At 43.6% G+C, this 72,089-nt stretch overlaps 1 protein-coding gene and 1 long non-coding RNA gene across 2 annotated transcripts; one reads left to right on the top strand and one right to left on the bottom strand.

Annotated features, from left to right (window-relative positions):
- Nucleotides 1–34,818: 34,818 nt before the first annotated feature.
- Nucleotides 34,819–57,329, bottom strand: ZNF217 (zinc finger protein 217). Its single transcript, XM_087445105.1, is given in 7 exon segments — nucleotides 34,819–35,140; nucleotides 37,595–37,727; nucleotides 39,199–39,228; nucleotides 39,231–40,592; nucleotides 41,361–41,477; nucleotides 44,995–46,763; nucleotides 57,244–57,329. Coding segments are annotated over 5 exon segments (3,012 nt in total). The 5' UTR covers nucleotides 46,388–46,763; nucleotides 57,244–57,329; the 3' UTR covers nucleotides 34,819–35,140; nucleotides 37,595–37,617.
- A 526-nt stretch (nucleotides 57,330–57,855) lies between these two features.
- LOC147914185 (uncharacterized) lies at nucleotides 57,856–62,553 on the top strand. Its single transcript, XR_015555551.1, has 2 exons — nucleotides 57,856–58,061; nucleotides 60,495–62,553. It is a non-coding gene; the product is annotated as an uncharacterized LOC147914185 (long non-coding RNA).
- Nucleotides 62,554–72,089: the final 9,536 nt, after the last annotated feature.

Raw genomic sequence — 72,089 nt, 5'->3', positions numbered from 1 at the left:
GTATTATGGCTACGGCCACTGGTCGACTTCACCGAGGCTGTTTTTAAACAGAGGATAAGTCTAGGAATACTGACATGAACCAATCTCCTATACATAATGTTAAAAGTGAAAAATAACCAAATTACAGAAAAAAAATATGAAGAGGCTATCTGCATTTTTTAAAACCCTACACATCTATGTAATGCATGAGAAAATATCATGAAAGATCCACATCAAACTGATAGCAGGGATTATCTCTGGGGAGGGGAACGGATGGGGGAGGGCAGGGGATTAAAGGCTGACTTGTTTTTCTGCATTATTGGAATAGCTTACAAGACTCCGTTCATGTTTTCTTGGGAAAATTTACAGAGTACTGGGATGAGATAAGGCTGGGTAAAAAGGAAGACCACCATGCAGTGATTCATAATCTTCCCAACAGCTCATCTCACCGAAAAATGCACATTTTGCACATTTGTACAAAACTGCATTTGGGGGATTCAAGATTCACTGAAAACTGTCCAAGAGACCTGGTGACCCTAGTTTAAAACACCTACAGTGGAGAGGAGCATGGTAGATTAACAGTAGCACAAGTTCTTTGCTGCTCCTCCATGGAGAGGTGGGATCTGATTCCACTCCCCTTGAATCTGAGCCGACCTTAGCGATTTGCTTGGCTAACAGAATGCAACAGAAGTGATGTTCTGGGACTTTCAAGGCTAGTTGTATGAAGCCTTGCTTGCAGCTTTGCCCTGTCCCGTTGGGATACTTGATCTGGGGGAATCCAGCCTCCATGCAAGGACCCTGACTCCCCGACATCACTATGCTGCAGAGGCCACAGGTGGGAGACAGTCCCAGCTGAGCTCAGCTGTGCAGCCATCCTTGCCAAGGCACCAGACATTGGGTGAAGCCACCTTGTGTCTTCCCGACCAGCCCATCCACCAGCCTTCAAGTGATCTCAGTTGACACCACAAGGAGCAGAACAACCGCCCAGGTGAGCCCTGCCCTACCCCTGACCCACAAAATCAAGAGAGAGATACGCTGGTTGTGGTTTTCAGCCACTAAGTTGGGGGTAGTTTGTTACTCGGCAATAACTGTAATAGGAAGGGGATGCTCTCCTGTGATCTGGGGTGAAGGTAGGGACCCCACTCATCCAGGGACCCTGGAGAGGTCCTCTCTTGAGAACCAATATCTTAGGTGTGTCCTAACCTTTCGGTGGGAAAACTAACTTCCTTCCTTCCTCCTTTCCTTTCCTCCTTTCCTCCTTCTTTCCTTCCTTCCTCCTTTCCTTTCCTCCTTCCTTCCTTCCTTCTTTCCTTCTTTCCTTTCCCAAACGTTAACTTAGCATCTAATAAATAAGCACAAGTATGGGCCAGACTCTGAGGAGACACAGATGGGTTAGATATGGTCCCTCTTCTCCAGGGACACACAGGGATTCACAGTCCGAGATGGATAGATGTGCAAATAAATAATTACAATATATTTTGAAATCATAGATACAGTAACAACAATTGTTTTACAATGATAATAAAAAAATCCTTTGCATTAATTGGCTTTATATGGATGAACTCATTTAATCCTCATGACAATCCTCTGAGATGAGTTCCATTATTATTTCCATTTATCAGAGGAGGAAACTGAGGCACACAGATTTTAAGAGATGGATCCAAAATCACATAAACAAGAAGTAACAGAGTCAGAATTTGAACCCAAACTGTCTGGTTCCAAAGCCACTGGAGCTGTTAAGGGGAAGAATAGACTGTGGGTGTCCAAGGGGAAGGAGGGAGACCCGTGAAGAGGTGATAGGACAGCTTAGGGCCAGGTCAAGTTGTCCTGCACTGACTGGGACTGAAGGGCTGGAGGTGGTAACAAGTGATTGGGTTCAAGATGGATGTGGAAGGTCAACTTGACAGGGTTGGTGATAGTTGCACTTGGGGTCAGGCCATGCTGTGGCAGCGTCCCATATAAAGTGAAGGAAGACAGGCACTGATGTTAGCCCAGGGCCAATCTTCCTCAGCAAAAAAAAAGGGGATGATTGGCATGGATGTTAGCTCAGGGCTGATCGTCCTCACAAAAAAAAATAAAATAAAGAAAGAAAGAAAAAACAACCTGCTCAAATTCATATGGACAGAAAGTGGATGGTGGTTGCCAGGGGCTAGGGGGAGGGGGAAATGGGGAGTTGGTGTTTAATGGGTATGGGGTTTCAGTTTGGGAAGATGAAAAGTTCTGGAGATGGAGGGTGGTGATGGCTGCAGAACAACGTGAATGGACTAAATGTCACAGAATTGTACACTAAAAATTGGATAAAATGGCAGATTTTATGTTACGTATATTTCATCACAATGAAAAAAAATAACCTGGATTTTGGAACCCTCTTGAAAAGTTGGAAGATCTGGCAAGACTATGAAGCTCCTCTAGGTCCCCACGACCCACCCGAGTTTTCGACTCCTCAGAAGGCCCAGCCCAGCTTGCCAGAGAACATCCCTCCTTCTGGAAGATTCTCTTTGCTTCCTCCAGGACCCGAGGCCCAGGAAGGGTGAGCGTGAGGAGAGGCAGGCCTCTGAGGCAGAGAAGGACGGCCGGGCTGAGACCTCGAGCGTCTGGTCCATCTCTAATTACGATGATTGTTGCTGCCCGGTGATGAGCCGGCTCTGCCGCCAGCATTAAACAGGCACTTAACTCACCCGGAACCTCCTTCTTCAACGGAAGAGCGTGGCCCTGGCCCTGCACTTGGGCAAACAGAGGCCACTCAAGTCACCCTTGTCAGCGCGGAGGCCAGGGATCCGGCCTGCTCGGGCCCCCTGGCACGGGAAACGAAGAGCAAAGCCAGGCCATGGATCACCGCCAGGGGACTCGCCTGCCTGTCGCCTAATGTGTGTGTGTGTCTGTGTTAAAGATGCTTAGAATTCAGACGGAGCCGCTTCACACGCGGGTGAGGCCCTGCATGGTCATCCCACACACAGTCCCTGCAGCCCTGAGTCTCAGACTGAGGCATAGGGAATAGCAGCTTTGCTTTTCTTTCGTTGTAATTTTTTTTAGGAGCCCCTCTGCTTAGTTTCCTAGGGCTGCTGCAACAAATTACCACCACCTGAGTGGCTTAAAACAACAGAAATGTATTCTCTCCGGTTCTGGAGGCTTGAAGTCCAGCAGTAAGGTGTCAGCAGGGCTGCGCTCCCTTCCGGGGGCTCCGGGATCCTTCCTTGCCTCCTCCAGCTGCTGGTGGCTCCAGGCGGTCCTGGGCTCGTGGCAGCATCGCTCCAGTCTCTGCCTCCGTCTTCGCATGGCCTCTCCCTGTGTCTGTCTGTCTCTTTTCCATCTCATTGGCCTTAGTGCCCACCCTAATCCAGGATGACCTCATCTTGAGAGCCTTACCTTAATTACATCTGCAAAGACTCTTATTCCAAATCAGGTCACATTCTGAGGTTCCAGGTGGACTTCTCTTTTTGGAGGGACACACTCAACCCACGGCATCCTCTAATTTCAGACTTTGATCCTCCAGGCCACTGAGCCCACGGAATACATCACCTCAGCCCTTCTGGGTGTCCTGCTCCTCCCAGAGTTTGTAGCACAGCCCTGAGGCCTTAGGGACGGAGGTGGGGAGAGGGTGGGAGAATCTAGTGCTCAGCCCCTAGTCAACCCAGGAAAACACCGGGGCTGCCCTTGTCTTCGTCTGCATAAGACCTACAGAGTCACCATGCAACAAAGGGCCATGGTCACTGGACTACCACATCTCACCCCTTCAGGGGCACCGTTCCCCGAAGACTGTGAAATGCACAGCTGCAGAGCCAGCTGCAGCAGCCCTCCTGGGCAGGTATCTTTTAGGGCTGCATCTGAGGGCAGGTAACTTGGGTTCAAATCCCCACTCAGGTACTTCCTAGCTCTGCAACTTTGGCTAGCTTACTTAACCTCTCTGTGCACAGATTCCTCATCTAAAAAATAAGGATAATAGTAGTAACTGCATCAAAGGATTGCTGTAAGGATTGAATGAATGGATATATGCCCGGCACGCACCGAGTTCTCTATGTGTGTCTATTATCACCATCATCACCATCATCATCATCGTCGTCGTCGTCGTCGTTATTATCTGAGCTGCATAGACCAGAACCTATAAATTGGAAGCTTGCAAAGGTGTTTTATCTGTCCTACATGCGCCTTTTAAATTTTGAACCAATATTTTTTATAAAGGGAATTTCACGTAAAAATCCAGATTTCTCGCTTCTTTAAAAAAAAATCTGAGGATTTGGCAACATTGGACTTGCATTTCCACCTGGCACCCATGGGCTATAGCTAAGCAGCCACTGCTCCCTTTAAACGGGTAGAGGTCCCCAGGCCCCCTCCCCGATTCACAGGTGCACAGACCCACCACACACCTGAGCCTCCTTGTGGGTCGCCGGCCCTGACAGCATTGGAGATCGCCGTCTCTGCTCTAGTCCAATCCCTCATTTCCCCGTGGAGGAAACTGACGCCCAGATAGGTTGTGTGGCCCACCCAAAGTCACACAGCAAGTTGTGATGGAACTGGGCCTGGGATCCAGGCCTCTTGGCTTCCAGCTTCCTTGTCACTAAGATTTTTTTTTTTTTTTGAGGAAGATTGACCCTGAGCTAACATCTATTGCCAATCTTCCTCCTTTTTTTTCCCTTTTTTTCCCCAAAGCCCCAGTAGACAGTTGTATGTCATAGTTGCACATCCTTCTAGTTGCTGTATGTGGGACGCCACCTCAGCATGGTTTGATGAGCGGTGAGTAGGTCCGCGCCCAGGATCTGGCGAACCCCAGGCCACAGAAGTGGAGCACGCGAACTTAACCACTACGCCACCAGGCCAGCCCCCTATCACTAAGATATTTTTAAATGTGCGGTGACCCTGCTTGATGCTTCAAGATGATAGAAAGAAAAAGAAAGTTGTCGTTTTCTCTCCCTGTTTCTCTCCCACTTTCAAGCTGGCCGCTGCCAAACAATGCAAGTTGGTCCACAGCAGAGGCTCTTGAACTTCTTCGTGCCAGAGCCCCTGGGGCAGGCTGGGGAAGCCCACGGACCCCTGCTTACAAGAGTGTCTGTAACCACACAAAGCAAAACCCAGAGGACTACAAGCAAAATCAATTATTTTTAAATAAGGTTATTAAAATATCTACAAAAATAAATTTGAGATATTGTAACATGTGCTTCCTTACTAATGCATCAAGTAACCAGATCCAGAGCAGAGTTTAAGAACTGCCACAATTCCAAAGGAATGATGAGTGAATGGTATTTCCAGATATCCACGACGGCTAGAATGTGACAGGAAAATATCTGTGGCTTCGATTGGTGGCAAAGTCACAGGTGCTTCTGCCACTACGTGGTCAAGAAAACGCTAAATCAGAGTTAGAACTTGGTGAAAGTAAATGTTCGTCCTTTTTTTCCTCTGCAAGTTTGTAGACCTGCTGAATTCTCTCCTGAAATGCCCAGACTAAGAGGTCAGTTAGAGAAAAGCAGACAAGGAGATGACAATGCGTGTGATTAAGGGCTAAGATCAGGAGAGTAATACCCAGAGGGGCACGGCAGTCAGTTTAAAACGGGCCTGCAAACCTGTGACGCTCCTCTCGTCGAGCGATAGAAGCTGACGACAAATTGCAAGAAAGGAAAAGAGGAAATATGAGCTGGGAAAAGCAAGGCATTTGTTTTGGAAAATGCCAGAAAGAAGATAATTAATCTGGAGAGGAGGAATATCTGATCAAAAACTCGAAGAACCATCCGGAAAAAGCAAGAGTCAACCTCTGAAGCTTTTCCACCTTGACAAATAACAAAAAAATTTAAATAATAATAGTTCTCCTTATATTGAGTGTTTACCAGGTACCAGGCCTCTCTCACCTGGAATAAATTACTCATGAAATCCTCCCAACAGTGTGAGGTTGGTACTATCAATATCCACATCTCACAGATGAGGAGACGGAGGCTCAGAGAGGTTAAGTAACACAACCAGGCAACACAGCCAGGAAGGGGCAGTGTTGGAATTCGACTCTAGCTTCCAGAGTCACTACACTACAGCGAAACTTCAACTACAGTTGGGGTCAAGGCAGAGTCACGGACTTGCTTATCACCCACTTCCAAAGCCTCTCCCTTACATTTTTTCTTTTCTCTTTCAACAACCTAATATTGACGACCTACCAGCCTTGATTTAGGCCCTAGGACCACAAAGATGAGTGAAACCCAATACTAGGAGATGCCTAAAATGCCATCCAAATCATTCTTTTATTTAGCTTACAGTTTTGATTTCTACCAGCAAATCTTTGGGATGCCTTAAGTCGTTATCAAGTGTTAAAACCTCTGGGTGAATGAGTGTCTTGGTAGAGGCGTTAGCTGTCCTCCAAAGATTCCTGCTTTCTCTTTACAACGTAGAGATGTTTCAAAGGTGAATTGTCTTCTCTTTAAAAAAGAAGGCTGAACCCTCTTTAGCAGGAGGAGCTTACAAGCTCCAGCTGGACTCAGGGCTCAGCTGTTTGCTGAGCTGACCAGTGGTCCAGCGACCTCGGAGAAGTCTCTTTGCACATGTTGATGGGCCCGAAAGCCTTCGATCTGGGGGAAGGAGGAGGCTGTGGCGTTTTGTTAGTGGGGTTCTGTGTGTGTGCACGTGTGCGTCTAGTGTATCTGGTTTGTGTGCAAGAGCGCCCCGAGGAGGTGAGCTGGAAGGGAGGAGGGTATCATAGCTCTCATGCTTGGGACCAGTTTCCAAAGAGGGGATAGAAACCCAAGGAGCTGCCTCAGGAGAAGCCTCCAGGAGACTCTAAGCATAAGCCGGTTGCTTGGGTAGAGCTGAGACTAGAAAAAACCAAAGAGGCACTCGCCTTGGGCACAAAATTTGAGGGACTGCCAAAAAACTCAGTAATCAAGGTAAATGATATTTTAGGGCAATATCTTTTAAAGATTTTATTTATTTATTTTTCCCCCAAAGCCCCAGTACATAGTTGTATGTCATAGCTGCACATCCTTTTAGTTGCTGCATGTGGGACGCGGCCTCAGCATGGCCAGAGAAGCAGTGTGTTGGTGCGCGCCCGGGATCCGAACCCGGGCCACCAGCAGCGGAGCGCACGCACTTAACCGCTAAGCCACGGGGCCGGCCCATGGGCAATATCTTTTAAAAAATCAAAATTAACACCAAAAAAGTCATGATGAACAAAATACCAAAATTTTAAATAAGGATAGGATTAGGGGCTAAGAGACACCACGGGGCAATGAGCTGGGGAGAGAAGCCATCTTGAAGCTTCTATGGGAAGCTACATCACTCTGGCCCCTCAGGATGGGCAGCCATTGGACCTTTCAGAGGCAGAACCCGCCGCAGACACCGCATCTTCACGGGCATCCGACACAGCAAGGCAGGGGGTCACGTGCCATGATGAGAAGACATGTCGGCTTTGCTCCTGAGCTGGAGTGAGAACCACCCAGGGACCACACACCCCCAGGAGGCCTGTGGGAGGCAGGGAGGTACACTTTCCAATTGCAGGCTAGGAGCCACTGTTAATGTGAGCATCAGTGAGAAACTGAAGCCCAGAGGTGTTTACTTGTTCTGTCAACAAAGATGGACGCCCAGCACATGCCAAGACACCTAGAACCCCGGACACTCACTGCTCCCCCTCGTTCAGTTTCCAGTCCAGAGGTGGAGACAGGAAGAGGGGTCATTGCAAACTGTGAGGTGGGCCTGGATGCAGGAGCAGAGAAAGCGTCCAGGTCAAGACCAGAGGCTTGAAGACGACTAAGTTCTAGAGACCTAATGTACAGCATGGTGATTATCATTAATGATACTGTAATAATAATAATAAGTAACGATAAATATACTTGCAAGTTGCTAAGAGAGTAGATCTTAAATGTTCTCACCACAAGAAAAGAAACGGTAATTATGTGACACGATGGAGGTGTTAGCTAACCTATGGAGGTAATCATTTTGCAATATATAAGTGTATCAAATTAACATGTTGTACACCTTAAACTTACACAACATTGTATGTCAATTCTATCTCAAGAAAGCTAGAAAAAAAATAATAAAGGAGGTTAAAGAGAAAAAAAACACCCTCAGCTGACTCCAAGGATTCCCTGTGCTGTGTGGACATCAGCACCCTCACACATCCTCCCCTCCTGCTCTCCCCATTGCCTTCTTCCTCTCTCTTTTCTCCTCTTCCCCATTCTCTTCTCGTTCCTTTTCCTCTACCATTGGAAACTTGCAGACTTGCTCAGCCCACTAAGCAATCAAAATTGTATATTCAGAATGATCTAGATTATGTAAAAAGTATGCTCATTAAAAAAAAAAAATCTAGAAGACCATGACATTGATCCCTGTTGTCAACTGCATGTTTGTGTTCCGCCAAATTCCTATGTCGAAACCCTAATCCCAGTAGGATGGGGGGGGCGGTAATTAGGTCATGAGGGTGGAGACTTCATGGTGCTATTAGTGCCCTTTTAAGAAGAGACTTGAGAGCTTGCCTCCTCTCTCTGGTCTCTGCCACGTGAGGACACAGCTGGAAGACGGCCGTCTGCAAACCAGGAAGCAGGTTCTCACCAGACACCAGATCTGCCGGCACCGTGATCTTGGACTTCCAGCCCCAGAACTATGGGAAATAAACGTTTGTTGTTTCAGTCCCCGAGTCTGTAGTATATTCACTAGAGCATCCCAAGCCGATGAAGACAATCCCTATGTTGGAATGCTGGGCCTTGAGAAATAAAGCCCCTCTCTCTACATTCAGATGATTTTCCCCAAAAATAAAATATAATTTTTAAAAGATGTTTTGATTAGACTTAGGCTCCAAAAATGACTAAATAGAAAGAGATAACTTTCTCTTCTCTCACAAGAAAATTTATAGATGATATTTCTATGTATATTAGATTAAATCATATGGCCTTTTATTATGACATCTTAAAATTTATGTTCTGCCTCATTTCACAAAGGACTTAATACAGAAATTTGGACATATTTTATGGAAATAACGATTTAACTGAGACTATGCTTCGTTACTGTTATATTCAAAAAGTTTCTTGGGGAATTATATTTTCAGGGGAACACAAGCATTTTAAAGAAGAGATGTTATGAAGAAGGCTTCTGGAATGCTAGGAATGTTCTAGTTCTTGATCTGGATGGTGGTTCTGTGTGTGTACCTAGGTAAAAATTCCTCAAGCTGTACATTTAAGATTAATGTGCATTATACAGTTTAATATATACATATTAATCTCAATAAAAGGGTCAAGAATATGCTTCTTGTCAAAAATAAAATTAAAATGCTTTTATACTAAAAAAATAAAATTAAATAAAGTAAAGAAGACGGACTGGCCGGATGGCTTAGCGGTTAAGTTCATGCGCTCCCATTCAGTGGCTCAGGGTTCGCCGGTTCAGATCCTGGGCACGGACATGTGCACCGCTCATCAAGCCATGCTGAGGCAGCATCCCACATAGAAGAGCTACAACTCTACAACTGTGATATACAACTAGGTACTGGGTCTTTGGGGAGAAAAAAAAAAAGAGGAAGATTGGCAACAGATGTTAACGCAGGGCCAATCTTCCTCAAAAAAATATATATATACAGAAGACATGCTAGATCAGGAGTCAGTAAACTTCTTCTGTGAAGGGCCAGATGGGAAATATTTTAGGCTTTGTGGGTTACGCAGTCCATGTCACCACAGCTTAACTCTGTCCTTGCAGCACAGAAACAGCCACATAGAACATGTGAACTAATGAGTGCTGTGTTCTCACGAAACTTTATGGACACTGAAATTTGAATTTCATGTCATTTTCACGTGTCACGAAATATTATTCTCCCTTGGCTTTTTTTTAACCATTTAAAAATGTAAAAACCATTCTTTTTTTTTTTTTTAACAGGAAAGAGTTCTTTATTTTTTTATTTTTTTGTGTGTGAGGAAGATCAGCCCTGAGCTAACATCCATGCTAATCTTCCTCTTTTTGCTGAGGAAGACCGGCTGAGAGTTAACATCTATTGCCAATCCTCCTCCTTTTTTTCCCCAAAGCCCCAGTAGATAGTTGTATGTCATAGCTGCACATCCTTCTAGTTGCTGTATGTGGGACACGGCCTCAGCATGGCCAGAGAAGCGGTGCGTTGGTGCGCGCCCAGGATCCAAACCCGGGCGCCAGTAGTGGAGCGCGCGCACTTAACCACTAAGCCACCGGCCGGCCCAGTGGACACTTGTTTTCATCTGCTTCTGATATAAGCATGTCATGCAATTGCCTGCATTCTCAGAAAAAGGAGAGTTAGGAAGCCTCCAGCGGCCAAGGGGGCCCTTCCCTGTGGGTCGCTAGTGTGTCTGCGACAACGTGAGCACTCGGGGGAGCAAGCCCGGATCTCAGGGGCAGCTCTGGATGCAAGTCTCCGGGAGACAGGAGAGTACGGGAGCCCTTTCCCTTCAGGGGAGTTGGGGGAGAATCTTCACTGTGATTTTCTGAGCTGATGCCTGGTCTGTTTTGTGCTTGTTTACCCAGAGTTCTACGGTTGCTGATTAATTTCCTCAAGTTGGCCTAGAAATCCTGCAGCGGCGTCTCTGCGGTGACTGCGCCTTTGTTTCCTTACCGTTGCTATTCTTAGCTAACACTGCCCCCGCGTGGACAGAAGCTGCGTTACCATCGCCTGCGGGAAAAAATGTGCTCTGCTCCACCATTTAAGGAAGTCGCTCTAACGGGTTTTCTTTAATAAAACTAAAGGACCATCTCTACCCGTGTCTGGGTTCTGACTGTTCCAGAGGTCTCTGGAGAAAGAAAGGAACACAATTAAGCAGAGACTGCTCGAGGATGTGGGTGTGAATCTGGGCTCCACTGCCGAGAGGATCCCCTTCCGGTCTCAGTTTCCTAATCAATAAAATGGAACAGTAGGTCCCACAGCTGTTTGTGAGATTGACAGAGAAAAATTAACAAAATACAGCCTGTGCTCCTCGGCGTAAGAGTTCAATAAACATTCACTATAATTCAGTTCTTGTAGAGACTCAATTATATGCCCAGAATACATATTGCATATATAACCATTTTTCAAATGTTGAAATTAATAAGGTACAAATTCATTACCAGCATGACAGAAGTCTTGGTGGTTTTTGTCATTAGGATTGCCTCAATGACTACCATTCATTTACTCAAAAGATATCTATTTAACACCTCCTGTTTATCAGCCACTGTTCCAGGCATTAGAGCCCCAATAGTAAAAAAAAGTGCAATTACTATCAATTAGACTAAAAATCTAGGGGAGAGTATCACACTAAAAATGGGTTTTCATATTTTAAAATAAAGAAAAACAACTGTGTGTGAGATAGTTGATATAGTGACCCATATGATCAAACAATTCCACTCTTAGGTACGCACTCAAGAGAACTGAAAACAGGTATTCAAACAAAAACTTGTACACATCATGTTTACAGCAACACTATTCACAAGCGCCAAAAGGTGGAGACAACCCAAATGTCCATTGACTGATGACGGATAAACAAAGTGCGGTCTCTCCACACAGTGGAATACTATTCAGCCATTAAAAAGGCATGAAGCACTGATTCATGCCACAACATGGATGAACCTTGAAAACACGGCGGTAAGTAAAAGAAGCCAGACACAAAAGGTCGCATATTGTATGATTCCATTTAAGTGAAATGTCCAGAATAGGTAAATCCATAGAGAGAAAAATGCAGATTAGGGGTTGCCAGGGGCTGCGAGGAGATGGAGAAAGGGGAGAGACTGCCTAATGGGTATGGGTTTCTTTCTGGCGTGATGAAAATGTTTTGAAACTTGATAGAGGTCGTGGTCGCACTGCACTGTGAATGTACTAAAAGCTACTGAATCGTACACTTTGAAATGGTTAATTTCATGTTTTGTGAATTTTACCTCCATATAATAAATAAATAAATAGATAAAGATTTTTTGAAACTTTTTTAAGTGTGTATGTGTGATATAGTGATGAAGAGAGCTCAGGCCCTGGAGTCCAGCTCTGTGGCTCCAAAGCCAGCTCAACCACGTGCCAGCTTTAGAACCCTGAGCACGTTTCTTAACCCCCCACAGCCTCAGTTTCCTCAGCTGGAAAATGGAAGAATATATAGTTTCCTCGTCATGAGGTGGTTGTGAAGATTAAACAAGGTAATGCCTATATGACAGCCCGGGCCTAATAAGTTTTCCCGAGGATTTTGGTTTGTCTTGATTGTTGTCGTTGGTGGTGGTTTTGTTACCTGCGATCACTAGTGCAAAAAGTAAAAAGACAAAACACAAAAGCGGACTTTGGAGTCAGATCACGTTCAAAGCTTGGCTCTGCCGCCCACAGGCTGGACCACGCTGGGCAAAGCTCCCTGGACGCTGGGACCCTCAGTTTCCTGGGTCCTCAAAGGCAGGACCACGCCTGACCTTCCTCAGCAAATGCACAACATTGTGGTCTGAGCAACGCCTGGAACCCTGACTCCCCTGGTTACGTCATAGCTGTGACCATCAAACGTGTGACAACATAAACACACGTGTGACCTGATCACTTGGTTCAGGCCACGTGGATAGCGCATACCCCTGACGATGACGCGATGAGAGGCCCTTCACCCCGTCATGCGCTTCCCCAAACCCACAACCCCAGGCTCGTCAGGAGAAAACAGCGGACAAGCCCAGACTGGGGGACATTCTCCAAACACTGACCAGTGCTTCTCAACATCATCAAAGTCGTGAAAAACAAGGAAAATCCGAGAAACGGTCACAGGCCGGAAACTAGGAAGACATGACAACTCAGGGCAATGTGGTGGCCTGGATTTAATCCTGGAACAGGAAGGACGGTAGTGGGAATCTGGTGCGTTCTGAGTAAAGTAACACGCCAGTGTAATTTCTCGGTATTAACAGAGACAACATGGTGACGCAAGACGTTAGCTGTAGGGGGAACTGGAACTCTCTGTACTATCTCTACAACTTTTCTGTGAATATAAAATTATTCCCTTGGGGCCGTTCCGGTGGCATAGTGGTTAAGTTCACACACTCCGCTTTGGCGGCCTGGGGTTCGCAGGTTCGGTCCCGGGCACAGACCTATGCACCACTTATCAAGCCATGAGGTGGCAGCATCCCATATAAAGTAGAGGAAGGTGGGCACAGATGTTAGCCCAGGGCCAATCTTCCTCAGAAAAAAAGAGGAAGATTGGCAACAGATGTTAGCTCAGGGCTAATCTTACTCACCAAAAAAACGAAAAAAAATTCCCAAATAAAAAGTTTTGTTTTGTTTTTTGTAATTAATTAATTTTTTATTGATGTTTTAATAGTTTATAACATTGTGAAATTTGGGGTTGTACATTTTTCTTTGTCCATCACCATGTGTATGACTCCCTCCGCCCCTTGTGCCCACCCCCCACCCCCATTGCCCCTGGTAACCACAATCCAGTTTTCTCTGTCCATGTGCTGGTTTATACTCCACATATGAGTGAGATCATACAGTGTTTGTCTTTTTCTTTCTGGCTTATTTCACTTAACATAATACCCTCCAGGCCCACCCATGTTTTGCAAATGGGATGATTTTGTCTTTTTTTACGGCTGAGTAGTATTCCATTGTATATATATACCACATTTTCTTAATCCAATCATCAGTCGAGGGACACTTAGGTTGCTTCCACTTCTTGGCTATAGTGAATAATGCTGCAGTGAACATGGGGGTGCATAAACCTCTTTGGATTGTTGAGTTCAGGTTCGTTGGATAGATTCCCAGTAGTGGGATAGCTGGATCATAGGGTATTTCTATTTTTAAGTCTTTGAGGAATCTCCATACCGTTTTCTATAGAGGCTGCACAAGTTTGCATTCCCACCAGCTGTGTATGAGGGTTCCCATTTCTCCACATTCTCTCCAACATTTGTTGCTTTTTGTCTTGGTGATTATAGCCATTCTAACGGGAGTGAGGTGATATCTTAGTGTTGTTTTGATTTGCATTTCTCTGATGATTAGTGATGTTGAACATCTTTTCATGTGCCTATTGGCCATCTGTATATCTTCTTTGGATAAGTGTCCATTCATTTCCTCTGCCCATTTTTTGATCAGGTTGTTTGTTTTTTTGTTGTTCAGTTGTGCATGTTCTTTATATATTATGGAGGTTAACCCCTTGTCAGATATATGTTTTGCAGATATTTTCTCCCAGCTGGTGCGTTGTCTGTTCATTTTGATTCTGGTTTCATTTGTCTTGTAGAAGCTCTTTAATCCGATAAAGTCCCACTTGCTTATTTTTTCTTTAGTTTCCCTAGTCTGGGTAGGCACATCATCCAAAAAGTTTCCTTTATGACCAATGTCAAATAGTGTATTGCCTATATTTTCTTCTATGAGTTTTATAGTTTCAGGTCTCACCTTCAGGTCTTTGATCCATTTTGAGTTAATTTTTGTGAATGGCGATAGCCGATGGTCCACTTTCATGCTTTTGCATGTGGCTGTCCAGTTTTCCCAACACCATTTATTGAAGAGACTTTCTTTTCTCCATTGTATGTTCTTAGCTCCTTTGTTGAAGATTAGCTGTCCGTATATGTGTGGTTTTATTTCTGGGCTTTCAATTCTGTTCCATTGATCTGTGTGTCTGTTTTTGTACCAGTACCATGCTGTTTTGATTACTATTGCTTTGTAGTATGTTTTGAACTCAGGGATTGTGATGCCTCCAGCTTGGCTCTTTTTTCTCAGGATTGCTTTAGCTATTCAGGGTCTTTTGTTGCCCCATATGAATTTTAGTATTCTTTTTTCTATTTCCGTGAAGAATGTCATTGGGATTCTGATTGGGATTGCATTGAATCTGTAGATTGCTTTAGGTAATATGGACATTTTAACTATGTTTATTCTTCCAATCCATGTGCGTGGGATATCTTTCCATTTCTTTATGTCATCATCAATTTCTGTCAATAATGTCGTGTAGTTTTCATTGTATAGGTCTTTCACCTCCTTGGTAAGATTTATTCCTAGATATTTTATTCTTTTTGATGCAATTGTAAATGGTATTATCATTTTGAGCTCTCTTTCTGTTAGTTAGTTATTGGCATACAGAAATGCAACTGAGGGCCGGCTCCGTGGCTTAGCGGTTAAGTGCGCGCGCTCTGATGCTGGCGGCCCGGGTTCGGATCCCGGGCAAGCCCCAAGGCGCCACTTCTCCGTCCAACGTGAGGCCGAGTCCCACATGCAGCAACTAGAAGGATGTGAACCTATGACATACAACTGTCTACTGGGGCTTTGGGGGGAAAAAATAAATAAATAAAATCTTTAAAAAAAAAAAAAAAAGAAATGCAACTGATTTTTGTAGATTGATTTTGTACCCTGCGACTTTGCTGTAGTTGTTGATTATTTCTAATAGTTTTCCAATGGATTCTTTAGAGTTTTCTATATATAAAATTATGTCATCTGCAAATAGTGAGAGTTTCACTTCATTGCCTATTTGGATTCCTTTTATTTCTTTTTCTTGCCTAATTGCTCTGGCCAAAACCTCCAGTACTATGTTGAATAGGAGTGGTGAGAGTGGGCAGCCTTGCCTCGTTCCTGTTCTCAGAGGAATGGCTTTCCGTCTTTCCCCGTTGAGTATGATGTTGGCTGTGGGTTTGTCATAAATAGCATTTATTATGTTGAGGTACTTTCCTTCTATACCCATTTTGTTTAGAGTGTTTATCATAAATGGATGTTGTACCTTGTCAAATGCCTTCTCTGCATCTATTGAGATGACCATGTGGTTTTTAATTCTTTGTTTTGTTGACGTGGTGTATCACGTTGATTGATTTGTGGATGTTGAACCATCCCTGCGTCCCTGGTATAAATCCCACTTGATCATGGTGTATGATCTTTTCAATGTATTGCTGTATTCAGTTTGCCAATATTTTGTTGAGGATTTTTGCATTTATGTTCATCAGCAATATTGGCCTGTAATTTTCTTTCTTTGTATTGTCTTTGTCTGGCTTTGGTATCAGGGTGATGTTGGCCTCATAGAATGATATAGGAAGTGTTCCATCTTCCTCTATTTTTTGGAATAGTTTGAGAAGGATGGGTATTAAATCTTCTTTGAATGTTTAGTAAAATTCACCGGAGAAGCCATCTGGTCCTGGACTTTTATTTTTTGGGAGATTTTTGATTACTATTTCAATCTCTTTACTTGTGATTGGTCTATTCAGATTCTCCATTTCTTCTTGGTTCAGTTTTGGGAGGTTGTATGAGTCTAAGAATTTATCCATTTCTTCTAGATTGTCCAATTTGTTGGCATATAATTTCTCATAGTATTCTCTTATAATCCTCTGTATTTCCGTGGTATCTGTTGTAATTTCTCCTCTTTCATTTCTAATTTTATTTACTTGAGCCTTTTCTCTTCTTTTCTTAGTAAGCCTGGCTAAGGGTTTGTCGATTTTGTTTATCTTCTCAAAGAACCAACTCTTTATTTCATTAATCCTTTCTACTGTTTTTTTGGTCTCAATTTCATTTATTTCTGCTCTGATTTTTATTATTTCTCTCCTTCTGCTGACTTTGGGCTTTGTTTGTTTTTCTTTTTCTAGTTCTGTTAGGTGTAATTTAAGGTTGCCTATCAGGGCTTTTTCTTGTTTGTTAAGGTGGGCTTGTATCGCTATGAGTTTCCCTCTCAGGACCGCTTTTGCTGCATCCCATATGGTTTGATATGGCATATTTTCATTTTTGCTTGTTTCCAGATAGTTTTTGATTTCTCCTTTAATTTCATCAATGATCCATTGGTTGTTCAGTAGCATGTTGTTTAATCTCCACATTTTTGTGACTTTCCCAGGTTTTTTTTCATGGTTTCTTTCCAGTTTCATAGCATTATGGTCTGAAAAGATGCTTGTTATGATTTCAATCTTCTTAAATTTATTGAGGCTTGCTTTGTTTCCCAACGTATGGTCTATCCTAGAGAATGTTCCATGCGCGCTTGAGAAGAATGTGTAGTCAGCTGTTTTTGGATGGAGTGCTCTGTATATGTCTACTAGGTCCATCTCGTCCAGTTTTTCATTAAGTCTACTATTTCTTTATTGACTTTTTGTCTGGATGATCTATCCATTGATGTAAGTGGGGTGTTAAGATCCCCTACTATTATTGTGTTGTTGTTAATGTCTCCTTTTAGGTTTGTTAATAGTTGCTTTATGTACATTGGTGCTCCTATGTTGGGTGCATATATATTTATAAGTGATATGTCTTCTTGGTGGAGTGTCCCTTTTATCATTATATATTTCCCTTCTTTGTCTTTCTTTAATTTTATTTATTTATTTATTTCCCCCCAAAGCCCCAGCAGATAGTTGTATGTCATAGCTGCACATCCTTCTAGTTGCCGTAGGTGGGACGCGGCCTCAGCATGGCCAGAGAAGCGGTGCGTCGGTGCGCACCCGGATTCGAACCCGGGCCGCCAGCAGCGGAGCGCGCGCACTTAACCGCTAAGCCACAGGGCCGGCCCTTCTTTGTCTTTCTTAACCTGTTTTATCTTGAAGTCTACTTTGTCTGATATGAGTATGGCAACACCTGCTTTCTTTTGTTTGCCATTAGCTTGGAGTATTGTCTTCCATCCTTTCACTCTGAGCCTGTGCTTGTCTTTAGTGCTGAGATGTGTTTCCTGGAGGCAGCGTATTGTTGGGTCTTGTTTTTTAATCCATCCTGCCACTCTGTATCTTTTGATTGGAGGTTTCAATCCATTTAAATTTAGGGTAATTATTGATATATGAGGGCTTAATGTTGCTGTTTTGTCACTTATTTTCTGGTTCTTTTGCGTTTCCTTTGTTTCTTGTCCCATTTGTTTCGGACTGCCAATTCAGTTTGGTTGTTCTGTCTTATGACTCTTCTAGTTTTCTCTTTGTTTATCATATGTGGTTTTGTTTTGATTATTTGTTTAGTGGTTACCTTGAGGTTTGTGTAAAAAATCTTGTGTATGAGATATTCCATTATCTGATGGCCTCCTATTTCTTTATACTAAGTCAATTCAATCACTTTCCTCTTCCCCTTCTAAGTCGTTCTTGTTATACCTTATTCTATCTTGTGTTGTGGCTGTGTGTTTACAGTGATGAGGTTAAATTTATTTTTGGTGAATTCCTTCCTTTGATCTTTGATTTTAGTATTTAAGTGGTTGCTAACCTATTCCAGTAAAGATCTACTATTTTTCTGAGTTTATCTACCTATTTTTCTCCTTGCTCCAAGCTTTGTATTCCTTTTCTCATCTTTTTTTCAGGTCTGAGGGCCTTCTTGAGTATTTCTTGTAGTGGGGTGTCTCGTGGCCATGAACTCCCTTAGCTTTTGTTTATCTGGGAGAGTTACTATTTCTCCAGCATATTTGAAGGATATTTTTGCTGGATAGAGTATTCTTGGCTGAAAGTTTTTGTCTTTCAGTATTTTGAATATATCATTCCAGTCTCTCCTAGCCTGTAAAGTTTCTGTTGAGAAATCCACTGAGAGCCTGATGGGAGTTCCTTTGTACGTTATTTTTTGTTTTTGTCTAGCTGCCCTTAATATTGTTTCTTTGTCATTGACTCTAGCTAGCCTTACCACTAGGTGTCGTGGAGAGGGTCTTTGTCTGTTAATATATTTAGGTGACCTGTTGGCTTCGCTTACTGGTATTTCCTGCTCCTTCCCCAGATTTGGGAAATTCTCAGCTCTTATTTCCTTGAAAAGGCTCTCTGTTCCTCTCTCCCTCTCTTCTCCCTCAGGAATACCTATAATTCTTATGTTACATTTCCTAATAGAGTCAGATATTTCTCAGAGACTTTCTTCATTTCTTTTTAGTCTTAGTTCTCTCTCCTCTTCCATCTGGAGCATATCTGTATTCCTATCCTCTATAATGCTAATTCTTTCTTCCATATTGTCAGCTCTGTTCTTTAAAGATTCCAGATTCTCCTTTATCTCCTCCATTGTGTTCTTCATCTCCATCAGTACTGATTGGTTTTTCTTTATGATTTCAATCTCTTTTGTGAAGAAACTCCTAATCTCATTGAATTGTTTGTCTGTGTTATCTCGTATTTTGTTGAGTTTTTTATGATAGCTATTTTGAAATCTCTGTCATTTAGGTTATGGATTTCTGTGTCCTCAGGGTTGGTTTCTGGGTGCTTGTCATTTTCCTTCTGGTCTGGTGATTTCATGTACCTTTGCATTGTGGTTCCTGTATTGGCTTTGTTTTTCCTCATCGTGGAAATATCTGGTTGCAATTTCCACCCGCTGCCACTGCGTGGGAGTTAAGGGCTGTGTAATCTGAGCCCCCTGCGCTCTGCCCCAGCTGCTCGCTGTGATCTGCTGGCCACTTGGTCTGGTCTGGTCGGCTGAGCTGCAGTGTCCGGCATTCAGGGAGGGGGGGAACTCTCTCTTTTGCCCGCTGGGTCCTTGGCGTGGGGGGCTTCTCGCTCGCCCCTCATTATCCGCTCTCCTGGGGTGCTCAGATGTTGATGGTACCCCTGTAGCAGTTCTGAGTCGTCTGTGTGGGGGTGTCCCACTGGCTGAGAGAGCCTGAAGAGCTACGGTTTCCCTGAAGATGGCTACTCCTCCCCCCTCTCTGGGAGCTGCATGGACCGGGATCGCTGATCTGATGGGGAGGGGGAGGAGTTCTCCTTACCTCTCCTCACTTCCTCCAGGGGCCCAGCATGTTCCACTCTCAGATGGGCAGCAGTGTGGATCTTTCCGATCTTGCTTTTCGCTTTCTAGGAGTCTGTTGTTGGTCTGTGACTGTTCCTTTTGTTGTATCTTATTGGGGGAAGAGTTTACAGGAAAGCTCACTCTGCCATGACGCTGACGTCACTAAAAAGTTTATTTTAAAAAAACAAAACAAAACATCGCCTTAGTCTGCTCAGCTGCTATAACAAAATACCATAGACTGGGTGCCTTAAACAAAAGAAATTTATTTCTCACAGTTCTGGAGGCTGGAATTCCTAGATCAGGTGCCAGCAGGGTCAGGTTCTGGAAGGGCTCTCTTCCTGGCTTCAGACAGCTGTCTTCTTGTGGTGTCCTCACATGGGGGAGAGAGAGAGAGAGAGATCTCCTGCCCCTTGTGAGGGCTCCACCTCATGACCTCGTTACCTCCCAAAGGCCCCACCTCCAAATACCATCACACTGGGGATGAGGGCTTCAACATATGAATTTGGAGGGGGACATAATTCAGTCCATAGCAAACATATATATGTGTGTGTGTGTGTGTGTGCACGTGCATAAACCTTCCCAGAGCCTCCTACTCCTTTGATAATCTCTAGTCTATTGCCTACCTCTCCAGCTTTCCAAGAAGCGCCCAATTTGCCTAAAGCTAATTCACTGAAGTTACCAAATGATCATTTTACCAAATTTACCAATTGTGTTTTTAACACCTTTAACAGCTTTTTTAAAAACAGGAATATTTTAACAGCTTTAACAGGCAAGTACAAATTTATTACTGATTATGAAATGTAATTGTCTGAATATTAACTAACCAAAGCTTGACATGCTATCTGACAAACTCCTGGAAGCATCGTAAAAATGTTATAAAGTCGGCGAAATGCAAATCAATACAAACAGAAACATTCTCTTATGAAGTATTACTTTTTCCAACCACAATTCCAGCATTCTCTTTATAACAGAGCTGTTGGGATAGCCATGTTCTTTTGAATGCTATTGAATGATATCATCTATTTTTTCACTACGCAAAGTTTAGTTCTCTTTTGTCAATTTTACCAATAACAGATCAGCCTTATTTTTCTAAAAACGGACATTTTTAAACTAAAGTTCAATTTACACAATTTTATTTCTTACACTTATTTCCCCAGCCCCTACCACATACCGGGCAGTATGCCGTGCACTAGGCACAGAGGGATGAACCGAACAGACGTCATTTTTGTCCTCCAGGGGCTTCTGGTTTGCTGGGGGCTGTGGAAGAAATAAACTGGTGATTATGGTCCCACGGGGTGAGGTCCATACAGGGAAGTGTGGGCACTCAGGCAGCAGATGGATAAGAAGAGACACCAGCCGGACATGAAAAATGAACAGAAGTAACACAGCAGAAGGTGGGGCATCTCGCGGAGTCTCGCAGGAGAAGAGCACAGAAGTAGAGCCTCAGAGGTCAGGGGCACACCTGGAGGAGGGAGTCACTCAGCCCTCCTTACCCACGTTTCAAGGAGTCTGCATTTCATGCTGGAGGAGGAGCACGTGTGGTGGAAAGTGTGGGGCCTGGCGAGGCAAGGCTTCTGCAAAAGGTAAACTCCTCTCTGGTTAATTTCCTGTGTCATCCGGCCTGCTAGGATTTCTCTCTGAGGCACAGAAGGTACCATGCCCAAGGCCCATGATCTTCTTAGGGCCCATGAGAATGTTTTCATTTTAATTTCTATTAAAATCAGAAGAGAAAGATGAATACAATAACAATAAATACATAATAAAGAATCCAGCCTGGGCCGGCCCCAAGGCTTAGTGGTTAAGTGCGCGCGCTCCGCTGCTGGTGGCCCAGGTTCGGATCCCGGGCATGCACCAATGCACCGCTTCTCCGGCCATGCTGAGGCTGCGTCCCACATACAGCAACCAGAAGGATGTGCAGCTATGACATACAACTATCTACTGGGGCTTTGGGGGGAAAAAAATAAATAAATAAAATCTTAAAAAAAAAAAAAAAAGAATCCAGCCTGGATTATATTCATCTTTACATCAGAGCAGGGGTAAAATGTTTCTCCTTCCTTCCTCCCTCCCCTCCCTCCCTCTCTTCCTTCCTTCCTTCTTTCCTTCCTTTCTTATGTATGCACGTATATGTGTAGGCAGATAGAGGAAGGGGCCCACAAAGGACAATCTCTAGGGTCCACAAAAATCATGTGCCCTGATCCTCCTCACCCTCCAACCAACCCCAGCTCCAGCTTCCTGCCAACACCTTCCAATGGCAGGCCAGTTGCTGGCACCTGGAGATACCAGGATAAACAAGGCGTGCTCAGCACTCACACAGCTCAGTCTTGCGGGCAAGAGTGGACAAGAAGACAGCCAAATGCAAACACTGAAAGTTGTGCAGTACAAGAAAGGCGGAAGGATCATACTGTGCCGTTGAACTGTTCAGCAAACAGTATTTACATCGTTGTCTCTGCTGATTTTTCAGCATTGACGATCGACCTCTCTAAGTATGGACAACGTTCTTATGGTTCCAGAACCCAAATCCAGTGCCACAAGCCTTGAACGTGGAACCGAAAAAATACAAATGACAGAAATCAAGAAGCAGAAGTAAAGCAGGTGTGACAAGATTGGGGGGCACCAATGTCCCCACCATACAAAGTGGGGAGGCAAGAAACACTGAGTAGGGGACATGAGTGATGCCCTACTCAGAGTCACTGAGGGAGGCCGACGAGCAGTGGCTCTCAACTGAAGGGAGGAACCACCCACCCAGAGGACGCTTGGGGACATTTTCCTCGAGTACCCAGCAGATCCTCCACTGTGGGGGCAGGAATGCTAACGTGCCATCTTGCCGTGGATGGACAGTCCCACACGACAAAACGTTGTCCCACCCCAAATGCCAACAGTACCTCCATTGAGAAACACTGCAATGGGGGAACTAAAAATCCTGGCAAAACGGAATGGCGAGAGTCAAGAGCTGGCAACATAGCTCCTGCTGCCAGTGGAAGCGTGACAAAATGGCAGCCTTGCATCTGAAGAGCAGAGGGGAGGGGAGAGGGAGACTCTGGTTTTTCATTATAAATACTGTTGGATTGTTTTAACCATTTGCATGTATGCTTTTGTTCATTTTTATTTAAGTGGCAATTTCAACAGTGTGAAAAGGGCTATGACATAAGGGCACACCATCACTCTTCAATTAAGGGATCAGCTACAATCTTTCGTCTAAATTTTTAAATATTTCCTTTTGCCAAATGGCTTTTGGTTTCGAAGGCATATCCAGCTTGGAACTACAGAGCAGCTCCATGTTTTTCAAGGAAAGAAAATCCAAACCCCGCAGTATTGGAAGCCACTTAATTCAAGACAATCTCAACAAGTGATTGCCCCCATTTCTGTCGACCTATGACGGGCGCCACCACGTGGCAATGATGTTCACTCGAGCTTCAGTTCACCCTTCTGACAAAAGACTCTTGGAGAATTTCTAATTTTGTGGGGTTCACACTGTTGCAAATTTGGTCCATAGAATGGAACTCTATTTAACGTGTATCTAATTCACAATTTTAGATTGGCATAATTCAAATTTGCATAAAATAAGACCTCGCTGTGTCAGCTGGGGTCCAGTCAGGCTGATGGAACTTCTGGAAATCTTTAAGCTCCTCACTCCAGGGGTCGTTGGTATCGTGGATGAAAAGAGACCACCGAGCTGGCTGTGATTTATGATTATTTGGTTTATTTTAAGGATCAGTGAAAAGCCATAAAAAGAGTCATTAGAGGATTCCACTTTCCAATTCGCTGCACTTGCCCGCTCTCCTTCAAAATCTAACCAATAATAATGAGGGAGAATTAATACAAATTCAAGCAGAAGTTCAAGTGTTGCTGTCGATTTTTTGACATTGCGTTTACACTTCTGGTCGATAAAACCGTGGATCTTGTCCTTCTGCATCTTTGTATCCTGCAGTGTCTTTCCATTGGCCACAAGATGATGCCCAAACTCACCAGCTAACCAGCACTTCTTCAACCCTGCCCTGGCAGAAAACTTTCTACTCGGGTGGTTCCCACTTATTGATGATCCTCGAAGTGGGCCTTGCTGCCTTCAACCTCCCAGAGGGGAAGTGCAGAGCGAACAGGAGATGCAAACCTTCCCAGCTCCTTATGCAAGTCTCAGATTAGATGGCACTTCTTCCAGCAAGCCCTCCTGGCCTTCCTCATGGGGTTCAGATGTGCTGACAGGTGGGGTCTCCCAGAAATGGAAATCAAGTTCAACCTGGTGGGATGAGCAGGCCTGTCAGTGTCTCTGCTGCATGAATGTGCAACTTCATTCGAAGGTAACATCAATGATTCAATGAGCATGGCCTAGCGTGGTCAGATACCATGCTAGGAGCTGGGGATACAGCAGTGACAATTCCAATCATGTTAATGCTCTGCTCAAACCCCCCAGTGGCTCCCCATCATGCTCGGAGCAAAAGCCAAAACCCTTCCAGCAGCCCAACAAGACCCATCACCTCTCCTGTCCTCAGTCACCTGGCCAGCCAGCCACCTGCGCCTTCTCATCGTTGAGTAATCCAGGGCCTCTGCACCTGCTGTTTCCTTTGCCTGCAATGTTTCTGTCCAAATAACCACATGGCTCACTCTCTCACCTCCTTCAGGTCTTTGTCCACCCATCATCTTTTCAGTGAGGACTTTTCCGACCATCATATTGAAATTGCACCCTCACCCCAACCCAAGCTTCTGATCTTCCTTACTGGTTTATTTTCTACATAGTTCTCATGAGCTCTGACATCATATGCAATATACTTATTTATTTCTCCATAAGGCCAAGGATTTTTGTCCTTTTACATAATAAGCCCTCAATAAATAAACGAGTGAATGAATGAATGAGCCTGCCCCGTCCTCAGTGAGCTCACAGTCTTGCAAGAGAGAGTCCACCTTTGGCTGACTTCACAGATGGGCATCTGATTTGTGATGGTGCAACAATAGCCATATATCCAGCAGAACGGGCCTGCTGCACTAGACGTGCCCAAGGCTCTGCAGGCGACCACATCTGGGTCCGAATCCTTGCCCTGCCCAGTCCCACCTGCGCACAGAAGCACAGTGCCCAACTGTCCGAGCCTCACTTTACTTGTTTAGAGAATGACATTAAATTGTGCCCATCGTAAAGGTACATTGTGAGTCGAAACTTCACTATTGCTCTGGTTTTTATATTCCAGCATTCCCAAATGCTTTACTCTGCTATTTTTTTTTGTGTGTGTGTGTGAGGAGGACTAGCCCTGAGCTAACATCCAATGCCAATCCTCCCCTTTTTTCTTAAGGAAGACTGGCCCTGAGCTAACATCCGTGCCCATCTTCCTCTACTTTATATGGGACGCCGCCACAGCACGGCTTAACAAGTGATGTGTTGGTGCACGCCGGGGATCCGAACCTGCCATTCCCGGGCTGCCACAGTGGAGCCTGCACACCCAACTGCTTGCACCACTGGGCCGGCCCCTATTTTTTCATTTTTTAATTGAAGTGTAATATACACATACATAAAAGTGCCCAAATCATACATATAGACCTCAATGAATTTTCACAAAATAACCAGCACCCAGATCAAGAAACAAAGCATTTCCAGCACCCTAGAAGTCCCCTGTACCTCTCTGCAGTCACTCCACCACCACACCACCCACCATCCTGACTGCTAACAGTGTAGGTTAAATTTTGCCTATTTTTGTCTTTTACATAAGTGGAATCCTGCAGAATGTTCTCTTTTGTGCCTAGCATCTTTCGCTCAAAATTCACCTTGTGAGGTTTATCCATGTTATTCTGTATAACTGTAAATCACTCATTTTCATTGCTGTATAATATTCTACTATAAGAACATACCACAATTTACTTTCCCATTCTATTCCCCGTAGGCCTTTACACCTATGCTATTTCGAAGTACCGAAACATCAGTATTATTGTTCATGTACTGCCATCGCTTCTGTACTTTAAAAAATCTGAAATCAGAATCATTTACATCATGTGGCACACCCAAGGGGATATTTGTGGCATTAAGCTTGTGTCTGAGCAGAAGTGGAAGAAGTCCTGTGATCCCTGCCATCCTGTTGTTTCTCTTCCCGCTTGGGGGCGATGGGTGAGTTTGGGTATTTACCTGTGTTCGTTTTCTTTAGATCCCACTAGCCACAGGAAGCCCAGTCCACTTCCGGAAGTTCTTGATGGAGTCATCTTAGAATGTGGGGGGTGGGGGGAAGAGAAGAGACCAGAAAGCAGAAGGAGGGTGCGGTGGAGAAAGAGGAAGAAAGACAAAGGAGACCACAGGCTCGGTCTGCCCTTTCTGGAGCCTGAGAGACTTCCTTCCCCCCGGGCTAGATTCCCTTTCTGTTAGGACTTCACCCTCCGCGCCAGGATAAGTGATGTGAACCTGGACCTTCCTGCCCTACACCCCCCTCCAAGCCAGAAGGCATAGGTACCTCGGTCCTTGCCCTGGCTCCTCTCAGAAGCTGCATCTGAGGGCAAAGTGGAGAAGACAGTGGCAACCAGAGCTTCTTTTTTTTTTTTTTTTTAATTACACTAGTTTGGGGCATTCTTGAAATAAATACCAAAATAGAAGTGGTGTCATTTTGCTTCAGTGCTCCAGTTAAGTACAAGGACTAAACTAGGTAACGAACATGAAGGCTAGCTCATGGAATGTTGAATTACGAAAATTTAAAATATTTCGATAAAATCACATTAATAGATTTTTATATTTCCTGCAGCATGTGAAACAACACAAATGTTCTCTCTTTGAAAATTTGTCGCAAATGCTATTTGAATACCCAAGCTGGTAGGACAAGGAAATGGAGCTTGTTTGCCACAGCGCCACCTGGTGGTGCAGTTTACTTAACACTCTCCAGCGTCAAAATGTGTGGGTCGCTGGTGAGTTAGTTTTATGAGAAAAATAGTCTTGGATTATTCAAAGCGTTCAATTTCTGACTGTCTTCAAGAACACACCTCTCGCATACCATTTGGCAGAAGCGTATTGTGCTCATCACCTTCTTCATGACTAGAGACCAGTTTGGTTCCAAATGTAATCAAACCCGCGTTACTGCTTCAGCAACATTCACAGAAATATCCACATTTTACAAAACTCGCGTATAAACTGTAGCAGCTACCTATCTATATGTTAAAAGCACAGACCTGGCTCAACCCCTTTACCAGCCATGGGGGTGTTACTTAACTTCTCTGGCCTCAGTTTCCTCATCTGTAAAATGGTAAGAATGAATTGGCCACCTTAAGATAAGGCACCTAAAATCCCTCAGGGCGGTCTGGGGACGTGCAAACGCTAAATGCCCACATATGAAGTCGGGGCGGGGAGGGGGGGTGGGGCGGGGACAATCTTCAGAAGGCTGTAGAATAATCCCACTTCTGGTAATAGTAATAAATAAATAGTAGTATGGGCATAGAGAAAATCAGAAGACAGATTCTGATCTAATAAAGGTGGTTCTCTTTAGAGGAGGGAAGTTTCACTTTCCACGGTATAGATTTACATGAGGCTTGCTTTTTTATGAAGACATATTTGCTTGTCGTTTTAAAATTAGGATATCTTTGTATTATGATAAAATATACATAACATAAAATGTACCATTTTAACCTTTTTAAGCGGACAGTCCAGCAGCGTTAAGCACATTCACGTTGTTGTGCTACCATCCCCACTCTCAAGCTTCAGAACTTTTTCCTCTTCCCAAACAGAAACTGTCCCCATTAAACTCTTCACCCTCATTCCTCCACCGCTCATCCTGGAAGCGGCCATTCTGCTTTATGTCTCTAGGGATTGGAGTCTTCTGGATAAGTAGAATCATACAATATTTGTCCTTTTGTGCAAAATTAGGGTTTTTTAATGGAGCAAACAGGAGGTGCTAAAGCAATACCTCTGTCTCCTGTAAAGTCCTCAATCACTATACTATTCCAAAAGTTCTATCAGTGCGGTCCAGGGACCTCTGAGGGTCCCAAGACCCGGCAGGGGGTCCACAGGGTCAAAAAGATCTAATTCTGTGAAGTTATCTGACTTTTGCTCTCTCTTTCTCACAAGTGGAGTTTTCCAGTGGCCACATGATGTGTGATATCACAAAAGATTGAATTCAGGGCAGAGATGACCATCCAGGTCTCTTTATTAAGTAAGACACTAGTGACAATTACAAAAAAGTGAAACAATGCCCCTCTTCTCATAAAATATTTTGCTTTGGAAATTTTGTTATTTTGTAGGTTTATTGTTGTTCCTTTTGAGTTAATAAATGTTTTAATTATGTTTTAAATTCAAATATGGTAAATATCAATAGGCGTAACCCACATAAACAAAAACTTTTGAGGACCCTGAATAATTTTTGAGACTGTAACAGGATTCTGAAGCCAAAAGTTTTAAGAATGGCCATATTGTGTTAACCTCTCCTCTGATGAGTGATACTTGGATTGGCATGGACCAAGGAAAGCTTTTTCTATATATAGGCGATGTGTGAATGTCTAAACTTCTCATATGTGAATAACAGCCGTTTCCAGGCACTGTCTTTAAGCCCCTATAATCTGATTATCAAATTCTGCCCTCCAGCCATCTCCACTACGCTCACCTCCACACACACCTGGAAAAAAGCAACCATTCAAATACTCCAGACCAAAACTCTCTTGATCTTAGCTACCTTTTATTTCTTCTGAAATACCTGACCCATCCACACATCATCCTTTCCATAAAACTCCTTTCACTTGGCATAATGATGTATAAGGAATAATAAACTAATCAGTGTCAAGTGTGCATTCCAGTTTCTGCCACGGATAGATGGAAATACTTACGTGGAGTAACTCAGTAAATAACCTCAAAGGTATGACGTTACTCTGAGATAATTCTAGGAGACCACCTCTTTGTCGTTAAAGAATTGCTAGGCTAGAATAAACCACGTATATATATTCATTCATCCATCCACCCATTCTAACAACAAATATTAAATGAGTACCAGGCTCTGAGCAGGCCTGGGGGATACGTTGATAAACAAAATAAATTTCTGCCCTCAGGGAGCTCACCTTCAAGTGAAGGAGACCCACAAACAAATGCACACTGTCATGGCAGGTAGTGCTGTTGCTGTGAAGAAAAATAACAGGCAGAGAGAGGGAGAGGGCTGGGAAGGCTTTGGGCCCGGTGATGTACAAGCACCTTGAATGAAGTCGGGGAGGAAGGCAGATTATCTGAGAGAAAAGTGTTACCAGGCATCGAAACAGCGAGGACACCACTGCTGAAAGAGGAAGGTGCCTGGAAGGTTCCAGAAGGAAAACCAAGTTCCCTGTGGCTGCAGTAATAAAGGAGAGAAGGACAGGAGAAGCCAGGGTCAGGCCTTGTAGCAAGTCATGGCAAGCATTAGGGGTTTTATTCTATGAGTGATGTAAAGCCAGAGGACGGTTTGAGCAAGGATAGGGGTAGAATTATCTATATTTTAAAAGAATTCCAGCAGCCATGCGCAGATTAGATTGAGAAGAGGTTAAACAGGGAGGAAGAGAGACAAGAGGCGATTGCTGTCATCCAGGTGCAGAGTAAACGGCTTGGTCTAGAGGGGTAGCCATGGAGGTGATGGGAGACGGCCATGTCTGGATACGTTTTGAAGGAATAGAGCCACAGGTTTGCTCCTAGATTGGATGGGGAAATAAGAAAGAGGAGTCCCAGATGACTGAGAGGTTTGGTCCCGTCAGCGGAGTGGGGAAGACAGAGGCTGTGGTGGGCGCCAGGACGGAGAGCAGGTGGTGGGCTGCCTTCAGTTCGAGGCATGATGAGTTCAGATGCCAGTTAGGGACCCAGGTGCGGATGTGGAGGGGGCAGCTGTGTGTGACTCACCTGGGCTCGGGGGTGGGGCTGAGTTTTGAGACAGTCCTGAGATTGGACGTATGTGAACACGGCCCTGAACCCTCGGGCCCTGATATGTTAGAGGCGTGTTCCTAAAATCCCTGCGTGGGGCTGATGAGGGTTAAAGGGAAAATCCCTGGGGGACTGAGGATGACGATTAGTCCATTGACAGACTGAGATGAGGCCTGTGAGGCACGTAGCTCAGGGACATTTTAATAATCATTGTCATGTGATTACAGTTGCAGTGTGAAGCTATTTTAGGTCACTTAGGATTCCAAATCGAAAATCTAGGAAGCTTAGGTGAGTCATTTCTCACTCTTTAGAGTAAATAAGAAAGACCTGATGTCATTCGCTGATTTCTCAGCCCTGCTCCAGACCCACCCACCAGGATCTAGGGGTGGCCAGGGCTTGGAGGTGTGCCAGGTGATTCTGATGGGCACAGCCTATGACACATCTATGACAGTTTGATGTGTGTGCAGAGGCGATTATAAAATCTCACTGTGATGAATAAGGGTGAAGGGCAGAAATGTCATCTTCTTCTTCTTTGATAGGACTTTTATAAAGTCACAGATTGGGAATCTCTTGTCACCTCTGCCTCTCCAGTCTGTTTCGCCCAGACTTATCCTAAAACATAAATCTGATCCCACCATCTGCGCCAATACCTTCAAAGGCCCCCACTGCACAAAGACCATCCCCAGTCCCTACCGAGATTTCCTGCGGCCTATGACTCTTGCCCAAACTCTCCACACTCGTCCCAGGAGCAGTGGTTCTCCACCGGGGACATTTTGCACCCCCAGGGACACCTGGATTGCCTTAAGACATTTTTGTTTGTTACCACTGGGAGAGGAGGGCTGCTACTGGCATCCAGCGGGTAGAGGCCGGAGATGATGCTGAACATCCTACATGCACAGGACAGCCCCACCACAGAGAGCCATCTGCTCCCAAAATGTCAGTAGTGCCCAAGGTTGAGGCCTCTGCTCTGTAGCCACACTGGTCTCCACTCAGGTCTTCACCCGGGTGGAGCTCTTTCCGACCTCAGAGCCATACCCAGGCCTTATGAAAGGACACCTGACTAAAGGCTCCAATGGCATTCGCGTGGCCAGCAACTTCCATCCTTTGGGTCTCTGCTTCAAACCTGGCCTGACCACCCAGCTGTGTGGATTCTCCACGCTCTTCAGTCCCCTGCTGGATTCCTTCCGCTACTGTGATGTGTCCTACATGGGTCTGTTGACCAGGTTTCCGTCCACCTTCAGCGCCCCCCACGGAGAACGGTAGCTCCATGAGGGCGGGAATTGTACCTTCAGTTCATGGGGCACAGATCCCTAGCACCTGTCACTAGCACTAAGCACTTAGCACTCAGTAGAAGCTCAGTAAATGTGCTGAGTGAATAAAACCAGGCAGGGAGGCACCAACCTTCACCCCGCCGAATGAGCTTTTTGAGTAATTTAATTTTCAGGAGAAAAGCTTTTTCACTCTTAAGAAAAAATTAATGAAACAGCCCTAAAACCAGCTTGCACTAATGTGTATTGTATGCTTTTTATTTAAGAAGAGAACACGAATATACCTGCATATATGCCTATCTTTTTAAAAAAGAAGACTGGGAGGATAAATCAAAAACTCATTTTTAAAATGGTTACTTTACACGAGGGCGGGAACGGGGCGAAAGGGATGGAAGGCCAGACTTCCCAGAATATGCTGGTTTTATAGTTTTGACTATGACTATGTTTTTACGTAATAATGAAGTTATATTAAAAAGGAAAAAGAAGAGCAATGTCTAGAGATGGAAAACAATGAATCTAAGAGTCTATGAGTTGTTGGCATACCCACACAGATAAGCAGTATCACAGACTCTGCAAGACAGTGACTACGTTCCTCAAGTGGAATCCCACCAGTGCACACTGGGACCCTCCCCCAGTTCCCGATTCAGCGGGTCTGGGGTGAACCTGATAATTTGTATTTCTAAGAATTTCACAGTGATGATGATTTCGCTAGTCTGGGACCACAAGTTGAGAACCACTGCTATAAACAGGTAAAACCATAAAAAAAAAAAAAAGAAAAACTTTGAAAGCTTCACTTGGTAGTCATGTTGTTAGTAATATTGCCACTGTGATTTAATTGTCACACAGTAGGATAAAGTAGGTAAGTCATTATGTTAATATCATCAGGAACCCAGGGTTCAGAGATTCAAATCTAAAATCAAAGAAGTAAAAACGCTATCTTAAATTTGAATTAGGAACAGCAGTATAATTCACTGAGGTGTTTTTTTCCCCCTTAAAAAAAGTATATATTTCCTTGTTCCCTACATCAAAAAGGCCCGGGAGCGGAAGCAACCCTATAGTAATGAGCACCCCTTACCCCCAAATCATCATTCCTAATTACCATTTCCCATAAAAGGAACCCAGGATCCTCCAAGAAAAACCTGTCTCCCGGGCTGGGTCGGGAAACGTTCAAGATGAGCTCGCAACATCTCATCACGGCAAAGAGCTAAGAAGCCCTCACACTGTCATCCAAAACACCGAGCCAATCTGAAGGAGCCCCCACGGACCAAAGACAGGAGACTCCGAGCATCAAATGATGCCTGCAATTGCTTAAAACACGTCAAGTGTATAACAAGCTCACGAACAAAAGATGTACAAGTCCATTCATCAGTCATGTCTCAAAGATGCTGGGCACCAACTCATTGTTCTCAAAGCTGGTTAATCAAGGGGGAGAATCAAGCATTTACCCTTTTTTGTTCAAGCTGTATTTCAGGGTGACCAAATAGTCATAAGTGAGGTTTTTATAGAATCCCAACTAATAAATGCAGAAGGAATGATAGAACTTTTTAAAAAATCACCTTTTGCAACATTCCTAACGCTCATCAATGGCTGCTCAAATCCAGAGGAGAAAGGTTGATGGGGACTTGATAATGGCTGGTGAGCCTGGCATGTGAACCCGCTGCCCAAACTCCACATGACCAGCAGCTGGAAAACCAAATATTCTGTGTCCAGAGGCGATGTAATAGGAAGTACAGAGCACCCCTCCCCAAAATTGAGCTCAAATCTCCTTTAAACCTCCAGATTTAACTGACCAGTTTATAGGACACATAGAGGCTGGAGAAATAGGTTAGATGAAACCAAAAATATGCCATAAACCCAAACAAGAATGTGAGAATTTCTCTATAGGACAAATGACCCATTTTCTTCAACTAAATACGTCATGAAGTGTGTGTGGGAGTGAAAGGCAGATAGATTAAAATAGGCTTAAGAAACCTATCAACTAAATCAATCAAGTGAGTCTTATTTGGAGCCTGATTGCAACTTTCCAACTGTAAGAAGGCATTTCTGAGGTAAGCGGGAAATGCAGACGTGGAGGCTGGTTATGAGAAGTCTTCATCCATTTAAATGGTCAGCTGGATCATGAAAAGCCCTTATCTGTCAGAGGTACATACGGAAATATTTTAGGGATGAATTAAATCATGTCTGAGATTTGCTTCAAAATACTTGAGTACGAGGGGTGGGGAGTCAGAAAAAGACTGGCAAAATAACGCTGACGAGCTACAGGGGAATTAACTATACTAATCTCTCTACTCTTGTGTATGTTTAAAATTGTATTTATAAAAAGTGAAATGAAACAAAATCAAACCAGGATTACAATAAAGACCAAAACCCGAGACTGCAAAACACCAAATCTATATTTACATCCACATATAATAACATAACTTTAAGCTGAAATATATCATAAATAAAACAAGTAAGGTCTCCTGTTTGACAACTTAAGTATCAACAATTAAAATAAATCAAACTGGAATGAAATAAATACATAAACAAAAGTCCAACGGATTGTACCTCTATTATATATGCACTGTTGTCTCAAAGAAAAAAAAAAAAATACAAAACCAGTAGTATCCAATAGTTAATACTGATGGACCAAAAAAAACATATATTGGAGTACAAGGGCTGTGGGGAAAACTGATATTTCTATGCATTCAGAAATGTGGTTAGAAAGGAGAAATCTGAAAGCCCAAAAAATTTCAGCATAACACAAATTGGCTTGTTTTCAAATAGATTTGGTGATTTTTTTTTTAAATACAGTTTTAAATTTCAGCCCTCTATTATCACATATCCCCTTTTAAGATTTACATTTATAGTCACAGCAAGCTTTCTGTAACACTCATTGGATTAGGCAAAGATCAAGTCAATCATCTTGCAAATGTGTTAATCTTCAAAAATAGGCTATAAAAGTGCAAAACTATGAAAACAAAAATCTAGATTATGTACATATGGCTCAGCTTGTGAACAGGAAAACAGGTAAATAGTGTATACTTTCCTGATACAAAGCACTTCATTGCAATGCCAGCAGACTGATCTCAAATTAGGTCTCCCTTCAACCCGGGAGTTAAGACTTCTTTCTCTATCAAGTATGCTTCATGTTGCATAATAAAAAAAACGCAAAGGAAAAAAAAAAAATTAGGATTCTTTTAGGACTTCACCCTTGCTCTAATGGAGAAGGGCAGGGCAAGAAAAATTAACAGTGCAAATTTATTGTTGAAACAGTTTTCTTAATAAAATATTTTGTGGTTGCTAAAGCCACATACTGCTGAATAAACTCAGCCATGGACAGCATATTAAGGGAACAAAAGTTTAAAACATCTAGTAAGCCAGCTGGTGGCTATCTTATCTTTAAAACCCAAATTGCATGTACACTGAGAAAAACTTTGCTCCTTCAAAACAACCAAAAATGGGAAGACAACTGAGGTCTAGAAACAGATTACCTCCTTCCCCGATTAGCAGAAGGCTCAGCCACGCAGTTCCTTATGCAGAATCAATCTGTCGGTAATTAACTTGAGTGTGTCCACAGTCGACCCAAACGCCAGACACACCGAGACTTCCAAATACAACCCTAAAATTTACCCAAAAACTTTCATTTCCTTTAAAATTGCTTCCAATATAGGTAATTCACATGTATAATTTAGTGTTTACATTTTTACATACTAATTTAGGCAAACACCCAAAGAACTGAATTTCCCAACAAAAATGATTAATTTGATAGAAAACTAATTTAAGTAACTCACATACAATTTGGTACGTTTACTGGCTGTTTGGCTGCTCGACAGAGGAAATGCTTCTCTGTAGACACACACACTTAAAAGCCACAAACCACCACAGTCCCTAAGAAAAGGATCAGGAACCTGGAGTCTGCCTCAGTTGACATGCTGAAGTTTGCAATAAAAGGGCACCAAATTCAGAATGGCTGACCTCAATATATGCAGCACATATTTATAGACGGTCAATACTTCCGTTAACAATTTTGTTAAGACAACAAACAGATTGCAGAGGATTTAACATAATACAAATCATTGAGTAATTTTTTTAAAAACATTTTAAATGAAAGAGCACAAATAGCAGAAACTGCTCAAAATGATGAGCTACATTAGAAAAAAAGAATACACACAGGATTTAAACAAGCAGGTTTACAACTTATGTATTTACAGACTTTACCTGAGGTGCAAGCATTATATACTTTCTCCCCACCCCACCCCCCAACCCCAATGATTTCTTTTCAGCAGCGCTCAAGTATGCAAAAAACTCCACTTCTTATTTGGTCAATTCTAAAAAAAATATTATTCAGGGACAAAATAGAGATTTCCAGTCTCTATTTGTGTACAACCCAACTGTTCCAACTCTAGTTTTTATTGCTATTTGGTACAAAAGTTAACAGAACAACTTTACAAAACTGTAGTGTTCTTCGTATGTCGTATGTACAGTACAATCACAGCTTATTTCAGTAGCTTTCACTATTTGCCTTCTCAAAGGATGACGTAATTTATTTCATGGAGGGTACACACTTATATCCATCGAGACCTAAGGAAAAAAAAAAGGTTTAAAGAGTGATTAAGATAAAACTGAATACAGTTGAGAAAAATGTTAAAAACAAGTACAATAAATAAATAAAACTAAAAGGATCTAGAAATGCAATGGGTTCCATTTAAGCTCAAATTGTGCAACGAAAGCATTGGGAGATTAAATAAATAGAAAATGCTAGGCTACTTAGGAGATGCTCCTATATACTTGGTGATTTAATGAAGATGATTTAACCAAGAATCATAATTTCTATGAGTTATATAAGTCTGGCAAAGGTAAACGCCACCTACAAGAAACTGAAAGTTTACACCTAATGAAAGGAAAATGTATGGAAACAAATATAACCTCCCTCCATGAGAAGGAGGGTACATAAAACATTTATAACATTATTTGTTGAGCCAACGTCTATCAGGTATCGCTGATATTCCTGGCACGGGGCTAGGTGTTAAGTGAAGGCATCTCCTCTCAAGCTCAGCTGGCAGTGGAAGACGGACACGCGGGCACGATGGGCAGAAGTGGGTGGAGAGGAACACCAATGGGGAAGCCGCTAGCTCCTGGCAAAGATTTTGCAGAAATGACATATGAGCTGGTCCCTCAAGTATCAGAGGGAGGCTGTTAGGGAAAGAGGGTGCAGGAAGGATGTTCGGGCAGAGGGAAATGCAAGCAGAGAAGCCCAGAGGCTGCAGAAAGAGGCCAGTGCTGGACAAACAGGATGGTCACCATTTGCTGTTACTTGTAAAGTGCAAGGAACCTGCTACTAATAATCTGTTCCTTATAACCCATAAATTATTTGTTTTTATGTCTTAATGGAGAGTGGATTTATTTATTTATTTATTTTTAAAGATTTTATTTATTTATTTTGCCCCCAAAGCCCCAGTAGATAGTTGTATGTCATAGCTGCACATCCTTCTAGTTGCTGTATGTGGGACGCGGCCTCAGCATGGCCGGAGAAGCGGTGCGTCGGTGCGCACCCGGGATCCGAACCCGGGCCGCCAGTAGCGGAGCGCGCGCACTTAACCACTAAGCCACGGGGCCGGCACTGGAGAGTGGATTTAATCTCATTGCTTTGATGACACTTTGCTCCCTCTCATATCTGAGTGGGAGGGAAGAAGGCAGAACTGCATAAGGCTTACGAGCCCCACGTGTGTCCCGTGAAAACCGGAAGGAGAAATTCTGCCCTGGACCGTGAGCATCTTTTCATCTCTGTATCTAGATCTAGTGGGCACTCAGTCAAGAGCCTGCTCCATGGGGCCGGCCCCATGGCTTAGCGGTTAAGTGCGCTCACTCCACTACTGGCGGCCCGGCTTCGGATCCTGAGCGCGCACCGACACACCGCTTCTCCGGCCATGCTGAGGCGGCGTCCCACATACAGCAACTAGAAGGATGTGCAACTATGACATACAACCATCTACTGGGGCTTTGGGGAGAAAAGAGGAGGAGGATTGGCAATAGATGTTAGCTCAGAGCCGGTCTTCCTCAGCAAAAAGAGGAGGATTAGCATGGATGTTAGCTCAGGGCTGATTTTCCTCACCAAAAAAAAAAAAAAAAAAAGAGCTGCTCCATGAGTACATGGTGTGGTCTGGCAGGACAAGAGTTATCTGAAAGAGAAGTAAATTCTGCCCATGAGCTCCAACCTTTCTGTTCAATTTACTGTTAAAGGAGTCCTAGTGTAACTCGTACACAGACATCACAGTCGCTGCCCAAACTTGAATAAACTAAACAAAGGTGCGTACAACTGGGTGTTCTGCAGTTACTCTACAGCTAGACACATCTGCCACGTGAACCAAAAAGTCAAAATCATCCTTCTACTTGCTCCTGTCCCCATCCCTCCCCGAACAGATCAAGATTTACAAAGCCTTTGAACAAGCTCTTAATCTTGAGGATTGGGACTTAGGATGGCGCAGACCTAGGACAAAAACCAGGCAAAATGGGGCGTCAGGCAAGTAACGTAATTCAAGTTGGTCTCTTCATCCGGGAAGTGTGCACAGGACCACCCAACCCAGGGGTCAGAAAATTTTTTCTGTAAAGGGCCCGATAGTAAATATTTTCAGCTTTGCAGATCACAAGGTCCCTGTTACAACTACCCAACTCTGCTCTCGTAGTAGCCCGGAAGCAGCCATAGACAAGACGTAAATGAACAGACATGGCTCTATGCCAATAAAACTTGACTGACAAAAACAGAGGATCATTTGCTAATCCCTGACCTAATGCCCCTTGCTTATAAGGATTAAATGAGGTCATCTTTATAAAACGCTTCGTTCAGTGCCTGTCACAAAATAAATGCTTAGAAAATTCCAGTTGCTATTATTATTTTTATCCTGAGCACTCTTAAGTTTTTAAACACCTAAAAAAAAATAAAATTTAAAATTAAAAGCAATTTTACATTATATTATACTGGATAAGCTAAATGGTTTATTTTCAATTAAATAAAATCGATACATTATATATGCTCACCTTTCTTTCCCCAAAATAGGAAATCAAGTTTTTTTGTCATTTGGTCGATAATGTGCATTCCCCATAAAATTCTCATAGTTTCTCTTCTGTAGCATGCTGCTAGATAAGTGTTGATACGACACAGGCCTTTTTCCTGGTTGAAAAAAAGTGTAAAAGGGCATTCAGAATTAAGTTCAAGCAATTAGGTAAGACAGGTGTGTGTTGTTAGGGGTCAACTTTCAAAATTCCTAACCAATATTGTGATCAGAACCCAAGCAGCATCCACGTCGTGAAGTTATAGCTGCAGTGTTTCTAAGTTCCCTGAAGACATTTGTCAGCACAGAACTTTAAGTCACTCAAGCTAAAATTATTTAAGTACCAGGGTTATTACCAAGAGTTAAAAAGACAAAAGAAAATAGCGTAAAATATTTTGAACTTATATGCATCATAAACCAAAACTAAGTGGAAGAAAAGAAAAAATACCAATTCAAAAAAGGATTTCACTTGCAACACAAAGCCTTTTCTCTTCAAATAGAGACAAAATTTTGACGCATGTCCATTTTAAGGACCGTAGGGGGGAAATGGACGCTTTTAATCAAAAGGCAGCAAAAATTATTGTTTCATTACAATTTTTATAAAATTCACTGGAGTGTGTGAAAGCAATTGTTTTTTAATTTGCTATCTCTACCAGATCAATTGGCATCAAGCTATCTTTGATAGAGTGTTATCACCACACAGAATCTTTAATTTGAAATTAATACAAACTGAGAGGTTTTAATCGGGTTTGACTCCTCGGGGCAACAGAAACCCGCAGAGTTTATATCTAACAAAGGAAGGCGTGGTGGCTTAATCCACTTTGCCAAGTGGGACAGGTCCCCAGGACACTCTGATCTAGCTTCCAACGTGCACTTGTATGTGCCAGACACCTCTACGAAATGCTGCCATGAGGAGGCAGGGGCTTTAAAAACATTCCATGGAGAGAGCTCCAAAGTAATCCACAAGCATAACAATTCACATATATGGGGAAACAACATCGCTTTGAAAATTCCCTTAATATTTAACAAAGGCTCAACAAGCAGTATAACTCCAGACGTCCTACTATGGAAACTGCTCAAGATCGTTTCACCAGCAGTTCTTACACTGCCTGCTCCTGACAGGTCAAGGGTCTCCCCGCGGTATTTACTGGGCACCCCCTTGTACCCCCTGGGAGCGGCATGAGACAGGGCTGCGTGCACTTCTGAGTTATCTCAGAGGCGTCTCCTGCTCTGAAGGAGCTCAGCGTCTAGGAGGGGCGGTGAGACACGGACAGAAGCACCCAAACCCCAATTCCCAGGCGAGGCTGGGATCGAGTGTGGGCACACCACACACGTGCCAAGGAGGACAGCAGAGCGCGGCGCAGGGAGCTGAGCCGGGCCTCTCCGGGCCTCAGTGACACCCGACATCGCCCCAGCGGGGACAAGCACGGATCAGACCCCTGGTCCTCCACCTTTCTTTCCACCCCCACCCCACAGCAGCCACGCTAAACGAGAGAAATTCCACACTCAGGACGGAGAGCGGGCGCTGCGGGGGCGCCGCTGCCCTGGGTGAGCGCGGCCCCCCGGGGCGCGGGGCTGGCGGGGCCCTACCTTCCAGCGCGGGGCCGGGCGCGGGGCCGCCGGCCCGCAGGGGTACAGCGGCTTCGGCACGGCCAGCACGCCCACCGACTCCACCTCCCCGGCGCCCAGGAAGCGCGGCTTGGGGGGCAGCGCGGCGGGCGGGGGGCACACACACTCGGGGGGCAGCAGCGACGCGATGCCGCGCACGACGTGGTACTTGGCGAGGTCGAAGCCGCGGCGCGGGAGCGGCGCGGGCTGCTCGGCGTCCGCGGGCCCCGGCGCTGGCCGCGCCTCTTGGGCGGCGGCTCGCAGCAGCAGTCCCGGGCGGGGCTCCAGCGGGCCTGGCGCCCTGGGCCTGGGCTCGGGCCTCCTGGCCTTCTCCGCGGCGCCCGCCCTGGGGAGCGCCTCCGCCGCCGGCCGCGCCCCGGCTCCCGGCTGGGGCCTGTGGGCCTTCAGGTCACTGGCAGCCAGAGGGCTGGCGTCCAGCCCCGCACTCACGGGGGCTTTGCCCGGGCCCGGGGGGCCCGGCCTCACTTTCTCCGACGGCAGGGACTTGGGCTGCGCGGGGAAGGCAAGCTTGGCCTTGGGCTTCTGGAAACTCAGCAAGGGAGGCACATCTTTCCCCAGTAAAGCCGGGGGGCACCCGGTCCGTCTACTTCTGAGCAGAGACTTGCTTCTACAGTTTTTGTGAATGTCGGGGTTGTATTTGTGCTCCAGTCTCTGGTGCATCATTAAAACCTCCGGATAGAATGTCTTGAAGGTACAAAATGGGCAAGTGATGCTTGGGATTAAACTTTTACTCAAAGAAATTGCTGGGCAACTGTGAAGAGCCCCCAGGGACAAATTTAAAGGCTTTTCTTGACAGTCCGCGCTGGGCTTGTACTTGCAGTCCGCTGCCATCTCCACTTTCTTCTCTTTGTGGCCAACGTCAACATTTTGGGGGGCACTGCTGTCTGCGTGTGGAGTAACACCCACTTCTTCTCTACGGAGAAGGTTATTTGCCTGAGGTTCAACTGCTGATTTCTTTTTTAACACGTCCAAGTAAGCAGGGGCTGGAGTTTTGCTCATTCTGTCAGCACTGTCATCGGTTGCATTTTTATGGAAATCCTGAGTATCTTTGTGGACTGGCGAGAGGACAGCGCTGCCCAGAACATTCTGAAAGGCAGGGGCCATCCCCTTAAGTTGCTTTGCCGGTGGGCTGCCTTTAACATCTTTGGCACCATCAAAAAATCTTTTCAAATTTTTGGTCTGCGCACTGTCAGCGGTTAGCAGTGCCTCTTCGGTCTCCTGGTTCTTCCCCTCATTCTTGACTTCGCTGGCGATATCCATGTGCTTGTCCTTGTGATGTCTCTCCAGGTGATACCGCAGAGAGGTCTTCTGGGCTGCAGCATAGTCACAAAATTCACATTTGTATGGTTTTTCGCCTAAAACAAGAAATGTCACTACTTTACACAAGTTTTTGAAAAGCATCAAAATAGATCTTTGGAAACTAAAAGAATCTGAGAGAGAGAGAATACAGGACTCTCTTTTCCCATCTCTATCTACTAATCTTCACATCTGGGATTACCCATGAGTTCTCTGCTTTACCACCCAAACTATATGAATATGTGAAAATGTGAATACGTCTTTAATTAAAAAAATAAAGGTGCATACTTCAGACTTATCTCATTTAATCTTCATAACAGCCCTGTAGAAGTGAATATCATGATCCCACTTTTATAGCTAAGAAAACTAAGGTGCCAAAAGGTTAAATGACCTGCCCAACGTTGCACAGCTAGTGAGCGGAAGAGATGAAATTCAAGTCTACACAGCCTCCTAAACCACTATGTACATTCCAGCTGCTTCTACAATCCAAGGAAAAGACTACTAGATATATTCTCATTTCATTCTAAATCACAAAAGTTCATACAAAAAAGCTGTGGCATTAAAAAATATTAAAGAGGTTTTAATAAGATGAGTCAGGATACAGAATACAGGAACTAAATAAGAAACTAACTTCAAAACATGAACAGTTCACATTACAATGACACTGAAAGAATTAAAATGACAGCTGCAATCTGCACACTACACATTTATTCTTAAACTCTTCCAAGGACTTAGCAGAATATTTGAACAAAAAAAATAATCAGACACGGACTACATCATAATTCTTTGAACTAATACATGCTTTTAAAGAAAACTAAGTTCCTTACCTGTATGCGTTCTGAGATGAATATTGAGGTAATAATTTGAACGGAAAAACTTTCCACAATAACTACATTCTCTTGAGGATGTAAGATGCTTTATTTTTCCTCCATCATCATTTTTATCTTAAAGCAGAAACAAAAACATTTATGTAAGACAGCTCAAGTACATGAACCAGGCGAGTTAACTTAAATATTCTTGATAGAAGCATTTTTGGAAAGCACAAAATAATTTTTATATTAGTGTTGGGGTAAACTAAAAAGGCCAAAAACACACCAAATGTTGTTTTGAGATTGAAGTTTTATAATATGCGTGCATTTTTTTTTCCCTGAGTATAGCAGAATTTGCTGTTAAAGATTCAGTTCTTTGCCTTAATCACAAGAGAAGATGATTTAATAGGGTGAAATGCATGGGTGGCTTTCTGTTCTCCCAACATGTCTGAGATGAGCAGGATCTGGCAAACTGAGCTGGACTTGCATATGCTGGCTGGAATAACCAGCTTCTTCAGAAGAAGTCATTTGGAAAACAGAGCCAACATAAATCGCCAATTTTCCCAACCACCAGGGAAAAATACGTTTTTTATCTCAAGATCAGACAAGTTACCACTAGAGGGTAGCAAGCACAACTTAATCTTCACAGAAAAGAAGTCTGGCATTGGGCAATCACCTAGGAAAGTTTGTCAAAATTCAGCAACGTTTCAGAAAGCAGATCGTACTGTCCACAGACACTCACATGGGCAAAATATATCTGACAAACCAAAATCTGTCCCCAAATGACTATGCGTTGAACTTGAAACTTCCATCTCCACAGGATGATCAGGTCAGTGTATCTTGTGTGCAACAGAGTAAAGGTCCATTAGGACACTAATTAAAGGATGATGATGCCTCAACCACCAGCCTCCAAAAGACAATTAGATCTGCTACAGTTAAGATACCCGCTCCCCCAAAACGAGTACTTAAGTTCTAGATAAACTTCCTCTTATCCTATTACATACGTTACAGTATGACCACAACAGAAGTCAGGTCATCTCTCAAAATTCAGCGTAACTCAACTGGTCATTTTGCCTTGAAGACTGTTAGTTCCACCTAAAAGGCCTCTTCCCCTGCTCCTTCCACATTTTTCATTCCAGATTATTTATAGCTTACTGATTTTAAAAAGCAGTTTACACGAAAACCTCGGTGAGCCTCCAGGGACAACAGAGACAGACTGCACATTCTCTCACCCTAAACGAAAATGTATCCACCTCTACACCTCCAGACATTCTAAAACAGCAGGAACAACCTTTGACCTAAAAAGGTATCATGAAGACTTGAAAAAATAATTTACATGAACAACTATTACTAAACCTTTATTTATAAAAGTTGAAAATAAAATATACTATTTACTTTGCTTTTTGATCTTCTTAAAAGTCAATCTGAAAAAGCCAGGTTGATAATAAATAACACTAAGGTACATCTAGACTAGAAGAGCATATCATAATATAAATTTAGGAAAATCAATTCCCTAAACATAGAAAGCCCAGCTTTCTGACAGTCACACCCAACTAGCTAGTTCATAGCTGGGCTTGCACCTTATTGCAATTCCCTACTTCCAGCTATGTGTCAGGACTTATGGTATGTTGCATCACATCCAAAAAGTTGTGAAATGTCTTTGTTTTAACACAAAGGCCATGAAATGTCCACATCTACCTGGTTCCTGCTTCTTCAGCATCACCTTTGACTTTACAGTGCTGTTCTTTAAAAGACTGCAAACCTTTCATAAGTAGGCTATTGAAATGATCCTTGAGGGGTGGAAGACAAGGGTCGTGAACCAATTTTGCAAACAGGGAAATCAGGGCAAAGAAAGGTTAAGCAACATGTAATCAACAACACAGTGGTAGAACCAGACTAAACCCAAGACGTGGTGCTCCCAGCCATTACCAGGTATTCTACGTGCCTGACGACCAAGTCTTCTGCCCACACCACCCAGTGGCAGAATGCGAGTGGCCATTTCATTTCTTTGAGGGTACTGGGGCATCTCCCAGGCCTAATTATCTCCCCATTACTGCACACCCCTGAACAGTACTGACACTAATAGGAATCACTTATAGAAGACTAGAGGTCTGTGTTTAAAGCCTTTTTTATGATGTCATTAAGACACCATAATGTATTTTCTAGATTTCTGAAAACTGAAGATTGTAGTTCACTAAGTGCTAAGTTTCCTGTGTCCCAGGAAACATTCTAAATATTTGAAACGAAAACTACTGCTCTCACATCCATCACATGATCAGAAAAAGAACTGGGCACTGGCTTAAGAAGACGAAGAGTCCAACATGTTATCTGGTCAAATTCATCTTGGGCCTCACACACAGAGTTCTCAGAAGACATCAACAATCAAGTTACAATGAAAGGAGAAGTGTTTCAACCGAAGACCACATTTGTAAATGATAACATTTCTCTAAGACTAATTCACGTTCTCATCTTTCACTTGTTGATGATGCGAGGGTTTTTTAACTGTTTTCAAGCAGCAAAATCCTTTATTCAAACAAAATATTAAATAGACATGAGAAGCTCTGGTTGAAGTGAGGGTGGGCAAGACTTGGCCCACAGGTGGAATCCTTTGCCCTAGATGATGCCCACTGGGACTCAAGAAATAATATGTCAGTAAGCTTTCATGACGGTTTCCGTCTCCTATAAATGCCATTAGTACCTTAAAAATTTGACTGAGCAAATGAGATTTCTTAACATCTTTGGTGTGTTCACATTCCCTGTGTCTCACAAAAAAATTCAGTTACTGAGCTAACTGTTAATGAATACTAGTCCCACAGACATTGAGGAGAGGGAACCAGGTAGCACCAAAGGGTTTCTCTAACAGTAACAGTCTTGCTCTGGTTGATAATCACTCCCAGTACCTTTTGTGACCACTAGAAATCCATTTGGAATAAATGTACGAGAGCTAGGCCTTGACAGAAAGGGCAGCTCATTGCATAGAAGGATAACTTGTTTTTATAGACAAGATCAGGAAGGCCAGAAAAACTTAAGCGAAGGCCAGGGTCTCTCAAGCTTGACACTACTGACACTGTGGCCAGATAATTCTCTGTTGTGGGGCTGTCCTGTGCATTGTAGGGTGTTTAGCAGCATCCCTGGCCTCTACCCACTGGGTGCCAACAGCACACACAGCAACACAATCGTGACAACCAAAAACATCTCCGGACATTGCCCGATGTCCACTGGGGGAAAATCGCCCCAGTTAAGAAGCGCTGCTTTAGGCTGATGCGCAAGTTAAAATAACGTGTATCCTCAAGGAGCCAAGGGGTGCATTTATATGGTGACTGACAAATAATAACGTACAACTGAAATTTCACAATGTTATATACTATTATGACCTCAATAAGATAAGTAAATAGATAAAATAATGAGTGTCCTTTGTTAGCAAAATATAAAATCACAAAATTTTCAGAACAGGAAGAAACCTTGGTTGGCCTTTTAACTCAATCCTATTGTTACAGAAACGAGAAAATTAAGCCCTAAGAGGTTAAGTGACTTACAACAGGGTGGTACCAAAAAGCTTGGGCTCAAGCCCAGCTCTCCAGAGCCCCTCAACCTGCCAGCGTTCTCTGGGATGAGAACACAAGAGGGAACAGCATGCAACGGAGCAGCTTACCCAAATGGAGCCCTTCTGGAAGTCCATCCTCAGATCCGTCTTCAGAACCACCTTCACGATCGATGGCTCCATTTTCATCCAGGGTGGTGGTTAGGTCTGGAGAACACGTCCTAGGCTGCCTTCCATCGACTGACATGGTTGGTGATTCGGCATCCGTCCTCCTGTCTTTCTTGTGTACTCTTGAGTGCAGGACCAGCTGGTGGTAGGTTCTGAAAGCTTTGCCACATTCAAAGCAATGCGTGGGCTTCTCTTTGTTACTAGATAACTTGGGGTCTGCATCCATGGAAGGCACTTCACCGTTGGAGTGTCTAGGCTTCTCCTTATCTTGTGAGAGGCCTGTACAACCACTTTTACTTGTTTTGGACTTTCCAGAACCTTCAGAATGGCTTTTACTCGAGTTCCAAATTTCGACGAGCTCTTCTTTTTCTGAACATGAATCGTCATTGTCAGTGCTTCCTTCCTGCCCGGGTTGTTCCTTCACTTCTCGGCAAACGGCAACTTTTCCTTTGGTAGCCAGCTGCCAAGCCTGATAGGTGGTGAATGGATCGAGCTGAGGTATCCATTTTGCGGGCTTCTTCATGGTTTCGGGGTGAGATTTTGGTCTTAAGTTAAAAAACTGCAGGAACTCTTCCCCCGGAGATGGCATTCCCTCCTGCTGAGAGTCTGTTTGTGTGTTGCTGGTACCGGAAGCAGTTTCTTTGGTGTGCATCTTCCTGTGATCAATTAGACTTTCTTTATTTGGAAATAGGAAGCCACAAACCATGCAGATTTTGTAAGGCGATGAGATGCTCTCGGCTGCATGTTCCTGTACGACCTCGTTGATTGTGACTGGACTCTCCAAGCCCTGCTGCAGTTTGCCCTTGGCCCCCGATTTGCCAGTATGTGTTCGCATGTGATTTTTAAGAAACCACGGCTCCTTGAACCTTCTTCCACACACGTTACACCCGTAAGTGAAAGAGTCCTTATGTTTCTTCATGTGGATCTCAACATCAAAAGCAACTCTAAATGTCTGCCCACATACTTCACAGCTAAATTCTTCATTTTCTTTGCAATTATTCTCCTTTGGCGCTTCTGTTCTCACTTGACTTTTATCAAGAGGACTAAGATACTCTGCTTCAACACGCAAAACTGCTGGTTCACAAAGGATAGGCCGATGCTGCATTAAGACATGTTTATTGAGGTCTTCTGAATGTGTGAAGGTCTGATTGCAAAACATGCAGTCCAAGGGCATATACCCTTCTATCTGGATTATATTTTTCTCTTGGGTAGCTCTGAAAGGAACAGTGGCACTCGCTTTTATTGACATGGCATCATCAATCTCCATTTGGGTGCCAAGAGAATTGCCAATAACTTCTGGTCCGTCCATATACACCAAGAGGGACTGAGTTGGCATGTTGCCTGTCACGTTAGGATTGTATACAAAATAAGAATCCGGCTGAGGAATTTCTGGAGTTGGAATAAGGCCACTTGTAAGACTTGTCACTCACACTCCCAGCAGCCCTGGGCTTCAAAACTAGAGCAAATATTTGCTATAAAAGTTCAAAAGAAAGTGTATATTCCTCTAACTTCTTATCTTCAGAAGTCTTAGGAAGCTCAGTGGGAGAGATGATCACTGGTTCTCTCCACAAACAAGGCAGACAGACTCCTCAATGCTTTGATTCAAATATGAGTCAGCACAAAGCCTTAGTTCTCTTTGTCTCCATTGAGTGAGTGACTCAGTTGAGCAAGAAGTCAATTCCAGCAACCTGGAGACAAGAGATTTCCAAAACCTAGAGGAAAAAAAATAGCAACGGTTAGCTACAGTCAGAGAACAGAGAAGGCCGGTGTGGATGACTCACAGTGGTCTTTTCCATGGAGCAGAGAAGGAACTTAATCCAACGGCTTCACTTTTAACTAACAGAGTGCTTCCTGTTAAACATGCTTGTTAATTAAATCATTAGCATTTTATCCAATCAGTACACTTATCCAATCGCTAGAATTTCATCCAGTTAAGAAACAAAACAAAAACCAGTGCTTCAATGATTTAAATCTAAAATGTAAAGTTTCAGGACAGAAATTGTTCAATTCAGCTGAATATGTTTTAAGCCACTAAAATGCACGTGTATCCTTATAAACAGCCAGAGCTTCAAATTGTCTTATATACAAACAAACACACAAGAAACGCAAATGCCTAAAAGCACACTCAAATATTACACACACACAGGTCAACAACATAAGCACACAAAAACAGGAACCTTTCCTCATTCAGGAAATACAGAATACCTCAGAACGGGAGCTCAGCTTGGCCAAGGGGAACCCTGATATACACTGGTTCACTGGATATTCTAAACCTCCACCCACTGCCCAAATTCCAGTTTTCTTTTAACAACTTTCTGCCTTCGACAAACGTTGGGTAGGGCTTCCTTGTCTAAGCAATAAATAAGGAAGTATAGACACAAAGCTACTTTGTGAATACACTCATCTAAAATAAAATCCACAACACAGCTGATTCAACATGGCTTAGTCTTTAATCAGAAAATGGACCCTCTCATTTTTTAATCCACCTTTCACACTATGCCTTGGCCAGGTGAAAAATGGATTACTTTACTTAGCTCTGCAGGCTCTGAATTAGAAGCTAATTTTCACTCTTGGAGAAGAATTAACCTCTGAAGGCAATACCCTCCAGCTTTATGGCAAGCCTAGGAATTGTTTTTAAACAGTCCCAACTACTTTAACTGAAGTCAGTTAATTCCAGCCAAGAAAACAAAAAGACATGCAAACTACTCCCATCACAGTCAACGTTAAAAAACACACACCACTTTACTTTCCTTCTCTCCACTTCCTCAAAGAGCAAGAGCCTGCAGGCTCAGAGAAGAGGAGGAAACATTTTCTTCCCCTTCTTTAAACTCACAAAAAAAATTCTCATACTACTTCTTATCTTTTGAAAAACTAGATCTTTAAGCTTTTCTAAATAAAACTGCAGATCAAAGATTAGGGTAAAGAAAGAATGTACTGAAGTGTTTTATCTTAATTTCTTAGTCTTTTGTTGCAGTCACAATGGAGGATAAACACATGGGCTGCCTACCAGCTTGGTGGGATATAACAGAACACTCGAGAGACCTGAGTTCTAGTCCTAGCTGCGTCACAACCTTAAAGTCACCACCACATGGCGCAGCTGTTAAGTGCACACACTCCGCTGCCATGGCCCGGGGTTTGGATCCCGGGCGTGCACCGACGCACTGTTTGTCAGGCTGTGCTGTGGTGGCGTCCCATGTAAAGTAGAGGAAGATGGGCACGGATGTTAGCTCAGGGCCAGTCTTCCTCAGTGGAAAAAAAAAAAAAAAAAAAGGAGGATTGGTATCATATGTTAGCTCAGGGCTGATCTTCCTCACAAAAAAGAAAAAATAAAAAAATAAAGTCACCACCACATACCTCATCTTTCTCTGTCTCAATGCAGACAGTTAAATTACAGCATCACCCTCAGAGTTCCAAAATTCTATGGTTCTGGGGGTACATTTACGGATAGACACTCAAAAGAATATTTAAGGACTATGCTAAGATATTAAATGATATTTGGATATGTGACTGATAATTTAAGTTCCTATGTAGTCATTCACTCATTCAACAAATATTTATTGAATGCCAGTGTCTTGAGTAATATTTTAACTGAAGAAATTAACAGCAAATATTCTAGAAAAGCAGTTATCCAACTCTGACAGCACTGTTTTCACTGGCCAACAGCTAAACGAGGAATAGAGCAACAACTCAATGAGTTCTACACAAAGCCACATGGATTAATTTCAATTTGCATAAAAATTGTCCTTCATTTGAGGTCCTTTCTACTTTTTGGTGCCAAAATATCCTTTTTAAAAAAGGAAAGAGTAGCAATAGCAAATAGTATATTTGAGGTTTTTTTTAATGTCCTGATTTGGCAAAATCAAAGTTAGTCCCCTACATCAGACCTCAACATTATTATTTTTTTTTTCTTAGAAATTTGACTAGTTTGCGACATTTTTAAATTTGGAGGAACTCCACTTTTCTAGAAATAATCTTTCCCACAAAAACGCTAACCCTAAACTCAATCTCTGGATTAGAAACATGATGTGGGTACATCCCTATTATTTCCCACCCCGGGGAAACAACATGTACTGGAAATGCCTGTCTTAGAAAGAGTTTAGCTTCAATTTTTATCTGTGAAATGTTCAAATCTCTGGGTTAAGTCATCATCAGATTCTAACCCAAGACCCAAAGGACTGGGAAAGGAGGCACAGTGGAAAATCACCTTAGGAGAACGAAGAGCTTTGGTTTTGCCCAGGAGGGTGAACAGGATGGAGGCCTGAAGATGAAGAGAGGGATGTCGCAGGCCAGGGAGTCTTCCTGTGTGGTCAGATGGGGAAGAAGACCCTCCCAGGCAAAACTGAAGCACTTCTTCCTCCAGGGAAGCTTCTGGGACAGATTCTGGTCATCATCAACTGTGCCCAACTGTCCTGGGCACTACACTACCTTGGGTCACAGCACTCATTACTACTCATCCAAAAGACATGAAAACCCTAGCCAGATCCTAGGAGCAGAGACCCTGTCAGCCTTGTTCACCACTGCCCCCCAGTGCCTAAAGGGGTCCCTAGCACAGGGCAGGCCCTCAGTCAACCCCTGGTGAATAAATGCACAAATACTACACAGTCAGTACAGGTGTAGAATCTGCAGGCATATCTCTGGCCTCAGTCACCAAATGTAACTGATCTGACATTAAAATTAACTTGGATGTTCATCAAAACTTCTACAGGGCTATCTATGGCTGCCATCTAATTACCATTCTCTGCACTTTCAAGAGTGTAATAAAAAAATGAATCATATTTAATCATACCATAAAGGTGACCAGCACAGGCAAAACTGCATCACTTGGATTTATCACCACTCTCCTTATTGACCCAACAAAACAAAAATGCGGCTAGGAAATCTGATAGCAACGCCCTCAACTTTTGCCTTAGAAACTAGAATGGATGTAGACTAAAGACTTCCTTACACTATAAATCAATTATCTACATTGCTTAAAAACACTCTGCTAAACAAATACCAAAAATCTTGAGAGTGATTGTAATAATATTTTAATAACAGAACTTATGAAAAATAGACATTCTAATCTAATTACTGATAATAACGAGTCACAATTCCAATCCAGTGAAGTGTGTGGACACATACGCAGCCTTCCCAGAACCTTCAGCTTCCTAAACGCAGTGCCCACAAGGCCAACAGGACACCCATGGCACCGCTGGTAAAGTAAATTTTCTGTCTTGACAAAGAACTGGAGGGGGAAGGAGGAGGACATGATAATCCAACACCTACTGGCTAAGTGCTTTTAGTTTGCAGAAAAGTGAGCCTTCTGAACACACTAAGTTTACTGAAAGGCACTTTGCAAAAGTGTTTTTCGATGTTTAAAAAACAATTAAACCTTTACTCAGGTAGATGACAGCAATTAACCTTCAGCCATACACCCCAAGGCACCTAAGGCAAGAGGTTATTCAGTATAACTTTATATTTTGAGAGAATACTAGGGCTTAATTTATATTGTGATTACTTTAAGTAGAGACTTTGTTTTTTTTTAATTTATCACAACATAATCTTTGGGGGAAAAAAGTAGAAACCATATTGCTATAACTGTCTGAAGTGTAAGTCCAACGTTCTTTAGGTCATTTCTTGTTTTTGAAAAACAGTAGACGTTCATTTGCGAGTCAAGCTACTGTGAATTCTGCCACTACCTGTAGATCTTGAAATTAGCGAATATCACACATTTTACAATGCTTCATAAAAAGCACAACAGTTTGTGCTTGAGCACATCAAATTAGAGGCAAACGCCACCTTGCTGACAGCTGTGGTGACCTGCAAATACAGTTCTTTATGTACAGATGTACTCAAACTGTTACCCTTTAGAGACAGCACATCTCTACTTAGCTGAACAGGTTATCTTACGTCTCTTGATATGGAATATTTATTACCACAGTATGGAGCAATAAAGTATTCAAAGTCCTCCAAAACTGTCAAAAACTCATAAAAATTCTATTTATAGCCAAGTAATTTGCAGTATTCCTGCAAATCTACTTTTTCCCCTAAGTTACTTAAGTGTCCAAATAAATGATCATTAAAACATTCAACCTAAACTGCTAGTCTCTGGCCGACTCATTTGTATCCTTTAAACTGCAAAATTATCTCCAAGATCTGGTTATGAAACTTAACAGTTTTTCTATAAATTTTCCTTCTATAGTTTACACAGACTATTTTTTTCTTCATCTGACAAGTGAAGAGAACTGGACAAAGTCATCTATAGCAGCAATCAATCAACACCTGTAACTTTAGACCCTTCAGCACGATTTCAAGGAAAGCACCAAGCTCAGATCCAGGAGCTAAATGGTCAAGCCCAGTTTCCTAATGTAGCTGAGGATGCCTAAAAGCGAAAGACAAAGACTCAAATAGTCAAAGTTCATAGTCGACATTACAACCTAACCTATTCAAAAGCAAGTGACTGTTCAAAGGCAGAGTTGGGGAAGATCCTACAGGACACTCTCATTTTCTTGAAACTGTATGTAAGTGTGAGCTCAGTTCTACGCAGGATTCAAGTACCATAAAAATATAATCATATTAGCATATTTGAGTGTCATGATCAAAAACTTAGCCTGATTCATTCCAGATCAGTTGAGGCCAGTTAAAGGATCTTAGTTTGAACTTAAAGCACCACATATTAGTTTTAGTTTCAATATGAGAATCAATATTAACAGATACTGTGGTCTGTAAACTGGCTTTTAAAATTTTCATCTGGACCTGAAAAAGAGAACTATAAGGGAAATGAATAAAAAGAGAATTTTAATTAAGATTAAGCACTGCTATCCATGAGTTTCTAATATTACTACTTAACCAGTACTACCTTAAATATTTTGAAAGGACTTGAGACAGCACTAACTTTACCAGAGAGAGAGAAAGAGAGGTTTCAGCAAACTAAAAACATAAACTATTCTATCCTTAACTGTATTCTTTAACTCTCTACAAAGAAAACACTGAATGTGCCTATGCACACACAAATAACTGTATATATATATATAGATAGATAGATAGATATACAAATAACTATAACCATTATACACCACTACCCTACACAACTACACCTCTTTTTCCACAAGGCCAAATGAGTGTTCCTAATTAGACCCAATTTAACTAACTTCAGATTAAATATAAACATGGCCAAGGCCTGTCTTGCCTTATATATATTATATATATATACATATATATATATATATGTATATATATATAATACCCCCTCCCCTTTACTGTGTTGAGTAAATACTAAAGTTGTACGGCTGGCCCTTTCAAGTCACCTATTTGCTTTCAAAATTAAGAAAAAAAAAGTGTTCTCTCAATTAATACACTAAGAGTCACTGTTCAGTAGATTTCTATACTGAACTGAAAAAAACTTATCCATTGATTTAAAATGAAAATTCTGGTATAACTGAACTGTTTTGAAGTTATCCTGATTTGATACAGGTAGGAAAAACAGAAATAAGTACTTCTCCTAATGGTGATTCAAGAACAAAACCTACCTGGACTCTCAGTCCATATAACTGTTTTAAACTCAAAAGGTTTCCTGAGACTGGAAACTAATGAACTCGAACACAAAACATCACACAAACCCATCAAAACACTAGCCTCTGACTCCAAGACATCTTTTCTCTATGAAATGGAGGAATGTGTAGGTCTAGAACAACTTTGGTAAAGACTAAGAACAAAGGCTAAGGAATTACACTAATTCTCTCATACAACTTACTCAGCTGTCTTTTCAGGTTTAGTAATTTTATTTCTCAACTTTATCATAAAATTACCAAACTGGCCCCAAATTTCCAGTAACTCAGTAATGTTGTTACCCTGGGCAGGAAGTAATGGGGATGTTAAGAACAGTCGGCCAACAAGTGTTCAAATGTAAAGTTTTTTAATAAGCATTCCAATGGTAAAGCATAAAAGGGCAATTTGTGATGGCAGCTGGCTGACAGGGGCTGCCCCTGGATTTATCTGGAAGATAGATTTATACAAGAACTGAGCTGGCTCGTCAAGAGCTGCAGATTTTAGGAAAGAATGGTCCTATTCCTTCCACTTCCTCAAAGTCAGATTTCTATCTGCCCTCATGGTCTCAATTCAAAATCCTGTGCCCCACATACCACTGCAAATTTGCCTAACTACTTTATCAGTTGGAGAAAAACAACCGAGACCACCTTATTCCTAAAAGCCAGCATTTCAGGAAAGTTTTTATACTGCGCCCAAAATGAGGCCATTAAGTTATAATGATCAAGCTTCCCGCAATAGAATTTAAGAAATTTCCTGCTGTTTTTGTGTAATTCATTCTTTCTTCCACATGCATTTAAACGAGTCAACACCCCTCCCCCCAAAATCTGGAGATGGGGTGTACAAACCAAGACTCTTCCACTGTCACGAGTTTAATTTACACGCTATAACTAAACCCTTCACTATTCAGAATATTTAATATGACTGGGATTCCTTTAATTCCAGTTCAGTAGCTGTTCTGTAAATACCTTCTAGGTTTTTATTTTGTACTACCTCAGTTAATTTCAAAACTATTCTATATATTCCAATTGCAGTCATTTACTTTAAAACCTCATTCCATTTATTTTATTCTATTGGAATACTCATCAGTTTATACAACTGTCTCATAGTTTCCATTCCTACTCTATACTCCTAAAACTTGAAAATATATAGCCATTGCTCAGTACTCTGGCTTCACCTTACAATTCATTTATTAAGCATACTGCTACGGGATTAAACTGAAATAGCAAATTAGGAATGAACCACTTACAACACAGGCAGTAACCTCAAAAACCCTCACACACAGGCCATACTGGAATACATGAGATGGAACAATCTGAACCAAAAAATTTTTTGAGCAAATGGAAACAAAGCTTCGTGTAAAACATAAAAAAACGTCCAATCATTTCTGGCCCTAAGAGTCAGAAGTCTATCTTTTTTTAAAGTAGTAGATTACAGGCAGTCAAGAGTCATTACAACTACTCAAAAGTTCTTATCAACCAATATCATGTTTTAGACAACTGTGAGAAAAGAATGTAATTTTATAAAGTGGGAAAACAGCACATCTTTTGGGACCCCTGAGGCTCTAATCAAGCGTTTCAGAATTAAGAGTGCTCCAGGGTTGGGGAAAGGTACCCCCGCTGTGGCAGAAACATGCCATTTCATCATAAATGTGGTTAAAAGAGAGAAAAGTGATTAGCAGTTATCTGAAATGAGGAGATGGAGTGGCTCTGTCCTTGCCACGCCATCATACTCCTTAATTGTTTCATCAGTTTCTAAGTGACTTGATGATTAAGTCTTATTTTCAGATTTCTTCTTTAAAAGGACCACTGCAAGAAAAACAGAGGCTGCTATTGCTCCTGAAGTTTCCCTGCCAAAGATGGAGGATTACAAAGAGAATGCAAATGTTCCTCCACCTTAGGGTAAGGCAAAGTCAAAACCTCCACTCCTCCCCTACTACCTGGGGAAAAAAAAAAAAAAAAAAATCAAGCTGTTATCTAAATAGATCCTTCAGGGCGAAGGGGGAAAATACTTTCTACAAGTTTTATCTAAGTGGTGTATTAGTTCCTTTTTTTGATTAAGAAGTGAAAGGGAATAATATGAACCCAGGACAATTGCTAAACTTCGATCTCACAAGTTATTAAAAAACAGCAAAGGTCAAACACAAAGTGTTAGAAGGTGCTGTTTAGATAAAAGGATTGAAAGAACCTGGACACAAAAGAAGTGTGTCCTCTACCTAGTCAAGTCATAATCTTTTCCTCCACTTCCTGCTCCAGCATGCAAATCAATGTGCAATTCTAAAGGAGCAGCCTTCTACTTCCCATCAAATCATTAAAATTCCACACAATCAGATGATTAACCCTATTCTAACAAGTCAAATAAATTAAAGATTTATATTGTAGCCACTGACTTCTAAATTTTTAAATAAGTCACTGCCTCTTGAATTTAATACTTACTTAACTGCTTAAAAATGGCAGCAATGGTGGGGGGGGTGGCTTCGACTAAAACACCAGGATTAAAAAAACACACACACCACTACAGTCTTTGGAATACTGAACAAAACAGTATCTAAAATAAACATGACTTCTCAGAAAAAGTCATCTACCATTAAGGACACACCTTAAAAGTTCTCAGCACACATTAACTAAGCAAGCACAAACTAGTGGTTTGACTGTTATATTTTTCAGACAAAAAGTAATTAGGTTATTACTCTACACTTGTCACTACAGACACTGAAGTCTTTTTAGAAAGGCTAGATCTATTCCTCATTCTCAAAGTATGATAAAATTTAGTATTTTAAGTCTTATTTGTTATTAATCAAGGCAGTCCACCCATCCCAGGGGGGGGAAAGTACAATAAGAAAATATTTTCAATGTCCTCCTTGACACATAAAAAAGAGAAGGTGAAAGGCCTCCTCAGACCCCTACCTAGGGGCCAGGCCTGGCCAGCAGCTGTTGTTACCCGGCCTTTTCTTTTGTTGAGCTTAATCTCATGTCAACTCATTCAACCAACTCAAAAGCGATGAAGACATAATTGAATCAACCTGAACTAAATCAGACCTAGGCTTCTTAAAACATACAGCTTAATGGTTCCAAACGATCTAGAAAACCAGCTAGGCTGTAGTATGCACAGTGGTCAATACCACACGACCCCAAACTGGCCGAAGGACCACTGCAACCGCCATCTATCTAATCCACGTTTAGGAATGTTCGACGCTTCAAGCCCTATAGGCTGATTCGGAAAGATAAACTGAGGCTCAAAGAATTTCAAGGGGGAACAGAACACACCAATGCCTTCAACTGTGAAGTGACTATCCTGTTCTTGGAAAACAAAACAAAACACAAAAGGAGAAAAAAAAAAAAAAAGAAAGTTTCTGCTGCTCCAAGTTTGAACTGGCTACTGGGGTCCCAGAAGTGGCCACTGGTGCCTCTTTCCTGCTCCTGTAACTCAACCTTGCGGGAGAACTCCCCGCCTGCCCACCCCACCCCCACCCCACCCGCCCAAGCGTGCGGCTTCCCGTCCTCGGTGGCCCTACCCTGAATCCTAAAATGTGGGTTCCAATCCGGGACCTGCACGCCCGTCCCGATCCCCAGGGCGCAGGTACCGGCCCGCGCACCCCGCAGGCCGGGTCTTGCCCCCTCGGAGCAGGACCGCCCAGGCCACCCCAAATCCGGCCTCCTGGGCCCCCAGCAGCGCCCTCCCCGCCCCTCCCCATCCCGTGCCGCTCGCATTTTGGGGCAAATCAAGAGTGAAGAGGGCTCTACGTCTGAAACTGCGCGGTTTCGCCACTCAGCGCCTCCTGGCAGAAACTTCCCTTTTAAAAAAAAGAAAGAAAGAAAGCAACACTTTTAGGCTAACATTTCAATCCCTCCTGCCCTTTAGAGTTCCTAGTTCTGCTTCCAGCTGGCTCTGGGTCTCGAGAGATATAAAGAGATTCTGTGAGCGTTTAAGGGTTATTTAAAAAGTTAAAAAAAAAAAAATCTTGAAAATTAAAGGGGGGGAACACCTTATCACACACATCCAGGAAACGCAGCCCCGTGCACCGCCCGCTCAGGGATGGACAGAAGACCGGGACTCCCTGGGCCGGATCTGGGGGCGCCCGGGGGGCTGCCCGCGGTGCGCGTCGGGGTCCGCGGCGAGGCCGAGCCCCTCCCGCGACCCCTATGGACGCGCCCTCCGCCCGGCCCGTGTGGACGGTCCCGGCCATTGTTTGCGGGGGACGCCTGTTAGGACGCATTGTTTTGGCTGTTTCCAACTTGCCCCGGCCCCTCCCGGGCCATCGCAGGGGACCCCGCGCCGGCCCCCTCCCCTCCGCTCGCCCCCACGGCCCAGCCCGCAAACCGGGAGACCTGCCCGGCGGAGCCACCCAACTTTTCAGGAACAGCCCCCACGCACCCCGCTCCCCCCGCCCCGACCCGGAGGGGGACTCCCCGCCCCCCGCCAGCCCGCTTCAGGAGCGAGTGTGACGGCACAGCCCTGTGCACACCGGGCTGGCCCGGCGCCGCCTCGCAGCCGCTGGGGAGGGGGCGCCCTCGAGGGGCGGGATGGGGAGTGGGCTGGGGGCCGGGCGGGGCGGCGGGCCCCCGGGGAGGGGGCGAGGCGCGGCGCAGGAGACTCGGGGCGGGCGCGGGGGGCGAGGCGGGCGAGGCGGGGCGCCCCCCGGCGCGGGCGGGGGCGCGCCCCCTTTACCTGCGGCTCCGGCTCCTCGGCCATTTCCTCGCTCGGCGGCGGCCGGGACTGAACTGACACCACACGAGCGAGCCGGGGTTTGAATGAGGAGGAGCGGGCGCGGAGGGGAGGGGGCGGGGACGGCGGAGGGAGGGGAGGCGACGGGGAGTTGCTCTCGGCCTTTTGTGCGGACACCTCCCGATTCCGCGCCCGCACCGGCCCCCCAAAGAGCCGGGGGCCACTGGGCGCGGGGCGCAGCCATCCCCCGGGGCGCCTCGGGGCCTCGCGCCTTGAAGCCCCCCCAGAGGAGCGCCCCTCACCCCCACCCCACCCCACCCCCGCCCGGAGGATTTGGGGGCTGGGCTCACCTCGGGCGCGGGGCTAAGGTGAGCGGGGCGGGGGTGCGCACGGGGGGCAAAGGCGCGGGCGCCCCCTACTCGTCCGCGCGGGGACAGTGCAGGCGCGGGGGGTCCCTAGAGCCGCCGGGGCGCGGCGCGTCCGGCGCAGGGGGACTGTTGGGTCAGAAAGTGCTCAGGAGCAGCTGTTGCGCCCTCCCTCGGCCCAGCCGCTCGGAGACGCCCCGCCCCCTGCCTCACCGGCCGCGCGGCCCCGCCCCGAGGCCCCGCCCCGGGCCCACGTGACCCGCGCAGGCGCGCCCCTGCCCCGCCCACCGCCGCGGACTCCGCCCCCGGGACGCGAGCCAGCGGACGAGCGCGCGCACTCCGTGTTCTCGCCCTGCGATTCCCGCGCACGCGCGCGCCTTTCACCGCCCCCACACCCCCGCCTCCCGCCATCCGGCTTAACGTGGCCCGCGCGCGCCCCGACGGTTCCAGTGACAGGTACGCGGGGGGGGGGGGGGGGGGGGGCCACGAGGGCAGCGCGCAGGCGCAGATCCAGGCCTCTGCCTCGCCGCCTCCCCCTCCTTGCAAGGTGTGCCCAGGAGAGGGGAGGGGCTGGTAGCCCGAACTCTTGGATCATCCAGAATTTCCAACAAACAAAAAGCCTTCACCCCCATTTGGGTAGGTTAGAAGGCGGCGGTTCACAAACACCATTCTTTCCGATTTTCTTCAAGTGTGAGGAAGGTCGATGAGATAAGATGATTAAAATGTTTTTTTAATTAGTGCCTCCATAAAGCTAGCCTTTAATTGCTGCTGTTTTTCTGAAAGCGCTGGGCTTGTGCTGCTATTATAACTTGAGATTTCTAAACTTGGCCTAGGTTCCAAGAATTCACTTGGCTTTGATAGAAATCCACGTGGATGAAGCGGGCTTAACCTGGGGACAAAAAAAAAAAACTAGCCTTGCCCCCTCCTCCCCACGCCCAACTCATTTAGTTTCCCAACTGTTCTTTTCCTTACAAAAAAAAGAAAAGATGATGATTCCAAAGGCCTGTGCTATTCCCCCATTTTAAGTACACCCCAAGGAGGGACCAGAGAAGCAACAATCACATCCACCAAGTTTTCTGCCCCAAGATGCAAACGAATGCAAATACAAACGGCGCTATGCAAGTCACCATAAACAAAATAGCCAAGTATTTGTTTTATTGGCCTTCGGTGTATCCAAAATGGAAAAACTTAAAACATCAAGAAAGGCACTTCAAGTATATATTTAATAAATCCGGGGGTGGGGGGAAGCACTACATAAATGCTCCACTAGTGAGCAATGCAATCCTTAATAAATAGGAAATGGAATTTGAAAGACAGCTTCTTAGCAAAGGGGAAGAATTTGCCAAGTGTGATGTTTTGCTGTCATTTTATATTTAACTACTAACCCCACATATGGTCTGGTTAGTCTTTTTTAAAAAGGAAGTGAACCAATTACTTACTCACACTTAATTAATTAGCAGTGCCAGAAGTAGACTCTTAGGCCAGCACTCTTTTTTTACTCAAGAACACTGATATTGATCATTTCTAGTAGTAGTTTTCCTTTTCTCAGGTTAAGATGAATACCTTTCTTTAAAATATTTGTTAAAGCCTTGTAAGTAGCCACATCCTAAAACACAGTCCAAAAATAAACTCTTCATAAACAAGAAACTTCATTTAACTTATCAAAAGGGCTTGGAGCAGGGCTACAAAACAAAGAAACTATGAACAAATGGGACCAGGTTGAGTCTTAACATAAGGGTAGCCTCACTCTACATGTTAATGGATAACCTTTGAACTCTGAAACCTTGAATGCTGTAAACACAATAGCACTGATAGTTAAAAATCCTAGTGTCAAAATTGAGCAAAAAAGAAAAGTCCAAACTTTTCAGAAGGAATAGGAAAACAATCAAATGTTTTGACAAATAATCGTTTCACTAAGAACAGTAAGGCTCCTGGCTCTCAGACCTTGTTGCTACTGAATTATTTTCTGAGCAAAAACGGTTGTGCTTTTCTTTTCTCTATGCGCTCACAAAGCTACCACTGTTAGCATAATAGCATCATATGGTTTGTTAGTCACTGTTTTCTCTCTCCCCCTGCCCCCAAAAAACCTTATTATGTTGTAGCTTTTAAAATTGAAAGATAATTGTATTAACAGATCGATCTGCTAAGAGTTTTATATGTGATCCTTATGTTTGAGCAAAGAATTACAAAGAACCTTATTCCTGGAGATGAGCCAACAAAACTGGGAAATCGTTGCAAAATTCTGCCAGTGACTGAGCGCTGGGTTGCAAACACACACTGCGTTTTTAAATGGACATAAGAGGATTTGAATTCGCTGTAAGGGTTTCTCTGAGACACATCTCCCTTTTGAAGGTGGAGACTCATACTTAAGATTTATTTGGAAAGCATGTATAGTTAAAACAATTACAAATGGAAACTTCAAACGTAACAAGAGAACACTGAAATATTTTGTTTTGTAGTAAAAGCTAAGAACTCATATTATTATTGTATAAAATGAAAATTGAAAATCGAACGTTGGTCTATGTATACTTAGCTCCACCCACACGCAATCCTGTTTTGCCATCACCCCCTAGCTAGACTATCTCTCAAGGAGTCAGGTGCTGCAGAGACGCAGGCAACACAAAGAAAGAATGGAACCAGAAATGTCCCTTCAAATGTGAGCTGGTGCTCTGCATATGTTACTCGGGGAAAGGGGGAAAAAGCCCCACTTCACCTCTTTCTAATGTGACAAACATCAGCTACACCTCATTTTCACAATTATCCAAACAGACCAGCCCTCCTTAAGATATATTTCCTAGTGTATGCTTACAACATCGCACCATTATCTCTGATTTAATCCTAGTGAGATGAGACCTCTTCGTTCAGCTAACTTCTGATTTTTCTCTCCAGATCCTGCCTGCCACAGCAGTCTCAGATCTAATAACAAAACAAAAAACCCTTCTCATTTGCTATATTTAACATTTATTGGAATCATCTTTTGAGACTTAGCCTTAATTAGAAGAACAGAACACAATACGATCTTCTTATTTCGCAAGTATTCATTTTACTGTGGAACTATTACAGAAAAACGATTTGGAAACTGTATGTAAGTCCCTGGAGCTGAAATGAAGCCAACACAGATACTCGACTTAAAAGAATTCAGTGTTCAGAGCAAGAAAACCTGAAAAACTGCAGTGAGGAGTTAGCAGGAAAAGAAAAGGAAAAAGTTAGGCAAACCTGCCAGCTTTTGCAAACTACAAAGGACATTTGAGAAGGAACCAGGACAGCCCTTTTAACACGACTGAATGCACTAAATTAAGTAGGGATCTCTAACAACTCCAGGAAACCCCACACTTCTCTCTTTTCTAAGTTTCGTGATCCCACTCAATTCATCTCACAATTTTAAACCCTCCATAAAACATATAATAATATAGGATAAAAATAAATAGCAGAAATTACCTTTCAGAAGTGGAGGCAGTGCCTGGAACCTGGAGACTCTCTCTGAGTTTGCCAGTCCACCTGGCTCGAAACAATACTGGAAGAGATGTGATTGCTGGTTTTTACAAGCAAACCAAAAAGGGAGGGGCCAAGAATAAGGCCCAATTTAAATAGAGGTTTAGATACAATCCCCACTTGATTAAATTAATCAATCTTGATAATGTGTGAAGAACACTTTAACTGTTTGTCCCCTTAGCAAGTTTGATGAGTGCCCTCCCCCCTTTTCAAGCGCAACTTATTTATGTCTTCCCCTACTATTCTAGATGGTTTTCCAAGGTTGACTTCACTCAAAATGTAAATGTAAATTTTCTTTAAAAAATTACATGTGTCACAAAACTTTTGGAGCATCTCTTTAAAGCTTTTTGCGCTCATCTGATATTCCAAATGGGGAGTTGGGGATGAGGAGAGGCAGGCAAAGAGGAAGGTAACAGTTATTGAAATCCGATCTCCATCCTCATCTCAATAAATGGAACCATCTTCTTACACCCATTTAAGCCAAAACCTAGACGTCACATTATGATAATCTCATCTCCAGCCCCCTCACACACACACGCACGCACCTTTAATCCATCAGCAAACCCTATACAGTGTCATTTCTATCTTAATATATCTCAACTTTGCCCACTTCATCTCTAACACAAGCCGGCTCCGCAGCCCCACCAAGACCTCTTACTCTCGCCTCTAAATATATTGAGTATGCCAGGTTTCTCCAAGGTTCTTCCTTTCTAGGTTTGCCTTCCATTCTCCACCCATAGCCCAAGAGATCTTTTACAGTGTAAATCAGATCATGTCACCGCCCTGCTTAATGGCTCCCTATTGCCTCAGGAAAAAAGAACAAACTGCGGAGCCTGCCTCACCAGCCCTGAAGATCTGGCCGGGCCTAACTCTCCAGCCTCAAGTCTTGGCAAGCCCTTCACTTAGAGTTCTAAGCTTCAGCCATCAGGCCTTGTCTCTGGCCCGGAGCCTTCAGACCTGTGGTTGTCTTTGCCTCGTACTCGCTTCCCTTCCCACTCGTTCAGGAAATCAGCTTCTGTTCCTCCTGAAAGTGGTTAAACCCATGCTCTCTGGGGGTGCCCTCTGACAAGGCGCCAGAGCGTTCTCTCCAACCGCTTGAGCTCAAGTAGTGTTCTACCCCCCGAAAACTACATTAATCCTAGAATATCGTTTACTCTCTGCGTATCAGTTTCCTCATCCACAAAATGGGGTGATGATGATAAATAAGAAGAGGAAGAGGAAAAGGAAGAAGAAAATCTTAAAAGTTCTCATCACAAGGAAAAAAATTTGTAACTATGTGAGGTGATGGGTGTTAACTAATTGTGGTGATCATTTTGCAATATTTACATATATCAAATCGTTATGTTGTACACCTTAAAGTTATACAGTGATATATGTCAATTATAGCTCGATAAAACTGGAAAAAGAAGAAATACATATAATTATTTATGTAAATAATAAATATTTTTGTATAAGATTCTTTGGAGAATTAAATAAGACACTGCGCAAAGTAGTAAGGCCAGATTTTGGGGGGCTGGCACTGTTCTAGGCACGGGAAGACAGAGCCTACACTAAGTAGCACACAAAATCCGGTCCTTTTGGAGTTTATCTTCTAGAGGGAGACAGACAACACACAGATAGCTATATTTGCAAATGAGGGTCACTGGAGACGGGGAGGTGCCTGCTGCTTTAATTGGGGCTCCCTGAGGAGCAGCAACCTCCAGGAAGTCAGGTGGCAGGGCATACTAAGACGGGGAGCAGAGGGTGAGAAGGCTCAGAGCACAAGAGAGCCTGGCTGGGGAAAAGAACTGCAAGGAGGCGGGTGCATCTGGGGCCCAGCGAGTGAGGACAGGGGAGCACGGAAATAAGGCAGGTCCTTGTCAAGACAGTGGCAAGGACTGGTTTCTTTCTTTTTTTTTTTTTAAAGATTTTATTTATTTATTTCCCCCAAAGCCCCAGCAGATAGTTGCATGTCATAGCTGCACATCCTTCTAGTTGCTGTATGTGGGACGCGGCCTCAGCATGGCCGGAGAAGCGGTGCGTGGGTGCGCGCCCGGGATCCGAACCCGGGCCGCCAGCAGCGGAGCGCGCGCACTTAACCGCTAAGCCACGGGGCGGCCCGAGGACTGGTTTCTGACTCTAGTTGCGGTAGGATTTCGGAGATGGTCAATTCTCCATCCTCACTTTATTTGCCACACCTGCAGCTCTTGATAGAGTCAGCCCCTTCCTCTTCCATGAAACACTTTTCCCTCCATTCGGGACACCTCGTCCTCCTGATTCCCCCAGTCTGCACTGGCTGCCCCTTCACGGTCCTCGTGTTGCTAGTTCTTTCTCCTCTCCCTGACCTCCGGACTTTGAAAGGCCCCAGGGGCCCATGCTGGTGCCTTGTCTTCTCTCCCTTATTCATTCCCCAGGTGATTTCATCCAGCCCAATGGCTCAAAATAGCACCTATATGTTGAGGGCTCCTAAATTTATATATTTCCCACACAGACCTCTCCCTCAAAACATATTTCCAGGGCCGGCCCCGTGGCTTAGCGGTTGGGTGCGCGCGCTCCGCTGCTGGCGGCCCGGGTTCGGATCCCGGGCGCGCACAGATGCACCACTTCTCCGGCCATGCTGAGGCCGCGTCCCACATACAGCAACTGGAAGGATGTGCAACTATGACATACAACTATCTACTGGGGGTTTTGGTGGGAAAATAAATTAAATTAAATTAAAAAAAACATATTTCCAACTGCCTACTCCATCTCAGGAATGAATTCTAGATTCCACTCTCAGACATTCTCCTCCCACAATCCTCCACCACTGATGGATATTTAATATCGTGGAATTGGATGAGCTTCGGGAAGGGAATGTGGATGGAGAAGAAAGGGTGGGTAGAGAGATGGGTTAGCCACTGACATTAGCTCATGCACCCCTCCCTGCCAGGTACCCCCAGAGCTCAAACCCATGCAGTTATACTCATTACCCATCATAGTAATTGTTGGTTACTGCCTGGCCTCCTCCCACTGGACTCTAAACTCCACAAACGTAGTTGACACTGAGTCTTGTTCTCTGCCGCATCCCTGAGCCTTAGCATGATGTCTGCCTACAGCAGTGATCAATAAGTGTTCAAAACAAATGAATATGGAATTGAAGAATGATACACAGAAATCAGCCACAGTGAGGTCCAGTGGGAAGGGAAATGAAATTTGGGTCTTCAGGCCAGACACTGGGGTCTTGGCTCAGTTTCCTCATCTGTAAAATGGGGATGATAACCTCTACTTGGCCCCGCCATTGGGTGGTTGGGTTGCCCCATGTCATACCACAGGGGAAGCACAGGGTTGTTTTTATGATGACTGTTGTCATGAATACTGAGTATCAACTCTGCACAGGGCTCACTTGTGTTTAGGGCTCATCTTTGAATATACCTGGCACTCTATTTTCTCAGCTCCCCCGACAACATTTCCATTAGACCTGAAACTCCAGAGGTTCTGCAGTTTGCTAGGAAGAACATTCAGAGTCTTTGACCTCACTTTTCTCCTTTCCTTCCGTCTCCCCTTTTCAGATGAGATAAATGGTGTAGAGAGTGGTTTGTGTAGTTGGTTGGTTAGGAATTTTATTTTATTTTATTTTTTGATCTGAACCAGACGGTTAACTCCATTACGAGTGGAGACTTGTCCAAACTCACACCCAGAAGTGCCTCCTGCATTTCTCTGCCTGGGCATGGGTTGGGTGGACTAGAGCACTGATATTTCAAAAAAATTCTATGCCAAATGCAGGGCCAGCACACCGAGATAAACGGGAACACTTCCTGAGCTCTCAGTGTGTGCTTTCCACTTTGTAACTCCTTCACCCCTCCTAACAACCCTGTGAGGTAGGACCTATATTTTTCCATTTTTCAGATGCAGAGGGCACAGAGGGATTAAGTAGGTCTCCCAAGTCCCACTGTTGATAAGCAGCAGCACTGGGAGTCTAAATCCAGCCCCTGCCTCTAGGGACTTCGTCCTTACCCACAGATACATGGCCCCCCCTCAGGCCCAGCTCCCCTGCTTAGATCTCCAACCTCAGCTCCTACCTCCCCATCTCCCCCCACCTCTCTGTCCTGCACCACAAGGGCCTCCTTTCCTACAGGAAGTGGCCAAGCCCCACCCCTACACCCCACTGGTATATCCCTAGGGCCTTGAACCATGCCTAGCACATAGTAGATGCTCATTAAATACTGGATAAAAAATGAGTATGTGATTCCTGTGTGCCAGGCACTTCACATCCATTATCTCATTCCATTCTCCTAGTAACACAATGAAATGGCTATTTTTAGTCTTGCTTTCAATGCAGAGAGGTTCAATATGCGTTCAACCAACAGAATGCAGGCCTACTGTGTTAAGTGCCTGGCATTTTTTCCGCATGCCAAGGACATAACTGTAAAGAAAGCGAAGTCTGTGTTTACAGAGCTACCATTCCAGCAGAAGCGCAGGCAATCACGTCTCGGTCACATTGATCCTTTCAAAAGTCAAGTCTGAATACATCAGGGCCCTGCCTAAAACTCCCAATATCTCTTAGAATAAAAATAAAATTGCTGAACGTGGCTGGCAGGATCTGGTGAGCCCTACGAAGACTGGATTTTATTCCAAGAGCACTGGGAAGCCAGGAAAGGGAATGGAAGTAAAACTGAAAGACCTATGACCTTTGAAGAACTGTTTCTTCCTCAAGAAGTTCTCTCCTGAAATATCTCATCCTGCTTAAACAAAGAGGACGTGGCAAACTTCAATAAGTCGTAGTCCTTTTTCTTCAAGCTCACATTTTCCTCTGCTTGTGTCCCCATATGATCATAGAATCAGAGCTGTCCCTGATAAGCATGCCTGGCACTAGCTGGACTAGCTGTCATCATATTATTAATCTTCACCCCTTTAGTTGTTACTGCCTTTTCTTTAAAAAGAGGAAACTGAGGCTGAGGATGGTTGAGTAGGCTGCCTGAGGTCACACAGCTAACAGTTTGTTTCCCTACCTTCCAGACGACACGGACGCCAATGGGCCATTTGAACCCAAGGTCAAACCTCAGCTCGGTCACCAACCTAAATTTCCTCACTTCTAGAAATCTACACTGATGCACATTTCTTGACACCCTATTTCCTGAATGTTCACCAGTCAGCCACGTGTGGCTCTGGGGCAAGGTTGAAACATCCTCACCCAACATTCCACCCCTCCCCCCATTCTGGAAGAGCAATATTCCACTTGGTTGCCCCAGGGCTAGTCTCCTCCCACCTGTCACTCCCTTGTGATGTTGGTGAACCTGCCTACATGTCTATCTTCCCCAATAGACTGCAAATCTCCTTTGAAGGTAGGGAAGAAAGGTCACGTAAATTTATGTCCCAACAGCAATTAGCAGAGTGCTTTTTGCACAGAGCTGGGAGGCAATGAATGTTTGTAAAATGAAAATGTCCTAGCCTAGGTCTCATCCTTCCTTGCCTTCCTTTACATTGCCCCTCAGAGCTAATCAGTTAGTAAATCTTACAGATCCTATCATCCCAATCTCTCTCAAATGCACCCTTTCCTTTCTCTTCCCACCATCTTTGTTTCCTTCAGATCCATATAATAATCTTAAAACCAGTCCTCCTGTACCTGTCCTTCCTAGCCCAGAATACTTTTTCCTAAACCCCACAAATAACCATCCTGCTACTGCCCTGTGCAAAAATCTCCAATTTTACCAAAATAAGTCATAGTTCCCTCTCTTAGGATACAAAACTACACCATGGCCCCAGCCAACCTTTCAGCCAAATTCATTCCATAAACATTGATTGACCACTACCTTGTCCCAGGCACTTGGCTGGTAGTAGTTAAAGAGTGAGGTACAAAACAAATTGGATTCCTGCCCTTGTGGAGCTTATATTTTAATAGAATAGACATTAAACAAATTAAAACATAAATAAATAGATAAACATATAATTATGGTACCTACCCTAGAGAAATAAGCACTCAGGTACACAAAGAAGCATACACAAGGATGTTCAATGCAGCATTGTTTATAACACTGAAAAATCAGAAACAACCTACGTGTCCATCAAAAGGAAACGGCCACATAAACTATGGTATATCCAAATTTAAGAATAGAGACAGCAATTGGAAAGAATAAAGTAGTTAGTGCCACATGAACTCATGTACCTAGATCACCAAGACATTGTGAAGTAAAGTAAGTAAAAAAAAAAAAAAAAATCAAGCTGCAAAAAGGTATGCCATTTTTGTTTAAAAACACACAAAATGATATATTTTCTAAAGGAAATAATGTATATGTATATAATATATTGGTATGTATGTGTATATATATTATATATATATACACACACACAGATCATAAGAAATATATATGCTGATCGTTTTGCAATATATACAAATATTGAATCATTATATTGTGCACCTGAAACTAATATCCGTAGTGTTATATGTCAATTATATCTCGATAAATAAATAAGAAAGAAATCTATATGCAAATACGTGAATAAAAGGTGGGAAGGCCCATACCAAAAGTGGTTAATTCTCAAAAGTGGGCAAGCATCCAGGACAGTTTGTTGGTGACTAAATATTTTGATCTTTTTACATGTAAAACATATTCATATTTTACCTGTACAATTAAAAATTAGTTGCCTATTAACATAGAATTCCAAATTGTGTCAAATACTCTGGGGAATAAAAAATGAGGAAGAAGACTTTTAGGATTTCCATATACTGCTTTTGGATAAACCATTCTCTACTTACCCACCTCCTGGTTCTGTGCACGCTGTCTGTCCCACCCTGACTTTGAATGTCCCAAACCTGTGTGCCATGTATATGGCAAAAGTCAACCTACAGCCATGCTACCCATCCCTCAAGGCCCACTCCAAAGGGTTCAGTCACTCTTTGCTCAATGCCTCCTTTATGACTTTTGCTAGATTATGCCTGGCCCTGGATATGGGCATTTGTCTCACCACCTGAATGGATTGCAAGTTCCTCAAAGGGAAGGCCAATTTCCTCCATGCTGTGGAATAGTGGCTGGCACACAGGAAGTGTCCCAATATTTAGCTATTCTACTTAATTAAATAAATAGACTCCCTGAATTCTTTCATTCACTCATTCGTTTACTCTCTCACTCAGCAAATATTTATTAAGCACCTACTATGTACCAGGCACTGTTCTAGGTGCTGGGGATGCAGCAGGAAAGCAAACTGATCAAAATACCTATCCTTATGGAGTTAACATTTAATATTATGGTGTGTTAGATGATAAGTGCTATGGAGAAAAATAGGGGGGGAGAGGTGGGCAAGGGGCCAGGGAGTGGAGGGGGTAGGTGGGGGTGATGAAAAATAGGCTATTCCAGGAAGACTTCACAGGTGGAGACATATGAGTAAAGATGTGAAGGGGGTGACAGTGCAAGCCATGTGGAGTTCTAGGGAAAGAGCATTCCAGGCTAAAGGATGGCATGCAAAGACCTGAACCAGTGTGCCCAGCAAGGCAGTCAGCATGGATTATAGCTGGTGTGGCGTAATAAGGGACCAGCCAGAAAATGAGGATGGAGGAGATGCATATTGATTGCTTGGGGCCTTTGGGGCATTGTGAAGACTGGATTTACTCTGAATGAACCTCAGAGCCACTGAGGAATAATAACCTGGCTGGGGTATTAAGAGGCTTATTAAACACGAGATAAAACCAAGAGCACTCATAAAAAAGTGATACAGATAGTCTCCTTTGCTGAAATCACTCAGATATTTAAGTGTGTCCATATTTTCGGGTTACTTTTACAACAACGACGACAACGACAATAATGGTAATAGTCAGAAGAGATAAGAAGGATAAAAAGAGGGAAAAATAAAACAATTTATTGAGCCCTGGCCATGTGCCAGAGTCTTAACTCCACATCTGATTTATCCAATCATGGTATTATTTAGTTCTCCTGATAACCTATGTATTTAAATTAATTTGGCAGATGAGGAAACTGTGGCCATCCGAGGTTAACTCGCTTTCTGACTTAACTAACCTCTAACTTACTCTAGGTTCTACAAGAATAAAGTGGAATTCTAGCCTGATCTAATTCCAAAGTCCATGCTGACTCATGCCATTCTTTTTTGTACTAAGTGGTTGACCTTGGCCTTAGGAGAATAAAGAATAAAAATAGCAATCATCGATTAAGTACTTATTATAGGCCAAGCACGTTACCTGTACCATTTCTGGATACCAGGCAGAGTCAGTACCCCCACTGCCCAAATTAGAAAGCTGCACCTCTGAGTAGTGGTACGGGTCGTGGGTAAAGAGCTGAGCTCTTGAACCTGGCTTTCTGGGTTCAAACCAAGACTCTGGGCTACCCAGCGGTGCAGCCTTTGCCACCTCACTGAAGACCCCTCTGCCTCTGTTTTCCTCATTTTACAGATGGAGGTAGGAATACTCACTGACAAGTGTATTTGGGAGGAATAAATAAGTCCTCACTTGTAAAATGCTTTGGGGAGAATTTGGCACATAGTAAGCACTCAGTTAAGACACACTATTATAAAGACCATTGCCCACGGCCACAGAAGCTCACCAGCACACAAAACCAGGTCTGTTCTTAACCCCTGCAGGGCCCGGCCAGGGTCCTTATTCAAGGGTTGGAAAAGAGAAGCAAGTGTGTTTATAGCAGGTGAGGGAGACAGTTGGATTTGGACCCAGATTTGTCCACTCCAGAACCTGGGTAGCTCTCTATCATCAACTAGACCACCCAGTGTAGACAATGCAAGTAGAATTGTTTGAAGAAAGATACCTGGATCTGAGTGATCCTCACGGAGGTTGGAGGCAACCTGCCTTTCAGTGTTCCTTGGGCATCTTCTCCAAAAGCGAGGTCAAGGGAGGCTCGAGACCCCTAAAGGAGACAGAGTCAGAGGTGAGCAGCCACAGGGAAGGATGTGGAATTGATGAGCTCCAAGTCTCCTGACTGTAGGTGTGCCCTCTTGAGTCACACCCTCAAACAGGATACTGGGATTTAGGGAAAATGCTGGAGAGGAGATTAAGGTCACAGCCACACCCTGATGGGCGTAGAGTGACCAAAAATATCATGAGTCTAGACTAAAGATCAGAGAGCTGCCCTCAAGTTCAGCGGTGTAGTTGATCCAAAGCCATGCTAATTCACCACTTCACTTTCAGCTGAGGGGCTTATGCCCAGCAGCACCCAACACTAACACAGCAGGTTTTTGCAGAAACCAGAACTGAATAAAATATAGCCTTCAGAGCCTGCCTGGATTCAAATCCCGACTCCCCTGCTCAGCTGCTGGGAGACCTCAGCCCAATGACTTAAGCTCTCTGTGTCACCTGTAGAGTGGGAATAATAATGTCACCCAGTGCATCGGGACTTTTGAGGGTGAAGCGAACAAATAGCAGCAAAACCTTAAAACTGTGCCTGGCACGTGGCAATCACTCAATAAACCTCAGCCAAAATGGCATTAGCCATTATTCTCTCTGGATGGCTCCCTGTTTTGAAACAGACTTTCGACTTAACTAATCCCTTTGGCTCCTTTGATGACTTTTTTTTAAATGTGGTTAGCACATTTTGTTGACATATTTTTACAAATACCAAGCCTGCATGTCCTCTCAAAAATATTTTAAGAGATTATGTTTTGTTCCCACTTGTTTTGAGGAACGACTTCAGCGTTGTTGAGTGGGATGGAAACAGTGAAAAGCAAATGATAATGGGACCATCTTTCTTGAACTTTTTCAAAAAAAGAAAAGAAAAGAATTCAAGATTCAGATGCTGGGCTTTTAAAAATCATCTTGCTAAGTATTTTCTTATCAAGTTTCTTGTTTTTTTTTCCTCTCTCTCCCTCCCATAAACACGACAGTAATGAGATAGTTTTTCTTTCTCCCTGCCTCAAAAAAAAAAAAAATCTGTCACAAATTTCTCCAAACCAATACAATTGCATTTGCTACAAAGATTTGTAACTGATATGTTATATTCTTTAAAGCAAATAAGAATGCTATGAACAGAAATCAACCGCTTCTGAAGCAGCTTTATTTGTAGTCAACAAATAAGAACAACGTGTCCCCAAGGAAACAAAGTAGAATTTGGACTCGGAGCTAAAATGGCTCTGCCTTAATCCTCTATTACCCAGTACTATGGGGCTGCGTTTACAGGAAACGCCTGCCACCAGAAGTTTTCTGCTAGTTTTCAACCGTATTTTTGCATCATCAACGCAGCCATATGGAAACAAATAAAATACTCAGGTTTAAAAAAAAAAAAATTGTAAAGAAAGAGCATGCTGACCTGTTCATTTCTACCTTCTTCAGGATGGGTAGAGAGGCAACAAGCAATGCAGGCTCCCCGCCCCCTCAGGACTGGGCTTCCCGGCTGGGTGGAAACTCTCTCATTACCACATTTTTCAACAAGTCGACCGGTTTCGTCGTTTAATCAAACTTAGTTTGTGGTTGTTTGGCAGTCTGCGCATGCCATGTTTTTATAGCTATAGAAAATGTGTATTTATTTATTTTGAGATGGCTATGACCGTCTGACAAACATAAGCCAGCCTTAGCCAATGATTTATAAGAGCTCTGAAAAGCACTGCCTTTAAACATTTTAATAGAGGCTCTCTCATCCTTTGTAAGTGGAAGTGTAAATTGGTACAGTCCTTTTGTAAACAACTCAGTGAGACAAGTCAAGGGCCTTACAAATGTTCATACATTTGGGTGCAGCAATAACACGCCTGGAATCAATCCTAAGAAAACAGCCCTAATCAAGGAAAAGGTGTTATGAACAAAGATATTCACGGCAACAGGATTTACTATAAGGAAAATAAAAATACACACACTCTCTCCCTCTCCATATATATGTAGATACACACAAATAGAGAAACGGCGAATCGTTCAAGTCATCCTTCACTCTTTCACAGCCATTTCGAAATCAGAAAGTTTTCAAAAATATGCCATTGGGAAACAGTTAGAATAGCAAATGGAATAATCGAGATGCAAAGTCATATTTTTAATAAACTATAAATCTTTTTATTAATAAGTAAAAGGGGAGGATATAAGTATACATAAAAATG

Source organism: Ceratotherium simum, chromosome 21 (assembly GCF_057802395.1).
Source record: "Ceratotherium simum simum isolate JZ-2026a chromosome 21, ASM5780239v1, whole genome shotgun sequence".
Classification (NCBI taxonomy): Eukaryota; Metazoa; Chordata; class Mammalia; order Perissodactyla; family Rhinocerotidae; genus Ceratotherium; species Ceratotherium simum.
The sequence above is the reverse complement of the archived record's forward strand: the minus strand, read 5'-3'. Positions and strand labels throughout refer to the sequence as shown.